At 43.6% G+C, this 72,089-nt stretch overlaps 1 protein-coding gene across 1 annotated transcript; it reads left to right on the top strand.

The window, feature by feature from the left end:
- The first annotated feature begins 11,420 nt into the window (after positions 1-11,420).
- Positions 11,421-69,240, top strand: DIPK1B (divergent protein kinase domain 1B). The gene is made up of 5 exons (XM_029613353.1): positions 11,421-11,782; positions 25,380-25,514; positions 61,606-61,713; positions 64,055-64,231; positions 67,940-69,240. Exons 1-5 carry the CDS (start codon positions 11,720-11,722, stop codon positions 68,750-68,752), a joined length of 1,296 nt encoding a protein of 431 aa, XP_029469213.1. The 5' UTR covers positions 11,421-11,719; the 3' UTR covers positions 68,753-69,240.
- Positions 69,241-72,089: the final 2,849 nt, after the last annotated feature.

Genomic DNA, 72,089 nt, shown 5'->3' with positions numbered 1-72,089 from the left:
ATGAGACTGCTCCCACTTGTTCGGCAACTCGAAAGGGCCCACAGAATTTCAGAGCTAGTCTTCGAGACAGAATACGTAGCTGTAGCTTTCTGGTGCTAAGCCAGACACGGTCTCCTGGGAGGAAGATAGGTGCTGGCTGACAATGCCTATCCGCCCACTCCTTGGCGGACAGGGCGGCTTTCCGGATCTTTTCCTGGGTGGAGATCCACAAGGACCGAAGCTGCCGAGCTGAGAGTTGCACTGCCTGGTGTGCACTAGGTTCAGGCGAAGGTAGGGGCGGTCAAAGTTGCTTCCCATAGACAACGAGGAACGGCGAGCTTCCAGTAGCAGCATGCGTGTGATTATTATATGAGAACTCCGCCCACGGGAGTAGATTGGACCAATTATCTTGTCGTTCGTTCACAAAGGCACGGAGAAAAGTTTTCAGGGTTCGATTGGTTCATTCTGTTTGCCCATTATTCTGGGGATGGAACGCAGACGAAAGACTAAGTTGCACATTAAAGCGTTTGCATAAGGCTTTCCAATAGCGAGCTGTAAACTGCGGTCCTCGATCGGAGACTATATCCTGCGGGAGATCGTGAAGTCTAAAGATAAGCTGAGTGAACAGGCTAGCCAGGTGAGGGGCAGAAGTTAGTTTTGGCAAGGGAACAAAGTGCGTCATCTTGGAAAATCGGTCCATGGTTACCCAGATGACCAAATTACCCTCTGAGGCAGGAAGATCCACAACGAAATCAGTGGAGATGTGTGTTCAAGGCTCCACTGGGATGGGCAATGGTTGCAACAAGCCCCTGGGCATCCCAATGAGCGGCTTTTGAACAGCACAAGTAGGGCATGAGCCCACAAAGGCTTGGACGTCCTGTCTCACCATTGGCCACCAGTAGAAATGGTTTAACAAGTCTAAAGTCCCTTTCCAACCAGCATGACCCCCTGTGAGGGAGTCATGGGCCCAAGCGAGAACTGCTCTCCGAGAGCGACGCAGAACGACGGTCTTCCCTTGGGAGAACATCAAGGTTGCAGCAAGGTTACTTTCACTGGATCCAAGATATACTGAGGTGTGTCAGGAGTCTCTTTGACCTTGAAGAGCACGAAAGCGCGTCATCTTGAACTTTCTTAGAGCCGGGTCGGTAGCGTAAGGTAAAGTCAAACTGATCAAAAAACAGCGACCACCGGGCCTGTCTTGGATTCAGGCGTTGGGCTTGCTTCAAGAAGCTAGGTTTTTGTGATCGGTGTAAATCGTAACCGGATGGTTGGCTCCCTCCAATCACTGTCTCCATTCCTCCAGGGCAAGTTTCACGGCTAGCAACTCTTTGTCACCAACGCAGTAGTTGCTCTCTGCCGGGGAGAATTTCCTTGAGAAATATGAACAGGGCAACAGCTGTCCAGAATCAGAGTACTGGCTCAGTACGGCCCCTACGGCCACATTGGAGGCATCAACCTCCACCACGAAGGGCCGGCTGGGATCCGAATGATGAAGGCAGGTTTCTAATAAGAAGGTTTCTTTGAGGGCCTCAAAAGCTTGGCAGGCAGAAGTTGGCCAATCCACTACGTTAGCCCCCTTTCGGGTGAGGGCAGTTAATGGAGCCAAAATACGAGAGTAATTGGGAATAAAGTGACGGTAGAAACTGGAGAAGCCGAGGAAGCATGATATATAATTTGGGTGTGACGCTTTCACCGGTCCGTACATCGTCAATTGTGTCAGTTCCAGGGTCCAATCCCTGAACGAGCTTTCCTGACCATTCGAAAACTTCCTGGAAGTCACACCAGTCATCCATCTAAGCAGGAGCACCAAAGTTCCAGTCTTGCAGAGCAGCAGGCAGCATGGTCCTTCTCCCTCAGTCCCCAGCAGGAGACTGAAAACTGCTGGGTTAGGGAGTCCCTTTTATACTCTGCAAACTCCTCCTCCTCTGCCAGCTGATTGGCTCTGGGGAAGTCCCACCCTTAACCTCCCACACCTGTGTGTTTGTCTCTATGGTTACCAGGGAAGCCACCAGTGTATATCCTTGACTCTGTGTCACCTGGGTTTTCTTCCCCCTCCTTCTAGAACTTTGGTTCCAGGGAGTTTTTGTTCCTGGCTTTCTTCTACCTACCCGGACTGGCATAGTGACCCCGTCACATTGGGCTTCTATTTTTAGGTATTTATAAATTGTAAATGTAGCTGTTTATTTTTCAGCTAATTAGGGGTTCTTTGAGGGTACAAAAATTGTTTTGTCAGTGTCTTTGCAATGCAGGTACCATTGTTGTGTACCTTTTCCATGTGAATCAAATACATCCATTTGTGCAGCTGAGGAGTCATCAGCATGGAAAAGCCACAAAAACAAAAAGGTAGATCCAAGACAGGCAAGAGGAGGGGTGATTGAGTAATAGGGGAAGGGATGTTTTCCCCGTGTTTATCTGATGAACACCTATGTTTTGTTTTTTTGCATTGGGGTATTTTATCAGTTAAAATGTTAAATCAGAAATCCTATATATAAAATATGATGCTAGCCATTCTATTAAAATCATATATTATTTATCCCTTAATTTAAAACTAAGTCTCCCTCTTGTCATTAAATCCTCTGGCCTTGAAACAGCCAATATTTGAAGTGGTTATGCAATATACCTCAGTACTAGCAAATGCTAATGTTTTCTGGCTGTGGCCAGATGAAGGGGCCACAATGACTAAACACCTTCAAGTGAAGGAATGAAAGGAAATGATTTCTGAATCAGACAAGGGATCTTGGTGGTATTTATTTTTCTTTTGCGGTTCAGAATTACATGGTCCGGTAACTCAGTCTCCTCCTTTGGGTTGATGACTGATTAGTCCTTTTCCTATATATATATTTTTTTTTTCTTACAAACTAGCAGGAAGAGCATGCTTTGCCCATCCACATTATGCAGTATTGACATAAACTCAGACCAGTCTAAGTAAATACAGATCTTTAAAAAAAACAAAACAAATTGAAGCAAACTTCATAGTGAATTGAAGATCACACAGGTAAATCTGAATATCCAAATTTGACTTCAAAAGATTCAACTGTCCCTGCTGCAAGAAATGAGCAGCCCAGGTGTATCCTCCAGCATTTCAGATGCATAAAAAGGAGGAAAGGAACCTCACCTGAGCAGTTATGTTCTACAATATTGATTTTCATAATGAAAAATTGGAGTTTATTAGATGGATGGATAAGGGTATTCTACTGTGTATGTATAAAGGAAAAAAACACTCTCAATGAAGGGAGCCAGATACAAAATGACAGTGACTTGGGAAAATGCAGGAAATGTGCCAGAATATGACATTACAAAATCTGAAGTTTGTGGAACATATCTCACTCACATTTCTCAAAAATTATCAGTGGACAAGGCAGTTACTTTCCATTACCTTCTGTGGATTTTGTGCCAAAGCTGCTCTCTTTCTTTAGGATATTTGGTGTATCAAGTTACATTATTTATTTATCAAATGTATAGATTGTTCCTCTTTGCATATCCACAGCAATAGACAACATATATAAAAGCATATACAATTAAATAACAAATAATAAATCAATACGAGGCATACATATCAAACATAGTAAACCAATAAATATCAGTAAACAAATACAATAAACTTATACTATCAATGGTTAAAAACCTAAGGCAATTGTCCACATTAAGTAAGATAACAAAACAATAAAACTCCCCCATTAGCTCTCCTTCATATAGAGCCAAACAGGATATAAATGACTTGGCTGCATGGACAGAGACTCCATCCCTATTGTTGTCAAATGGGAGCTGGTCTTTTCCGATCACTGCAGCTCAATGCAATGATCCCGAGCCCCACACACATAGCCTTTGAATTTGCTTTTCCTTCTGGAAAGATGCCTCAGATCTTACTCGTGAGGAGAGGTATCATAATGGTAAATGATGGCAATCAGATGTTTGTGTCACATTTTTTTTCCCCCAGACAACAAATTTCAAATAATTTTTGTTCAGTTAATCATATACAGAAGAGCATTCAAGGAAAAGAGAGCTGCTGTTTATTCTGCAGGCACCCTGGCTGGAGCTGTGCGTGTAGCTGATAAGGCAGGCCATCCTTCAGTCCTCTCCAAGGCCAGTTTCTTCTGCCACTTGCCCACACTCTTTATGCCTCATGGAAACAAAGGGATAGAAAGGAATCACGCCAAGTGCAAATGATGCAGGCCTTGTAACATCTCTGTTTCTACAATGGTCCTCCTCCTAGTGCTTACTGCAAGATCCAGGCATGCGCTGTGACTGGCATGGAATTTGTGGATGCTGTAAAAATCCAGACCTCACACCAGCACATGCCAGTGCTGTTAGGGGTAATTTGAAAAGGCATTAATGACAAATCAGAAGATATTATTATGCTTTTGCTTAGAGCTCTGGTGTAACCACATCTGGAGTAGTGTATGCAGTTCTGGTTGCCCCATCTCAAAAAGGATGTGATGGCATTCAAGAAGGTATGGGGAAGGGCAACCAGAACAGTTAAGGGACAGGGGCATCTCTCATATGAAGAAAGGCTAAAAAATTAAGGCTTTTTAGCTTGGAAAAGAGAAGACTGAGGGGGAACGTAATAGAGATCTAGAAGATCATAAGTGGAAACGAAAAACCATGAATAAGTGTCCAAAAATACTAGGACCTGCAGGCTTCTACTAGAATTGTATGTAAGCAGTTTCAAGGTGGATGTAAGAAAATATTTCTTTAGTCAGCAGGTAGTTAAATTGTGGAATCTGGGATGTAGTCACAGCAAGCATCATAGCAGGTTTCAAGAAGGATCAGGATGTGCTCCTAGAATAGAACATAAGCAGATATTAGAGACTGGGATGGGGCCAGGTCGCTACGTACTTGGAAGTCTAAAGGTGGTGTTTAGATAAGTTCTGATTTAGATATACTGGAAGTTACTCAAAACTCTGGAGCCACTGTTTGAGACAGGATGCTCGGCTAGCTGGACCATTGGTCCAGCCAACCTTGGCTGTTCTCGTGTTCTTATATTCATTAAGAACATAATATTTGCTATACTGGGTCAGACCAAAGGTCCATCAAGCCCAGTAACCTGTTTCCAACAGTGCCAATCAAGGTCACAAGTACCTGGCAGGATCCCAAATGTTGATAGATCCCATGTTACTTATCCCAGCAAGCAGTAGATTTCCCCAAGACTATCTTAATAATGGTTTATGGATTTTTCTTCCAAAAACTTGTCCAAACTTTTTTTTAAACACCACTACACTAACAGCTTTTACCACATCTTCCAGCAACAAATTCCAGAGTTTAATTTTGTGTTGAGTAAAAAAAATATTTTCCACTATTTATCTAAATGTATTACCTACCTAGTAACTTCATTGCAGATTCCCTATTTTTTGTACTTTTTGAAAAAGTAAACACCAATTTGTGTTTACCCATTCCACTTAACTCATTTTATAGACCTCTATCATATCTCCAGTCAACCTTCTCTTTTCTAAGCTGAAGAGCCCTAGCCTCTTTAGCCTTTCCTCATAGGGGAATCATTCCACCTTCTTTATCATTTTGGTTGTCCTGCTCTGTACTTTTTCTAAATCTGCTAAATCTTTTTTGAGAAGCATTGACCAGAACTGCACACAATACTCAAGAAGAGATCGCACCATGGAGCGATACAGAGGCATAATGATATTCTCTGTTGTATTCTCCATTCCTTTCCTAATAATCCGTAGCATTCTATTTGTTTTCTTGCCTGCTGCTGCTACACACTGAGCAGAAGATTTCAACATGTTATTCACAATGACACCTAGATCCTTTTCCTTGGTGGTGACTCCCAATGTGAAACCTTGCATTTAGTTCCTCTTCCCTATGTGCATCACTTTGCTCTGGTCTGCATGAAATGTCATCTGCCACTTGGATGCTCAATCTCCCAGTCTGGGCCACATCCAATTTATCATAGCCTTCTAAAAATTCTGACATTTGCTTAGTTATTAACTTTCAGGCCGATACAGTACAGTACGCTGTACTGTATCGGCCTGATACAGTACGGAGCGCACTGTTAGGAGGCATTTGGACGCGCTAGCTTTACGTCCAAAACATGCGTCCAACCCCCCCGAACCTAATAATCAACCTAATATTGATGGCCCTATTAGGTATTCCCGCGCAATCCAGAAAGCAAAATGTGCAGCCAAGCCGCACATTTTACTTTCAGAAATTAGCGCCTACCTTTCTCCGGGCACCAGTAAAGTGCACAGAAAAGCAGTAAAAACTGCTTTTCTGTGCACCCTCCAACTTAAAATCATGGCGATTTAAGTCTGAGGCCCCGAAAGTTTAAAAAAATTAAAAATAATTAAAAAAAAATTTTTTAATGGGCCCGCGGCTGGCGGGTCGAAAACCGGACGCTCAATTTTGCCGGCGTCCGGTTTCCGAACCCGTGGCTGTCAGCGGGCTCGAGAACCGACGCCGGCAAAATTGAGCGTCGGCTGTCAAACCCGCTGACAGCCGCCTCTTTTTACCGCCGGGCCTAATTTAAATACATTAAAATACTGTATCGCGCGCACAGGAGAGTGGCCTGTGTGCGCACCGGGACAGCGGGCGCTTGCCCGCTCTCCTGCGATTTTACTGTATCGGCCCGTTTGTAAACCAACACTTTTGGACTAAAAAGGTGCGGTATAAAGATAAAGATAAAATAACTGGTATTGCTTTTGTATTGCTGTAAATAATGTTTTCATATGGAAAAATAGGTTAATTAAAACTATTTATAATGCAAACAGGTATCTTGGAAGATGTGTTTTATTTAGATTATTCTATTTTTACAACTTTGGCATTGTGTATAAGCAGATAGAAACATTTTATGTTTATATAATCGATGTTTATATAATCTGAGTCAGACCAAACGTCCACGAAGCCCAGCATCCTGTCTCCAGTAATGGCCAAGCTGCGTTCATAGGAAGTACCTGGCAGATCCTGAAGAGCAGATCCATTTTTTGATTTCCACTCCCAGGGATAAGTGGTGAGTTTCCCTGAGGTTACCTGGCTAATAATTGTTTATGGACTTTTCCAAACCCTTTTTAAACCCAGCTATTCTAGATGCCCTGACCACATCTTCTGGCAGCAAATTTGATAGCTTGATAGTATGTTGAGTGAAAATAAAAAATTATTATTATTTTTTTTAAATTATACCTACCTAGCTTGGGGCCTCAGAATGTTATAATTTGACTCGGAGAAGACTAGACAATATGCACAGCCCCGACCTGGAAACACTGATCGAATAGCCTGGCAGCAGAGAGCCCAGAAATCAGATTAGACAATATTAACATATCCAAAATCTGACACTCAATCCCTCCCAGAGAAACTTTGCATTTCTGTCTTAACTGCTTCAGCTCATGGTGGATGGTCAATCACTGCAGCCAACAGCAAGAGGGCTCTACGTGCCTCCAGTTTCATTGTCCCTCCACCTGCGCAAGTGCCTGAATTGATATTTGAGAGGAGATCAAACAGGGCTAAGTCTGAACTTTATTATGCTGTAACAAGTAAATGCTGCTCTCCACTGCACAAGAAAAATAAAGTTTGGAAAATAATTGCTCCCAGAGAACAAAAAACAAAAGTGAATTTCTCCTTTTAAGATTAACATCACGAAGTATACAAGAAGTCAAGACAGGAGGGGCAAAGCAAAAGACAGTCTGAATGATAATGAGACAAGAAAAAGACCAAACAGCACATACAGCCCAATAAATCTGAATTCATGCAGGATCACTCATACTAAGAATTCTTTACATTCACTATGGGAAATGGGAAATACTACAAAATGATACCCGAAATGTCAAGGAGAGGATGAGAAGAATGAAAAGAGGTGCAGTGGGGTTGATCCAGAGCTTGAATGCCAGACTGGGAGAAGATTTCAACTAGGGGGATGTGTGCCAATGATAACCGGTTTACTGATGAAAAGAAGAGAGGATCAGAGAATTGGACACACAAGAAAAGAGAAAGAACTGGGGGCTGAGAGCAAAATAAAAAGGAAATGAGAAAAGAGTGTGATGAGGGAGAAGGCAGAACTGAGAGCACTTATACACATGACACAATCACATACAGTGAACTGTAAGGTTTGTTACGGAAATAATTCAGCACTATTAACTGTTCCTCGAACATCTGAACAATCAATAATACTGATCACGGAACCAATTACCCAGGGAAAGGATCTTGGAGTCCTTGTGGACACTACTTTGAAATCCTCAGCTCAGTCTGCGCTGCTGGTCAAAAAAAGCAAATAAAATGTTAGGAATGAACTGAAAAAAAAAGGAGAATAAACCACAAAATATCATATTGCTTCTGTATCGATCCATGGTGCGACCTGTCTCAAAAAAGATATAGCTGAAAAATGATAACAGGAATGGAACGGCTCCCTATGATGGGAGGCTATGCAGGTTAGGTCTCTTCAGCTTGGAAAAGAGAAGGGACATGGTAGAAATCTATAAAATCATGAGTGGGATGGAATGAGTAAAGAGGGGTTGGTTATTTACCCTTTCAAATATAGTAAAACATGAAAGTAAGAACCAGCAGATTTATTTATTTATTTAATTTTTTATACCGCTATTGGTGGGGACATCATATCGGTTTACATTAAACAAAATAACATAAAGGATGGAAAATACATAAAACAGGGAGATGGGGAGGGAGAGATAGGAACTATTAGAACATAGCTTGACATACATAGGAATCAGGCTAATCTGAAACATGAGATAGCCAAGACATTAACGTTGAGCATGATATTTGTAAGAAACAAAAACTATGTACAGGGTTTAGGTGTGTTAGAATGTACAGGGTTTAGATGTGTTAGAATGATTTGGATGTTTCGGGGGGTTTGTATGGAGGGTTCGGGTTTGTTTGCATGGTTCAGGTGCTTGCATGGAGGAGAGTACTTTTTCACTCAACTAAACTGTAGAATTTGTTGCCAGAGAATATGGTCATGAGCTTATAAAAGGTTTGGGCAACTTTCTAGAGGACAGGTCCATAAATAATTATTAACCAGACTTGGGATTCTCCATCTTTTGATTTGGGGAGTGAGCAATAGACGTTCCTATTAGAATTTTCCGGGTACTTCCAGGCAACCTGGATTGGCCACCGTCAAAGACAGAATGCTGAGCTTGATGGACCATTGCTCGGACTCAGCATGGCACTTCTTTTGTACTTGCCATATTAGCACCATAGATATTTTGTTCCTCACTAAACTCTTTGGAGGATCTCTGTGGGGCCTGCCTGTTTTTCAGTGTGTAAAGTTTCAAGGTGCACTGCACTACGACTTTAGATCCATCATTCTTTACATTTGATCAGGCCTGCAAACGGGGGGAACAATTAGTTTTGTCTCTGGTGTGTTATATTACAGCACACCCGCGGTTTGAAATGCATAAAGAATCCAGAAATACCTTCCAACCAGGATTTCTGGTAATTAATAGCAAACAAGGGAAGAGAAGTAATGGTCCGGAACCAGGAAGAAAGATTGGTTTTAGTCTGCCAGGATAGACTGGCATGAGAAGATGCAAAGAGAAAGGAGGCAAGGGAAGGGAGAGAGGGAGAGAGAGAGAGAGCTTTCCAATAGTTTTTCTTTAATCATCTGTGTTGTTAGGTCATAGTGTTTAATTTGCAGAGTCAACTTTTTAATAACAAGAAATTTCAGCAGAAAAGGTCACCTGTCAGTAACTCCAACTGGGAAATAGTGACTGTCACTGCAGCAACTGGGGATATTGTTTTGTTTTCACAATCCTAATTATAGCAACACAGGCAGTGAAAGATTAAGGAACATGTGCCCAGCACCAGGCTGCCTCCTGTTAACAAGAACTTGGAAAGGTGTGAAAATAGTGATCACAGCTTTAAAGTTAATAATGAAATGCTGCTTAGCAACAGAACCCAATGGACAACAAGGAGAGCAATCAGGAAAGAGGAGGAACACAGACTGAGAGGTGTCCAGCACCTTTATTTCCAAGAAGCAAGAAAACGTAGGGATGTTTGTTACCCCATTGGTGGGCCTTTTTCACAGATCCTTAAGGCACACACATTTCAATACGGTAACAGGTTTGCTTTGCTGCACCCTGCTGGACTCTGCAACTGGTTTTTGGGGGGTCACTATCTTCAGCCCCCTGCATGCTGCCATCGTCAACACCTGAATTCCGCTAAGGACTGTAGCATGATTTTTAGGTCCTATATTCTGAATTTTGCTGGAGATTCTGGTATTTTCAGTCTCCAAATTTTGCTGCAGTCTCCTACATTTTGACTCTATAGTGGCCGACATTTTGCTGGCATCTTTAGTATTAGCATAATCCCTCCATTCTGCACAAACATTTCAGTGTGGACAGCTGGGTATAGGAAAGTCAGCCTTGTCCTGGTTAGAAAGCTGATTTGGAGTCTATTAATTTTTCTGATCTGACTGATTTTTTAATTTAATTTAATGTATAAGCTTAATGACACACCTTTCTAAATGCTCAAGGCAGGTACATAAGTAAAAAATATACAATACAATTATTCCTTTCAATATCTGCCAACAGAATAGGATAGATAACCCTATCATGAGACCTTCGTCATCATCATCCTCGTCGTTTATTTATTTTACGCTCTTCCAACGGGTGAGATCAAAGCGGGTTATAAAAAAAGTGGGAAAGGGAGTCTGCTTTAAAAGCAATCAACAAGAAAAGCAGAGAACGGGGTTAGGGGACGAGAGAAGGAACAAGAGTAAAAGAAAATAAGCAAAAACAGCAGTGCAACAATACCACACGAACTCAATATCTGATTATATGTGAAAGGGGGGAGGGGGCAAGCCACCTGAAAAAACACCGCCGGGAAGATCAGTCAACTGGGCAGTTGAATGAGGAACAATGTAGGCTAGAGTCAAGGGGCCTCTGCTACAGGCCAAAGACCTTGACGAATAGCCAAGTGCACAGCCTTGAAAACTCCTGAAGGCTGGGATGGTGCAGCTTTACATACGCTAATACCAAATAGAAACAGAGAATACATGGGCCACAAGAACAAAAATGCCATATCCTAAAGACTACAATAGGAGAGGGGGGAGGGACTGAAACCATTTTAATTTAATTTAAAATGTAGATCATCTTTTCTGATGGCAAGTCACAACAAGGCAGAGTACGGTTATAAACATAAAATAATAGGACATACATGACAAAGTACAAAAAAAAAACAATATAAGTGAGTCAAATAACCATAATCCCAAAATTAAAATAAATACATGGAAATAACCTGTAGAGATTTTTATAGTGTGGGCGCAGAAACCCCTCTTTTGCCACCGGTGTACAAATAATAGATGCTAGCAGTTCTGCACTTGCTCCAACACTCGTGCGAGGGAAGAGAACTGGACCGGCCCAGCTCTGAGCTCAGGGCACGTAAAAAGGCTCGCCTCGCTTTTCTGTCGGCAGTCAGAAAGGCGAGCTGCGTTCTGTGTCCTCGCCTTTAAGTGCAGCGGCAGGTTTGCTGCTGTTGCTGCGTGGGACGGGATGTGAGCGCCAGAGCCTCGGGGAGCGGCGGCCGTGCAAAGCCCCGGGACAGCGCCCTTAGCGAACCTCCGCCCCTCCCCCCAGGCGATCGTCCGATGTGCGACCCCGGAGCGGGGCTGCTCGCTCGAGGGCCGGGCTGCTCCGAGCTCCTCTGCAGGACCCTCGATCCAGCTTAATCCGAGGCAGCCGCTGGGCACTTGCTCCCTGTTATCATGGACCGCATTTGCAGGTTGCGATTCTGAGCCCTTTTTTTTTTGTTGTTGTTTTATTCTTGGACTTCTCCCTCAGTCTCGAGGATGAGAAGACTCAGGAGATTCGTGCACCTTGTGCTCTTCTGCCCTCTCTCTAAGGGCTTGCAGGTAAGCTGGCTCGTGCTACTAATACTACTACTTATGAGTTCTGTAGCACTAATAGATATTCACAGTATTACAGATACTCATAGGAAACAGTCCCTTCTCCCTAGAGCTTACAGTCTAGTCAAGACCCGCATGTATGCACGTTCACAATCTTTCTGAGCAGATTTCTGCCCATTTTTATTTGAGCAGGTAAGGTAGTCAGTCATTCCTCATATTCTTCACTCTTCCCTTCATCACCACTCCCCCCCCAAAAAAAAAAACCAAACAAAACAACAACAACACTAAAACAAAATCCAAAGAAAGTTTCTGCTCAAAAAAGATCTTTCCCTGTCTGAAGAAGTCACTGAGGATTTCCCCAAAGATTTAGGCATGGGCAACCCTTTTGGCAGAGCAGGGTTTTTAAGAACAGAACTTAAGGGAGTTCTGTGGACTTTCAGCAGCTGCTGGAAGGTTTGGCTAAAATACTACAAATGTTTTCTCTGGAGTTTTAAGTACAGGTCTGATCTCTTCCCCTGCTGTGCTGGGCTTTACAGGAGAAACGTCCAGATCTGAGAGGGATTTCACTGAATCCAGTCAAGGCTCAGCCTGTAAAAGAGCAGACTGGGACACTCTACATTGTCTCCTGCAGCTGTAGGTGACATGGGTGGTGATGGAGGGGGTGTTAAATGTGCAAATTTCAGGAAAGCCCCCCCAAAATACTCCCCTCTTCAAACGCAGAGCATGTGTTTCTGCCAACCTGGCCCCCACAGAGCAAGACGTGGTGTTTCAGTTCTATGGCATTTCATCCTGAATGATTGAGCATCCTTCTGGTAAGTCAAATATTGAGTTTGAATTTCTGTACATTGCTGATTATAATATTCCTGGAACAGCAGGGGTGGGGGGAGAGGAGACCTTTCAGTGCCAGATGCATTTGCAACCTTTCAGGAATAAAGTGTCATAGGCATCTCTTTCCCATCAGAGATAAGAGGACAGCTAGATATTAACAAGTTTAAGGATAAGCTTTTCACCAAGCATGGAACCTACTGACGCAGAGAAGTGTAATGAGTTCCCCAGTCCTCCATTGTTTCTGTCTTTTAAAACTGACCAACATCTTTGCAAGCAAGTTGCATGACACAAAGTTTAATGGCGCAGTGGTGCAGATGAAAAGGTGAGGTCTGCTTACAACAGCATATAAAAAGCTATCAATCAAGGCAGGAATACATAAATAAAGAGAATGGAAGGGCACAGCCCCTCTGAAACGATTGCCTTTCTCTTGGTGTGCTGACAGAATTGGTTTGAAGGGCACATCCAAGGTTGTAGAGGATGATGGGAATCATATAGTGTGAATCTGCCTCAGGAAAGAGAATGTGAACAAGATGTAATCCTGGGATCTGTTAGGGGCATAAATGCTGATGGTTGTCTGCATCTCCAGCCGTATTCTCTATGGAGTCACAGAAAGAGTCCAACAGACTCTCAGATCCAACTTGGAATAAGTGACTGCATAGTAACTGAGAAGCTAAAAAAAAACAAAAACTGGAGCCAGTTAGTTCTGGAAGCCACAGAGAAACAATATGGAAGCCAAGCATCTCGTTACCACTAATTTTTTGCTATACAGAAGTTCTTAGAGACCTGTTACAGTTCATGCGTGTGGCCTCAGCCAGGTTCTCTTCTGATAATTATAGCATGATCTGATCTGCTTCGGGCTGCTGTTGACCTTAGTAAGTCCTTACAATGAAGAATTACCCTTCCTTGGGTTAAGAGGATGCTCAGTCTGTGTGCTAGGATGAGTCCTTTCCTCCAAGGCTGTGCTGTTGTGAGTGGTGGCAGGTCATGTGCTTGTCTGGTCTCCTGCCCATTTGAGAGCTAAGCAAAGACCTTTATCCTTCTTGCTTAGTAAGCTAACCACTTTCCATTTTCCTTCTGAAGCCAAATGCTGATGCCAGTGATGCGCCCAGCGTACATTAAGAGATGGAACTGTGACCCTTGCATTTTAACACTGATGCCTGAGTCTGGAGGGGCTGCAGGGCAATGCAGCTGGGACCAGGTGCATCCATTCTAGTGTTTCATCCATCCATTATCAGTGTGACTGGGAACCGGGCTCAGATTCCATCAGAGAGTTCTAATGAGACTGTATGTGATGAGTACTAGATAGCTGCTGATGTGCCAGGACCACCAGAATCTCATGCTGGGAAAACATAAAATCAGTTGCTTGTATTAGGGATGGGTGAGGTGGTCTGCTCAGTCGTTATACAGCTGCATTTTCTGGAAATGGATGAATTGACCAATTGGGCTGGAGAGTGGAGATGCATTCCCTCATAGGCAGGTGGGCAAAATCACTCCCACTGCACCTTTTACAGTTATTGTCTGATATAATACAGCCCACAGAGGCAGGGAAACAGACTCGACTGCCTTTATGGACAAGTGAGTAGGTTTTTGAATTAGTTCAGCTCCACGACTCCAGTTGCCTGGGTCATCTGCAGCTTAAACTTCTCAGCGACTGGTTGATGGCAGTGTTTTGACATAAGAACAGTAATCCCCTGACACCGTAAGAGAGCTGGGAGCCCACCAGCTAACTTGTTGTAAAGGGGGCTTGTTATCCCACAGGGTGGGCTGCTCTAACAGAAAGTGCCCAAGAATTACTCTGGGCCACCGGTTTGTTGTAGGTTTTGCAGTAGAGATGGCACCCTGGGCTTTGATCACCTCCCACCCAACAGGTTCTGGACAAAATGACACTGAAGATGTCCATTCAAGAGAAAGGGGGCTGTCCTGTGCCAGGCTGAAGTCTGCAGGACTGAACTGAACTCATGTTCACTCCCAAAGGAAATGACACCAGGGCGAACGATAAAGAGTGATAGTGGAATAGAAGTCTAACATTTTTTGCCCTTGTCTGTGCCTTTGCCTTCAAGCTTCACTATTTTAGGGGAAAATAATGCAGCGAGACGCGTGAAGCAGGAGCAGTGTGTGAGCAGAGCTGTCAGAGTGATTGCGCTGGAGGAGGCGATACGGGACCCAGACGTCTCTCTCTCTCTCCCTCTCTGCCATGTGTCGCTCTGCTGCTTAATGCAGCCCTGCTGAACGTTTTGCCTATAAAGTGTTCAGGAGGCTTCTCCCTCTGGGAACTGAGGTTCAGATTTGCAGTTCATTTTAATCTGCTTTTCTGTGTTTGATTTTTGTTTTAGGGATGTATCAATTTGATTCCACTGTCTTTGGGGCTTGCCAGTTTAGGTTTGAACAGTGATGTCAAATATTCACAGGACCGTGGGCATCAGCTGTGCAAGGAGTGCAGGGGGACCTGAGGTTTGTGCAGGATCTGATTCCTTTCATTGAACTATGAATGACCTACTCCTGATGTATTTCTAGTGCTGGTGACCCATCCAGCCCCCCCTTCATCAGCACTTCATGCCAGCTAGGACCTGATCCTCCACTTCTGGGCAAAGTGGATGTGCGGTCACAGTATCAGCTGTCCAGATAGCATGAACTGACACCCCCCCCCCCCTCCCCAAAACCCTCCTTAGAAATGAATAAACTTGCATGATTCTTTAGTGCTTTACTTCTGCATTTCTAAAAACTTCAAAGTGATTTGCCCTAACATCACGTTGCACTAGGAAGCCGAAATGGGATGAAGGTGGAGAATGGCAATGGCTTTAGGCCGGAATGGCTTCCCAGCTGCTGTGGTGACAAGTCCCAGGCAGGGGAAGCGCGTGCTGGGTGCATCAGCCTGTATAGCAAGGGGTACAGGGTAGAATGGGAGCTCACCTTAAAGTAAGCGCTTTTTAAATAAACTGGCAAGTAGAATAATTAAACCACAATGCCGTTGAAGATGGCATTGTAGGAACATACAAAGGCCAATGTTGCCTAGCTACAGTCTCCGAAGCAGCCGTCTTCCTTTAGCTGAGGGGCTCAGCGTTATGCACTCTAAACTAAGGAGATATTTTTTTTTAATTGCAAAAAAAAAAAAAAAAGGATAAAACGCAGATTGCTGCTTTTATTTTTATACCTGCCTCCTTCCCTCCTCTTCTGGGCAGTGAAGCAGCCCCCACTGGGGGATCCGCACAGGGCACGTTCCTCCTGTTCCTTTGTGCTTCCAGCTCAGTCGGCAGCAAAGCTGGGATCTGGCGCCACGAGAATTCATTTGCAACTACCCTGTGGATTTTTCCTCCCATTTCATATCCCCGCCTAACTAGGTCTTACTGTGTTTAGTTCTTTAAACAATTCATATTTGCTGGTGCTACTGCAGGGAGCTGGGCAAAGTCTCAGGTTGGTCTATGGCTGACTTCAGGTTTCTTTTTTCCAGCATAATGCATGGTTCACCATGTTAGCATGGGGACATATCGGGAGGGGGAGGGGGTGCAGGATCACATATGGGGAGGGAAGGGCCGGTAGTTGCAGGTGACTCTAGTGTATTTATCGTTTAAATAGCTAACCATTTAAATTTCAGCTGTTTATATTTAACTATTTAAACAATATTTCCATCCTAACTTTCTTTACTCCAGTCATTGCAATAACAGTGTTTGGCTGCGGGCCACACTCCAAGATTCCTTCCGAAACCCTGCAATTATTCATTCCTTCACTTATATACCACCTCCCCATCCATCACAAGATTGTCTAAAGCGGCATACAATAAAACATAAGGTGAAATTTATACCTACCAGTTAATATCCTTTCCTTTAGTCCTAGCAGACCAGTCCAGGTGGGATGCGCCACCGACCAGCAGATGGAGGCAGAGACGAAAAATCAAGCACTGACTTCACACCCTATAAAAGGGTCTGGTGCTGCCACAACTCCTCAGTATGCTATGCCGAAGCCATTGTTAGTTTTGGTTCCCAAATTACCATTATAACCAAACCTACTACCATCATAAATGCCTCCTTCTTGGACACTTAGCCCCAGAACCCGTATTGCCAATGCCAAGTTGGCAATCAGGACCACTGTTTTCAGCATGGACCTCATCAAACTCGCCGTTGGCTTCTCTGAGTGTAAAGTTCCCCCTGGAACTACAGCAGAAATGAAAGATATTACACAGCAAGAATAATTTTAGTAATGAAACCAAAAAAGTTAAGCACGGAGGATGACATCTCCTTTCCTCTCCCTGGGTTGCATTTCTCTGCTGGGAGAAAGGCCCTCTTCTCGCCAGTTTCTATATGTATATCTGCATGTATTTGTACATCTGACCCTCATTCTTTTCAGTATGTATATTGCTGCAATTGCTTCCCTAGTCCATTGTGCAATTGCTGCCTTTAAGATCACTTCTCCTTCGCAATTACAATTGTCAGCCTGAGTTCTTGAACTCATTTATGACTTCCAGAAACCCTAAAGGAGTCCTACATCCGTCTAGTGATCTGAGTTCCCACTTCTGACCTTGAATTTCCACTTTCATCAGCCCTGTAATGAAACTCTTGAGGGATGTCTCTCAGTACTGCTGGAAACAAAGGGGAGCATATGGTGCACAGTGATCTCCTTTTTCTGTAGGATTGTCTAAGAACACCCCAGAGACGGACTTTCCTAACAAGTCTCCGAGATGCTACCCTACAATGCATGAAAGGAAGTGATGGCAGACACCTTCCTAAGTAAGCCCTTTACCAAGTAGATGGAGACCTCCCTCAGTGGAGGACTTGTGATCTTGACTGCTCAGAAGAATTGCATCTACTGCGAGAGAGGGGTGAGGTAGTTTTCCATCTTACATCCCTTGCAGCCAGCCAGCCAAGGCCTGATCCTGCCTCTTGCGAGTCTTGTTTGTGATGCCCTCTCCTCTTCCACCTGTGGTGGAAGGACACAACCGAGCTCCTGGATACTTTGACTGGAAAAAACTGTACCTCTAGTAAAGCTGATCCCTCAGAGCTTGCAATCTCTAAGGTCTGCTACATGGTCTGCTTTCTCATTACCAGTGGCTCTAATCCATGTCATTACCTATCCTCCCTATGTAACCTGGTTCTTTAACAGGCAAGGCTGGAAATAGAAAGTCATGCTCTTCTCAGTAAGAATTATTTGACTAAGATAAAGGAGCACCTGTGCATGTCCTTTCTGGACTACATTCAGGGAATGTATGGGCTTCCAGCTGACCTATCCTCCCAAGACTAGATGTCAGCCATTGGTCCTCCCAGAGAATATGACTTCCCTGGTCCCTGCTAGTAATTATATGTTTAGCAACTTAATGGGGTTGACTTAATAAACCCTTTATGGAATTGCCTCACCTGACCTCTAGTAGGGTCAAGGCCCCTTCTGTGAGACCTTGCACAGGTCTCCAGTGCATCTAATTCTAATCCATAATCATAAAATGTTGTTAGCCATATGAGCTGCTGCTTGGTTCTGCAGGGAAACTCTAACCTAGACCAAATGTGACTAACTGACCAGGGTACCCTAGCGCTGGTGAGGTGAGATGAGGCACTAGTTCCCAACTCCTGGATTGCCTAATTTGCAGCCAGTATTCTGGAATTCTAGACAGCTGGCCTTGGTAGTCTCTCTGAATTCAGCCTCTTTTAGTCCTCAACCATGGTTTCTATCCTGCTTATATGGGTTCTGAGCATACTTTCCTTTCAGTTTATATGGGTCATGCCAACAGATCAACTGAACCCTGAGGGAAAGTCAAGATCTGTTCCCTCCTAGAAGCAAGTATGAGGACCTCCTTAGACAAAAGGCTAATACCTGCTTACAAAAAGAGCCAGTTTCCCTTCCTCTATAGGGAGGCTCCACTAATCCTTGCCCCCCTCTCCCTCCCCTGAGTATTTGGAGTCTCAGCTAACCAATGGGAGGAGCCTTGTTGTTGTCCTCAAGGGATCCAGAAACAGACGTTTGACCAATATCTTGTCCTAGGTCTTGAAGGAAATAAGCAGGAATTCCTTTGATCCTCAGGCTTGCCCCACATCCTGGGGGATAAGGGAATTCTCCGTTTTCACTCAAGGACCTGGAATAAAAAACTGCATCTCCAAGCTCTTTACAAAGAAGCTATGGGCACCAGAATCTGTGAATAACTTCTCTGCTTATTTTCATTATCCCTGAGGCCTATCCCGAAAGATAGGGATGTTCCCTTTTTGATGATCTACCACCCAGAGGGTAGCCTCTGAGTCTTCCTGAAAGAGTACACTGGAATCTGCCAAATTTTTTTTTTAAGCTAGGCAGACGAATGCTTTGAATATCAGCCTTATATATATATATTTTTAAACTGCACTTCAATTGTGCTGAACTCTGTTTACATGGTGTGCAGGAAACTGTCTGCTCTTAGAGGCATCAGGGAGCCTCCTACCCAGGGGATTTTGCAGTGCAGCCACGTGAATTCTGCTGGACCTGCATGGGGAGAGGAGGAGGAGCTTCCGCTAAGCTCCCCTGTACTAGAACTAGTTAGTGCAAAAGTTCTTATGCAGTGGGAGGGGGAAAAAAAAAAAGAGGTGAACGCTAGAATCAAGATCACACTGGTTCTCCTGTGAGAGGTTACCCAAAGGGCCCTGCATATGCTCTGTGGCTCCTCTTGAACTATTTTTCTGACCAGTGTACATGGGGTACTCAACAAAGGGAAACTCCCCATCACGTGCACCCCTTTTCAAGTCTCACCAACTGTGAATCTGTCCTGGATCCCTACGTCCAGACCTTCTCTTCTCTGCAGATCCTTAGCTGTAGGAAAAGGTCAGCATGCTTCCACTGGACCCAGTGCAGGAGGATTTGAAATACAAATCATCATACAATGCAGCCAAGGGAGAGAATAGAAAGGGAAAGGCTATTTAAATAGAGCCTCCTACTTTTTGCCCTGGGAATTTTGCACCTTGTGCTTTACCCACACCAGCTATGGGATTGGTTGGTTATCTATATTTATTTATATTCCACCTTTTTTTTTCAGCACTTCAAAGTGGATTACATGCAGGTACTTTAGGTATGTCCCTATCCCCAGAGGGCTTACAATCTAAGTTTATACCTGAGGCAATGGAGGGTAAAGTGACTTGCCCAAGGTCACAAGGAGCAACAGCAGGACTTGAATCCTGGTCTCCTGGTGTTTAGCCCACTGCGCTAACCACTAGGCTACTCCTCCACTCCATAGAGCTATAGGTCCACAGATTAGTAGAGTTACAAATGACACCTCACATTGCTTAAGGAAGGTGCATCAAAACAGATTATTCCTTTTTTCTGGGCAGTTTTTCTAATGGACAGCCATCATTTTCAGCTTAATCTGATCTTACCAACCTCTCAAGGTAGCCTCCTTCCTGCAGAGGAAAAGAGAACAAGGTAAAGAATATGACTTGATTGCCTTAATATGCATACTCCTTACTAATAATATGAACATCCATATATATATATACTGTATATTTATATAGGTTGATATCTCTATATAAACACCCCCACACCAAAAAAAAATAATTTTTTTTTTTGCACATGAGGCAGAAGAGAGGCTATTGAGCTGCCTCAAGACTGGGTACCATTGCCTTTCAAAGGTTAGTTTTCATCTTACTTACTTAGACCCTTCTAAGAGCTTATTTATTTATTTTGGAACAAGTCATTGAACTTTCTTGAACTGGAACCTGGCAAAGAGCTGGAACTTGGAGCTCACAACCAGGTTCCAGGATAATAGCTTGCAGCTCTGGATCTGAGTTAAGAAGGGGTTGCTAGAGTTCAAGGAAGGTAATCAACAAAATGTAGCCAGCTGTACAGCCTGATCATTAGAGCTTTTGCATCTCCTAATCAGCCTCGCCTGCCTGTTGCAAAAACACCCTTCAGTAAAGGAATTTCTCACAGCGGTGAACTTGTTCCTCTAATTCAGGGGTCAGGAACCTATGGCTCGGGAGCCAGATATGGCTCTTTTGATGGCTGCATCTGGCTCGCAGACAAATCTTTAATAAAAAAAGTAAAAATCTAACAAACTCCCCCACCCTCCTGACGCCCCTCAAGACCTCCAAAATTAATTTACTACAACCCCCACCCTCCTGACCCCGCCAAGACCTGCCAAAAGTCCCTGGTGGTCCAGCGGGGGTCCAGGAGCGGTCCGAGAGCAATCTCCTGGACTTGGGCTGTCGGTTGCCAGTAATCAAAATGGCGTCGACGGCCCTTTGCCCTTACTATGTCACAGAGGCTACCGCCGCCATTGGTTGACCCCAGTGACATAGTGAGGGCAAAGGGCCGTCGGCACCATTTTGACTACTGGCAGCCGACAGCCCAAGTCCAGGAAATCGCTCCCGGACCCCCGCTGGACCACCAGGGACTTTTGGCAGGTCTTGGGGGGGGGGGGGTCAGGAGGGTGGGGGTTGTAGTAAATTAATTTTGGAGGTCTTGGGGGGCATCAGGAGGGTGGGGGGTTGTAGTAAATTAATTTTGGAGGTCGTGGGGGGTTTTGTTAGATTTTTATTTTTTTATTAAAGATTTATCTGCGAGCCCTGGACCCCCACTGGATCACCAGGGACTTTTGGCAGGTCTTGGGGGGGGGTTAGGAGGATGGGGGGTTGTAGTAAATTAATTTGGTAGGTCTTGGGGGAGTCAGGAGGGTGGGGGGTTGTAATTAGTATGGCTCTCACGGAATTACATTTTAAAATATGTGGCGTTCGTGGCTCTCTCAGCCAAAAAGGTTCCCGACCCCTGCTCTAATTACTGAGACCATCTACCTTTACCTGAAGCTGGCTTACAACCTGTCTTGCTTTTCATTTTTTTCTTGGCAAGTTTATTCTGCTCAAAAATCTGGCTAGCACAATTTTGTATGAATTATGATGCATGCAATATGTACGAAATTTCTCAATCAACTAACTGAACACTTTCTCATACATTAGCTGACATGCTGATTTCCACAGCCTTACTTGCAGTGTCGTCTTCTTCTTTAGCTCCTGCTCATACCAGGGACAAATCAGGCCCTCTGCCTGTTGTCCTAAGAGCCCTCTCCACCAGAGAATGCAGTACACTCTGCCTGCTACCCTGGGAGTCTATATTTATCAGGACATTCAGGGCTTTTTCATTGTTAACATGAGAGTCTTCTTCCACTCGGACCTTCAAGGCTCTTTGCCTGCTACTATAGAAATCTGCAGTTACCAGGGCATTTAATGCACTTTGGCTATTTTCCTGGGAGTCTGCTTCTGCCAGTAAATTCAAGCCTCTTTTCTTGTTTTCCTGGGCTTCTACTCGAATATTCATGGCTCTTTGCCTGTTTTTTTGGACTTCTGCTTCTGCCAAGCAACTCAGTGCTCTTTACCTGTTTTCCTGGAAGCCCCAATGTGCAGCTCTTGCTGCTGAAAACTACCATAGGATCAAGCTACTGAATTTTCCCCCCCAGTACTTGATCTGTTGGTATCGGGATTTAGACTTTATAGCATCCCAAAGGAAACACATTCCATCCATCTGTTGCAGCACCACTCAACACATCTGCTGAGGCAGAGTCATACTGAGTAACTGAGGCAGCATCAGCCCTTTTTATAGGGTGTGAAGTCGGTGCTTGATCTTTTGTCTCTCTCTATCTGTTGGTTGGGGGATAAATCCCACCTTTATGGACTGGTCTGCAGGATGAAGAGGAAAAAGCACATACAACATAAAATAATACAAATAGATAAAACCATTATAAATTTGGCAGCAAAAAAAAAACAACATGCAAGACTGAATTGCCAAAATGTATAAAGTTCCCATTCTCAGAAATACTTGGTTATCATATCCAGGAATCAGTGGCCCTAAATCCAGCCATGAGGTGTTGCCATTGCACAGTGACTGTGACTCCTCCCCCCATCCCTGCTTTTTGGCAACCCCAGTTCTGACCGAGCCAGGGAAGGGAAGACCTGAGTTGGGTATTGAATCTAGATCCTTCCACCTGGCAGTGCACTATGCTCCCATGCTCGCCTCAAGGATTTTAAAAGCTTGTGGGAAGGGGATAGGCAGAGCCCTTCCGGGCTTGACCCAAGAGAGAGGGGAACACAGTTCTGGGGTTAATCCCTAATCTTTTCTCTGTTCCAAATGCAGATTTTCCCTTGGGGAGAAGGATAAACCTCCAAGGCCCTGAGTGATTGGTATATTCTGAAATTCCAAATGCCAGTAAAGAAGCTGGAGACTGTGATGCTGTTTCAATATAAAACTGTACTGAAGTAGTAATTCAACATGAATAATGTGGCTGTTGCTACAAGTTTCTCTGGTTTTCTCCGTAATACAGCTGAAAGTAATTCTGTGAATCTGTGGACCTTACATCTCTCCGTTAGGGTCTCTTCTTTCTCCTTGGGAGAAATATGAAGCTGCCTTGGGCATTATGAACAGGATCCTTCCAACTCCTAAATGATTCCCCTGAAATACTTGCTTGATCTTGAGCTCTTTAATTCTCTCCACTCCTCTCTCTGGTGTACCTTTTGAATACATCCATAGCACATTGGTTCTAGGGAAGCACCAGTGTGGTGCCCTTCTCCTCTGTCCTCCTGGTTATGGCACCAGCTGGATCTCCATTCCTTCAATTGTCAAATTGGCAACATAATTCCTTGGACTGAGGGACACCCAGATGACAAAAAATAAATAAATAAATAAAATTCAACTTTTCATTCCTGTCTCTAGCATGAATAAAACTTCCTTACAACAAAAATCATACAATAAGTAAACTACTCAGGAACAAAAAGAGAAATAAATTACCAACCACTGGATGTGAATTGGAAATAAATTGTGTAACTAAGACTCCTCAGCCAATGTTTTGGGCCTGTACTATGCAAACTTAAGGGAACTGCAAGGAAAAGATCCTACCCTCTCAATTCCAAATTGACACTAGGGGTCCACTTGTAAATATGAAATCTGGAATAAAACATTGTAGCAACCTCGAATGGTCATGTTATTGCAGAATTGGTACATACTGCATGACCTTGCTACTAAGCTACACTCCCTAGTAGGTATCCCGATGGGGCCCTTCATGAGCAAAGCAGGTCTTTATATTTTTCACTATTGTTTCTGATTTTTGGTCTATTTGGTTTGGAGTTGGCACAGCAAATCAGATGTTGCCAGGACAAAAGTCCATCTTACATGAAAATATATTCTGCAATTACTGCAGCCCTGCAATACTATTTGCATTCCTATCATTTTGGAGACCTTCTAGCAAAACTGCTTTACACACAGACTGCATGATTTTTCATCTTAATAAAAACTGTAATGAATTTAGATTTAATACATTTATCTAGCAGGGATTGGAAACTGAAGGGCCATTGGCCCCATGGCTGTGCCTGGAGTGGTCCTGGGAGCTCGCTCACTGTCTAGCCCTGTGCCCTCAGCCTTGGAGATGATGGATGCTTATTGCTTCCCTCATATCTCTGTCTTTTCTGGTGCTTATTAGCCCAACCCTTCAAGGGCAGGTGGTGCAGGGTCTATTCAGGCCTTCTGAGACATTGAATCTGGCTTCTTGTTTGGTGCGAGCGCGCTGGTAAGTGAACGATGAGTCTCTATGGAACTCCGTGCTGCTTCCTGCAACTCTTTGACTCTTCTTGTTTTCCAGCCTTTGCTAGGAACAGTGTAAAGTGGAAGTAGGATTGCTTTTCCGAAATGAATAAGGAATCAGAAAAAGAGTGGAAAGAGGGAGGTGCAGGATGGAGGCTTCTACACTGGGATTGTGCCTGAGAAGGAAATTCGTCTTTCTTCTTCCATACTCAAAAGCCTTTGGTGCCTGCACCTGGCGGCCTATGGCAGCCCCTGCTGCTGCATGCTGGCTGCAGTCTGTCCAGATGATACTGGCACAGGGCAACCTGTCTCAGACTGTGCGGCTCAATCTTCATTTGTTTCAGAGAAGAGCTGAGAGCACATTATGTTATGGTTCCTGGGAAAATAAAAATGAACACAAGAGCACATATGAAGGACAAAATAATAATCCTTTTGAAAACATGTTCCAAACAATTGAAACTTGGAGACTGGTTGGTTCTAAGAGCAATGGAGATAATTTTTATTAAATGCTGCTTTTGTAACATCCTATTTGCAAAGCATTCTGGGATTTGTAGATCTGTTCCTTCTCTAGGACAATGGGACATTTCTGATAACTAGTGTTCAGTTTACTTAAAAAGGACATTAAAATAGCTGTCATAGGGCTGCTGTTCTAAATGTATGATATCACAGGCACAATCCAGCAGTAAGATTCTTGCTTCCTTGTACATAAATCCTGAACCCCCTTCCCAGTACAAACATACAAATCCTGAATGTCTTCCCATGCTAGACACAAAAATCCCTGACACCTCTTCCCATCTAAATACAGAAACCCCAACATCCCTTCATATTCCAAACAAGAAGCTTGAACCCCTTTTAGTGAAATGTTCTGAAGCATCCATCTACTCTGTTTTTATAGACCACCTTTAGGGTATTTGGAAATAAAAACTAAGATGGTGGTTTAGTGTGCTTTGGTAAGGCATTCTGCTTTGCACACAGAGAAGAGTTGGTCCCCAGGGTCTGTTTCCTGAAAGCAGTTATGGCACTGCATAAAAGACTTCGCACAACATTGACAAGTGCAGTGTAGTAGACTGAAGTATAACATTGGAGCCAGGGACGTTCTACTGACTGTGCAACTGCATAGTAATATAGCTCCTGCACATACAACCCCGTCTGGGGTGGACTGACTCAGCAATTACTTGTGCACCAGCATTGTATATTCCAGAAGGAAAGGGGAACTTGGAGTTTTATTGAATTTTATATTTTTGTAACCTTGGCTTGTTCTCTTTTCTAGAGTCGCCTCCCTGGTATCAAAGTAAAGTATCTCTTCCTTGTCTGGCTTGGCATTTTCGTGGGCAGCTGGATGGTGTACATGCATTACTCATCCTACTCCGAGCTCTGCAGGGGGCACATCTGCCAGATGTTTATTGTGAGTTCTGCCTCTTTCTCTCTTTGCTTTTTTGTATATTTTCAGACCTGTGCGTGTGTGATGTGGGGAGTAGATAAAGTTTGGAGTCTTTATGCAATCTGCTATAGAAGCTTTGCCTTGCTTTCTCCTGGTAAAGTGACTCTTGGTTCTCACGATCACACAAGCACTTGTTAGTAGGCAGTGTCTTGCAGGGGCATCCACTGTCTTCCATCTTGCCATCTGTAAAAACATTTTCTTGGTAGTGTGGTCAGGCTTGGACTAAGGAACCATATTCATGTAGGGTTTCCAGATGGTTCCAGATCATCGGGGACAGGTTGAGACAGTACTTGTTTTGCCTCATTGCACGCATGGAATTGTAGTCCTATTTTTTATTATGGAAATCTGAACTACAGGTCCCTTCTTGCACTGGGGATAAAATCAAGAATGGACCTGGCCTAGCCTGCCTCAACGGAACCTGCTGGTCACCAGTTGCTGACTGTGCATACATTTTACCTGAATAGTTTAAATAAAAAATGTAGAAAAGTTATTTTGTGTGTTCCTTTTTCTGCCATGCCTGCTTTCTGTGCCTCATTTTAGCCTGAAGCCATTTCCTGATTGGACTGTGCTGCAAGATTGAGGAGATTGGGGGGAATAGGAAGGGTCATGAATAAACCCAGGGGAAAAATTCTAGTTATTTGGCCCTTTGTCTTCTGATTTAAGAAGAAGCTCTGGACAATTCTGCTCAACAGAAAACTAACTTGGCTGTAACACAACCCCATTCCCCCAGTCTCCTTCTTCAGAGCTGATTTTGCTACATACAGCACAAGACGTACTCAGTGAAAACTAAAGAATGAAATTAATCTGTGTGCAGATGGGAGAAAAGCTGGAAGACTCTTGACTGACGCTGAATTTATTCACTGTGTGAAAATCAAAAAAGTCAAAGGCTAGTTGACAAGATAGTGTCTGCTGTGACAGCCTATCTGGCATAGGCCTGGTGGACCACTTTGCAAGTTTGGCAAAGTATTTCTAAAGGGAATGAGAAGGTGCTTTCACCTGGTAATGTGTAGATGCAGAAAGATCCTTGCTGCGGGTGCAGGAAAAGGAAAAGCTGCAGCTCCAGCTATTACAAGGTGTGTAGTGGAAACCAGTAACTACAGAACTGGCATTATATATTTCAGCAATTTCCCATTGTGCAACATTTTGATATTGGTTTGCATTTTCTGAGTCTCAGGAGGGCGATTTTGTCCACTGTTACTGTCTACCCTCAGTATAAAGGTGCTGCACAGGCAAGACTGTCCTTCTGTATATTGAAATCTACCTGATCTAGTAAAACAAAGGAAGACAGAATCCAAAGTGTTTGGTGTATTGGAAGAATTATTTCCCATAACATTTGTGCACCATTTGATGGCATTCTGTTGGATTAATTCTGAAGTAGACTGTCCTGGGATATAGCAACATGGCAATGGCTGCCTTTTGCTTTAGAGGTAGTGTGAGGGCAGATGTTTACACTGGGTGTCTAGGACACTCAGAAGAAGAATGTCATAGGAAATGTATTCAGTATCCTATTTAATAAAGTGTTTTTCCTAGTTTGTGTTTATGGATAAAAGCTTAGTAAATGGAGCCCATATGTCTGAGAGTTATGTAACTAAGTAATAACCCAATGTTAAGTTAGGCATGTTCTCAGTCCTTCATTACTTTAAATCCATTATCAAAATGGGATGATTCTTCTCTATAAAAGCACTAATTCTAGAACTCTGATGTTAATGAAGAAATATTAATTTAGCTAATACCAAAGGAGGTTTTACTGGTAATATTCTTTCTTGTTTATCTTGATATTGAGCCAGGGCCTTCTGTATTGACTATCGTTATTCTCAAGCCCAAACACATGTAACTCCTGGAGCAGAATAGGATTTCTTAATGGTAGGACAATGATAATCTACTTTGGCAAGGCCACTGTATATAACCCTGGTACAATGATCACTAACAGTAATCTGATTGCTTATAAGCTCTGAGAACTGTGAGTTCCATATTCAGTGCATTTGTCTGGCTAAGTTGGGCACTTAGCCGGACAAACTCCAGGATTTAAAAATCCGATCATCCTCACCACCTTCGACGTAACCAGATAACTTGCTATCCGGCTAAAAACTTAACCGGCTATGTTAGGGGAAGTCTGGGGTGTTCCAGGGTGGAGTGCTGTTATCTGGCTATGGTAGCTGGTTAACACCAATTTTCAGTGTTACCTGGCAAAGAAAACCAAGTCATTTTAGGACAGTCAAATTACATGGTAAATAAGGTCCTGGAATGGTGGTCTACGGTGCTCATGGTTAATCATGATCTTATGATTTTTAAAAATTCCAGGTAAAGTATATGCTAGTTTGGGAAGGGTTAATTGAGGCAATTTGATTGGAATGGCATGGGTTCAGGAAGTGGATGAGCTGTCTTTTCTTTTGTTATTTGTTTTATTGGATTGTATTTTAGGTTTGTTGTAGATTGCATTGGGCAGGCCTCTGGTCCTGGTTTTGTGGTAGAGAAGCAACAAATGAAATGAAAGAAGTCTTTAAGATAGCTGAGTATATTCAGCGGCATGCCCGTGCCACTAGATATCCCAGCTATTTTAGCTGGATAAGTTTATCTGACTCACTTTCCTAGCCAGCCAGCGGCTGAATATTGACCTCTGTGTTTCTAATTCAGGACACTAGAGCCATCCTCGATGTTTCTATAGAATGACAGACATTCTTTCCTTTAGCTGGTGTCTCTTGTTGGCTCTGCCAGTTTCTGGATTCTTAGTGCTCTGACTATCCTTCTTGAAACGGCACAGGCTCACACCATTCTCCCTATGGCTGTATTTTGTGGGAAATCAAAGATTTTGTGTGTGCCATAGTGAACAGGGGCTGGAAGTTTCAGTTGCTTAATGAGCCATGGACAGAGCAGAATTTGCTGCTTCTCTAGCTGGCTACCCTTACATTTTACATATTTCCAACACTTTTTGGTGATCTGCCTCATCTCTGCTATGCTGGGCTGCATAGAGAGAGGAATAACCAGTAAGAAAAAGGAGGTGATAATGCCCTTGTACAGGACCTTGGGGAGGCCTCATTTGGAGTACTGTGTTCAGTTCTGGAGTCCATATCTGAAGAAGAATAAAGACAGGATAGAGGTGGTCCAGAGAAAAGCGACCAAAATGGTGTGGGATCTCTATCAGAAGACCTATGAGGAGAGGCTGAAGAATCTGAATATGTATATACCCTGGAAAGAGAGGAGGTGCAAGGGAGATATGATACAGACCTTCAGATACCTGAAAGGTTTTAATGATGCACAATCATCAAACCTTTTCTGTTGGAAAAAAATCAGTAGAACTAGGAGTCACAAAATGAAACTTCAGGGAGGAGAATTCTGAACCAAAGTTAGAAAATATTTCTTCACAGAGAGAGTGTGGAAGCCTGAAATGCCCTTCTGAAGGAGGTGGTGAAGATGAAAACAGTGAAAGAATTCAAAAGGGGCATGGAATAAACACTGTGGATCTCTAAAGGCTAGAGGATGGAAATGAAGAAAAGAGTGCATGGGAGTAATTTGCTGGTGCGGCCAATAAGCCTCCATACTGTTAATGCAACTCCATCATTTCTCTCTGCTTCAATAGCAGGGGAAAAGGGGAATGGGATTCAGACAGAAACCAATGAGGGCCCCCGACTTTTATGGTCTGGGGAAACAAATAAGCATGGGGGTAACTTGCTGGTTTGGCAGATACTACCCTTAATCAATAAGCCTGATTCTTTTTGATGCAACTCCAACATTTGATCCCTGCTTCAACGGCAGGGGGGTAACAGGGAGTTGGATTCAGACAGTAATGAACAAGGACCCTGACTTTTACGGTTTGGGAAATTGATAAGCATGGGGGTTACCTGCACGGCATGACAGGTACCACCATAAGCTCACTGAGAAACTGGATGGATCACTCGATCCTTTTCTGCCGTCATTTCTATGTTTTTATGTTTCTATGTTTTATCTCACCTCTGTTGATTCATTAGACACAGCTGCCCCTCTTCCCCCTGTTTCTGCTGGAGTAATATGATGCCGCTGATTAGGATAGTGTTTTCTGCTGTCTAGTGTTTAGGCCCCATGGGTCTCGGAATCGGTACTGACTTCTGATAGCCCATGGCTTTTCTGGGGAAAGCTTAAAGGGGATCTCCAGTGCTCTCCCAGACCCAGCTCACTCTGTCATAGCAGTGGGATATGCAATTAGTTATTATTTTGTATAATTACAAAAGGATTCATGTTATTTTAGTATGGAAATGAAGGGTATGGTGATAATAGGGATGTACAGTACAGGGATGAGATTTTACTGTCGGTGAGATTGGCATTATAATATCTGCAGTGGGGATAGTTGTTTTTTATTTTAATTATTTTAAATGTTTACTTCTCATTCTTTTTTTATTTTTATTATTTTTAATTCTATCGTATTTGATAGTAATTATGATTTGATGTATATTTTATCTATATGTACACCACTTTGATTAGGCTTTGGACTTTAGAGTGGTATATAAAATTATTTTAAATACATAAGAAAATAATGTGATTCTCAGCAAACTCCAAAACCGATTTCCTAGCAGAGAAAGAGAATTTTGTTTAGACAATTGCAATTCTGGCCACATGGATTTACACCACGGCTCAAGAAAATTCTGACCAGAGAAGGTGAATGAGAAGGTGATTGCGAAAAGAGAAGACAAATCTGCCATGGTGACCAAAACTAGGCAGCCGTTAAAGAGCGGGAGGAGTAGCATAGAATGATGTTACCTTGTCCAGCACTATAGCAAATATATCTTCCTGTTATTTAAAAATACCCACTCACAAGTTATGGCTGTTGATACTAATTCTGTTGTCAACACTTATTTTTTATTGTTAGTTAATAAGATATGGAGATGGATCTATGGTCTGTGTACAAGTTACAACATACTCCACAGTCTAACCACACTGTAATTGTATCTTCCATGCCTTAGGATCTGCCACTCTTCTTTTAAAGTAACTACATTTGGAAATTATTGACACGGCCTTTTCTAGCACTTTAACCTATTGAATTTAGAAAACGACTTTAATAGATTGAGAAGGCTGAGGTGTGGGGGGAGGGGGAACCTCCAGAGCTGCTCTGCTTTTTCTGAATTGTTTTTGGATGGATGGCCTGCACATTACAGCTTTTTAATTCAGTGATACATTCTCTGCTGGAGTCACGTTCCCTAGTAGTGCGACACAGGCTGGAATGATCTATTAAGCCATTTGTTGCTGATTCCTGTTAACGCCATAATAATGATAATTTGCACAGTATAGGGGGCGATGCTCTTCTATGTATGTAGTGAGACCCCCGTTTGGGCAGTGTGCCACATCCAGGGAGCTACGATGCTGGGGTTCGTTTGGCAGGGGAAACCCTTAATTGCCTGGGCCCCTGGCATGGCCATGTCCATGGAGGCTTCAATCCAGTCTCTCACCACTGCGTTTTGTTGCTGTGCAAGAAGTATGCAGGAGAAGACAGGGAGACACAAGGAAAATTATTAGAAAAATTTACCAGCACATTTTCAACTCACTGTCCAATAATCCAAAGGAAAGAAAAGAGCCTCTTGAGTCCAAATTGGTGTTCAGCAAAAATTTATTTTAGTTTAAAAATCAAAATCCAGGCAAGAATTGTAAAGATCAAAAACAGCATAAGAAAAATCATTATAGTCTCTTTATCCATGCCTCTCCTCCTTGCAGTCCTTAAGAACATAAGAACCTAAGATATGCCATACTGGGTCAGACCAAGGATCCATCAAGCCCAGCATCCTCTGTCCAGCTGTGGCCAGTCCACGTCACAAGTACCTGGCAAGTACCCAAACATTAAATAGATCCCAAGCCACTATTCCTTATTGATTAATAGCAGTTTATGGACTTCTCCTCTAGGAACTTATCCAAACCTTTTTCTATCCCCTGCACCAGCATCCATGTCCAACAATCCTTTGCTTGAAGGGTAGGATATCCCTGTTGCAATTCTAGCATCCAAACTGCCGGGAAAAGGTAACAAAACCCTTTTGTCCTCAAAAACTCTGAACAAGCTCTGTAACAAAACGTTCTTCATAAAGGGTTCTTCAAAGCCATTCTAAAATAGTACAGAAGTCACAAATCACGGTCTCTGGTTGTGGAAAGGCAACTTCCTGTAACCAGCACAACTACTAAAAAGCTTCCACGCTTTACCTTCGTTATTGACTCTCAGCAAAGACAAAAGGAATGAGAGCCAGCTATTCCAGGTGCCAGAGGGGGGGAATCCCTTCTGTCAGGAATTCGTTTTACTCAAAATCCAAAAGTAGAAAGAATCTTTTAAACTCCAAAAATCCACTTGTTAGGTCTACTCTTCAAAACAGTGAGCAGCCCCCTTCTCCTCCTGCTCAGTCCACCTGGGGAATGGCGGCAGCCTCCTTCACTACTTGCCTTCCCTTTGATTGCTGAGCATTTTCTAGGGGCATTTGTAGACCATTGTATCCTCCCACAAAAAGGATGGGGATAACTCAAGGGGAGGATTCCAAACAACCTCAAACCCTCTCCCACATCCCGTGGTGGAAATTTAAGAGACAATTTAAATTTAAGCGGCAAGCAAAGCCCGGTCACCTGTACAAAACAAGGATGGCATCTGGGGATGATCATGTCTGATAACCTTAAGGTGGCTAAACAGGCAAGGCAATGGCAGAAGCTAGAAAGTTGCTTGGGTACATAGAGAGAGAGAGAGAGAGCCAGCAGGAAAAAGGAGGTCTATTACCTCTGTATAAATCTCTAGTGAGACCTGATTAGGAATACTGAGGTTGATATTCAGAAGCCATTTAGACATATCAGGCTAACTTTAACTGAGTTAATTGGTGATTTGTGGCATTTGAGAACATTTGGGAGTTGAGCTAACCAGTGCTTTGTGGTATCTGAGAATATCCAGCAAGTGACATTTGGAATTTGAATCCATATATCTGTATTGTTAAAGATTATCTCAGTGAGAGAGTTTCTCTATAACTTGTTTTAGCGGAGAATGTTCTCCTTAATTTGGTGTGGTTTTAATAGGGGGTGGTGGGGTATGTATGAGTGTATGGGTATGTATGCATTAAGGTATGAATGGTTGGGTATATGGATGCGTCATTAATATGATGTGTGGAATGTTATGGGTTTTATAAGTCGGTATTATATGTTGAACTTATTTGATGTAAAATATTACATACATATTATGTAAGTGCTCTTCAAGAAGTATCATTAATGAACGCTGTGAATTAATAAAAAATGTATACAAGTGATATTGTGGAAATAGGAGTTATTATATTATGTATATTGTATCATTCCTTTGATTATTTTGGTATTACTAATTTGATATATTCAAAGGGACTGCACATTTTTTGTATTTACCTGCCTAAAGTTAGCCATATAAACATATCAAGCTAACTTTAAGATAGTTGGGTATGATCAGCAGTCTGACCGTGCCGCTGAATATATTCTGCTAGTTAGCCAGATATGCTTATCTGGCTACCCAGCCAAGCCGCTCAGTGGCTGAATATTGTCCCCATAGTGCACAGCTCTGAAGACTGCTCCTTCAAAAGGACATAAACTGAATCAAGTTGGTCCAGACTCCAGAGGGCAAATACTAAAATTATCAGTGGTCTTCATTGTAAAGAATAAGGGTACAGACTTAAAGATCTAAACATGTCTACCCTGGAAAAAAGGAGAGAAAGGGGAGGGATGATTGAGACATTTCCCAGCAAGCTTCCCATGGTAGTATCTGCTGCGCCGTGCAGGTTACCCCCATGTATCAGTCACTGCTGCTTGATGTGCTTTGCTTATGGACTTGGCCGTAGAAGCAGCTCTGTGTTTTCTCCTTAATGTCTGCGCATCAGTACCCCAGACTGTAAAAAAGTCAGGGCTCGTGTTGGTTGTCCCTGAATCCAAATTTCTCTTTTCCTCCACACCCCCACCTCTCTCCTTTGAAGCAGGGAGTGATGTTGCAGGTGCATCTCAAGCATCAAGGCTTATTGGTTAAGGGTAGTAATCCCATTCCTTCTGTTAAGGGCAGTAACCGCAGCACCGTGCTGGTTACCCCCATGCTCAGCAGTTCCACAGACCATAAAAGTCAGGGCCCTCATTGGTCACTGTCTGAATCCAATTCCCCTTTTCCCTGCCACTGAACCAGAGAGCAATGTTGGAGTTGCATCAAAATATCAAGGTTTATTGATTAAGGGGTAGATCTTAAAAGAAGCGTGCATGGGGTACATTTGTGTGCGGTACATGGCGCACACAAATGTACACCCGATTTTATAACATGCACGCGCTGCCACGTGCATGTTATAAAATCTGGGGTCGGCGCGCGCAAGGGGGTGCACACTTATGCACCTTGCACGCGCTGAGCCCAAGGGGAGCCCCGATGGCTTTCCCCGTTCCCTCCAAGGCCGCTCCGAAATTGGAGCAGCCTCGAAGGGATCATTTCTTCCGCTCCACCCCCCAGCCCTAACTAAATCCCTCCCCACCTTGTTTTGCTTATTTACGCCTGCCTCTGGCAGGCATATCTTGCGCGCACCAGCCGGCTGCCGGCGCGCCAACCCCTAGCACAGTCGCTGTGCTGGAGGCCTCGGTCCTGCCCCCGGAAAATCCCCGGATCGGCCCCACACCCATGACACCGCCCCCTTCCTGCCCTTTTTCAAAGTCCCCAGGACATACGCGCGTCCTGGGGCTTATGTGCGCTGCCAAGACTATGCAAAATAGGTTCGGCGCGCACAGGAGCAGGCTTTCGGGGTTACGTGCGTAACCCTTTGAAAATCTACCCTAAGGGTAGTAACCATGGCACCAGCTAGTTACCCCCATCCACACTTTCTTCGGTTCCTTTAGGACTTGGCCATAGAAGCAGTCCTATGCTTTTTCCCTTATGTCTGCGTATCAGTATCCCAGACCATGGAAGTCGGGGCCCACGGTTGTCATCTGAATCAAATTCCTCTTATCCCCCTTACGTTTAAGTAGGGAACAATGTTACAGTTACATTTAATTCCACCCACATTTTGTTGCAGTTGCATTTAAAGCATCAAAGCATTTTGGTTAAGGATAGTAATCTCCATGCCTTCTGCTAAGGGTAGTAACCACCGTACCAGCAAGTTACCCCCTGCATGCTTATCTCATTTTCGTCCTCTAGCCTATAGAGATCCACAATATTTATCCCATGCTCCTTTGAATTCTTTCACTGTTTTCGTCTTCATCACCTCCTCCGGAAAGGCATTCCAGGCTTCTACCACCCTCTCTGTGAAGAAATATTTCCTGATGTTGGTTCTGAGTCGTCCTCCCTGGAATTTCATTTCATGACCTCTAGTTCTGTTGTTTTCTTTTCAACGGAAAAGGTTCAAAGTCCATACATTATTGAAACCTTTTAGGTATCTGAAGGTCTGTATCATTTCTCTCCTGCATCTCCTCTCTTCCAAGGTATACATATTCAGATCCTTCAGCCTCTCCTCATAGGTCTTCCGATACAGACCCCACATCATTTTCATCACCCTTCTCTGGACTGCCTCCATTCTGTCTCTATCCTTTTTGAGATTCGGGCTTCAGAACTGAACACAGTACTCCAGGTGAGGCCTCACAAAGGACCTGTACAAGGGCATTATCACTTCCTTTTTCTTATTGGTTATTCCTCTTTCTATGCAGCCCAGCATTCTTCTGGCTTTAGCTATCACCTTGTCACATTGCTTTGCTATCTTCAGATCCCCAGACACTATTACCGCAAGATCCCTCTCTTGATCTGTGCACATCAGTCTTTCATCCCTCATCACATACAGCTTTTTTGGATTACTGCACCCCAGATGCATGATTCTGCACTTCTTGGCATTGAGCCCCAGCTGCCAAATCTTCAACCACTCTTCCAGCTTTCTTAAATCTCTTTTCATTTATATCTCCAATGAATAAATGCACAGGAGGCGAGCCTCTTTCAATGGAAAGAAGGTTCTGGAACAAGGGGCCATGGAAAGAAGGTGAAAGAGAGTAGACTTGGGAGTAATCTAAGGAAATATTTATTTATAGAAAGAGTGGTGGACGCATGGAATAGCATCTCTGTGGAGGTGATGGAGACAAGGATGGTATCAGAATTCAAGACAGCATGGGGAAAGCACATAGGATCTCTGGGGGTGGGGGGGACTATAAAACTGAGCAGACTGGATGGGCCATATGCTCTTTATCTGCCATCATGTTCTATGTTTATATGTATAATATTTTTGATCCAAATAGCCTCCTGAGAGTAGTGATTCCTAAGTGGAGAGGGCTGCTGCGATGGGGAGAGCTCTGGTTCTGGGTCACATATGCATCAGTCTGTATCCTCAGTCATAAAATGGTCTTTTCACTTGCTGGATCAATATTCTGGAACTCCCTCCCACAGTAACTATGGCTTCTGTTGAACAAAAAAATTTCAAAGTGGCATTAAAACTCCACCTTTTTAGAACTGCATTATCCATAACAACCATAGATAGCCAGGCAACCCCACTCCCCTCCCCAGCCAGGAATGCTGCAGGCAAGCCCATTGGCCATTCCATCTCACCCTGAGTTTCTCATTAGACCAAGCGTAAATCTAAACAACTAAAGTAGCACAGGTTTGAATATCAATATGATAGAGAACAGTGCTCGCGTAAGAAGTTTTACGTTGCTGTTAGTTTTTCAGTGTTTTTAATGTATTGGTATTGTTTTTCTTTTATGCTTGTTACACTGTTATCCACCCCAACTGTGGAGGGCGCAGGTTAAAAATACTTTTAAATAAATAAACAGATAGAATGAAATGGGCAGCCGCAGCAGAATTCCGTTTCCCAGCACAGCTACTGCCAACATGAGGTCTCTGGAGCCTTTCAGAATTACACAAAAAATGTCCAAACACGATGCAAACAAAGCAATTATAACAAAGAAAGACGTTGCAAATAAAGTCTTTGAATTTTAAGTAAATGTTGTAACACAGAGAATGCTTTTGAAATTTAAATTTGGACCATCATACCACTCCGCGGACGTAGAATCTTGTTTCATTCAGTATTTTCAACGCAAAAGGTCACATATAATCATCTGTCCTAGGATGAATTTTTTTTAGGTTTTTTAGTTTATTTATTTGAGTGTTTTATATACCGTCATTCCATGTGAGAATCACTAGATCATAACGGTATACAGGATTAACACTCACAGACAAAGGCTGAGGTACAAAGGCAGGCATACATACTGGTAAACATTGTTTAAGAAAATACATCCCCTTCAACAAGTTCAACAAGCCCGACATGATATCACGTTTCGTAGACTGCCTTAGGGGCTCCCAATTAATCTTTTGCTGGCTAGGAAGGTATATATATATATATATATATGCTGGTAGCTCACTTTAAGTTAGCTCACTTTAAGTTGTATATATACCAATTCTCTGCAAAACCATATGACAAAAAGGGGAACAATACCCAAATTTGCAGTAGGAGACACTTACTAGATGCCAGAGATTCTCAGAAATGTCAGCCATTTTAAGGGAAGAAAGCTCATACTATGCTTGTTTTATGTGCACACACATGATGTTGTGTCGGAAGTGGACCCTTGGGACAAGGTGGGGTTGACACAACCCATAGGTAAGGTGGAGTGGGCTGATAGGCAGAGCCCACTGGAGCTTCACCTATACCAGCCCTCATTCCCCACGGGTTGAGCCTTTGGGTACCGGGGCCAGCAGGACTTAGGTGGGCCTCGAGATAGAATAGGAAGAGAAGTTGGTTCAGCCCAGAGACAGCAGGCGAGGGATGGTGTAGTCCTACTCTGGACTGGGTAAGGTTCTGGACACTCAGGCGCCAATGAAACAAAGGCAGACTGAGGGCGTTCGAGCAAAGGTAGGCCAAAGCCTAATATGTCCACGTCCAAGGAGTAGGCAGAAGAGGCTTCCAATGGTAGGCTTGAGTCAGGGTCGGCAGCAATCCAGGGGCTGTGGCAAGCGATGCTGAGGTCTGATCATGGAGACAATCAATATCGTAGTCAATCAAAGCTGTGGTCTGATCACAGAGAAGTCAATAGCGTAGTCGGACAAAGCGAAGGTCAGGGTCTGGAGATAGGCAATACGTGGTCAGGCGAAGCGGAGGTCTGGATCCGGAAATAGGCTGTGGCGTAGTCCGGCGAAGCAGGGGTCCGGGTCTGGAGATAGGCTGTAGCAAAGTCAGGCAAAGCGAAGTCAAAGGCCATGTAATCAATCCGAAGCATAGGCAGGGTAGGAACGAGGAAACAGTAACCAGGAACAATGAGGATTAGGAACGTAGAGTAGAGACGAATCTCTAGTAGCAACGAGTACTCGACCAGTGAGGAGACCTGTTGCAAAGGCAATGCTATGGAGCGGGGCCTGAGCTTAAATACTATGAAGAGGTTGACGTCATCATCCGGGGCCGTGGCCAGGTTCTTGCTGTGGTTTCTACATAAGGATCAGTGATGCGCACGCGCCTAGGGAGGGGCGCGGCATGAGTAGTGGCATCTCTCTGCGGGCCACGCAGAGAGGCCCGACGAGCAGTAGCATCATGACCTGGAATGCTGGAGACTGTGGCAGAGCCGGAGGCATTGGAGGAGACCCGAGGTCGGAGCTGGCGGCCCACCGCCACAAGCAAGGAGGAACCAGAGGCTGGAGTCCTTGTGGAAAGGTGAGAGGGCCGTGCTGCAGGTCTGCCGTGGACGGCATGCGTAACACATGAATTATGTCATTCATGCACGTAGAGGTCATATTGAATAATGTGGAAAAGTGTAAACTCAATTACATGAAAACTGACCACTGGATTTCTTTGTTTAAGCCGAGTGGTGAGACAGTTGCAAGGTGGTAAATCCATCTCTGCTCCTGCTGCATGAGTTTTTTTAACTCAGTCACCTCCCCTCCAGTGTGCTGGTACAGTTTCCAGGATTGTCCATTTAATATCCTTAAATTCATGGTGGAACTCTAAAAAATGAGACACAAGCGGAGCTTCTATTTTTCCAGTCTTAAGGCAACTTCTGTGTTCTATAAGCCGAGTTCTAAGCATGTGCTTGGACACACCAAGATATCTCAAAGCATATGGGCAAATGATCATGTGCACCACAAAAGTAGATTTGCATGAGACTTCCAGTGGCAGAGGAATCTCTCAACCTGTAGATGACAAAATAATATCTATACAGAGTCTCAGCGCGCAAAAAACACAATTATAACAGCTTTGAATTTCTATAGCAGATAGACAAAGAGTATGGTAGCACAATTTGGTCTTTAATATTCCGACCCCTAGAAAAAGCAAACCTTGGAGTTAATTCAAATATGGGGTGCACTATCTGCACACTATGCCAATACTTTCTGATGGCTTGACAGATAGAAGCTGGTGCTATTAAGTGAGTTAGAACAAAAGTTTGCTGGTTTGAATCCTTGGTTGAATGTTTTTTTTTTAAAAAGGTAGTCACAATTGCAGTACAAGGCTCTGTGATATGTAGATTTAACACATGATAAGGGATAAACTCTGTTAAGGAATCCGCCATTCTTATGTAGAACTTAAAGTGAGCTACCAGCATATATTTATACCTTCCTCACCAGCAAAGAATTAATTGGGAGCCCCTGAGGCAGTCTACGAAACGTGATATCATGTCGGGCTTGTTGAACTTGTTGAAGGGGAAGTATTTTCCTTTATAAGCAACTAAAAAATCTAAAAGAATTCATCCTAGGACCAACGATTATATGTGACCTTGAGCGGTGAAAATACTGAATGAAACAAGATTCTGCATCCGCGGGCTGGTATGATGGTCCAAATTTAAATTTCAAAAGCATTCTCTGTATTACAACATTTACTTAAAATTCTAAGACTTTATTTGCAGTGTTTTTCTTTGTTGCCTTTCAGAATTAACCATGAAAGGGGCCAACAGGTGAATTATTATTAAAACTACTGTAAATGACGAATGTTCAGGCTTATGCAGACTTTATTGTGAGGAAGGGCCATTGCCAAACCTCATTCCTGAGCAGTAGATCATTTGCCTTGTGTTCAGTCGGTGCAAAGATTTTTTTAAAACGTAGCTGCTAACAGTGATGGCTGTTGCAGTAAACGGTTGTAGCCTGGGAGATTGCTTTGGGCCTAGTTAGAACATCATTTGAAGTTTAACATTAGACCATGAGGACCACTCTGTACTTTTCTTTAAAATATGTTAAAATGTATGCTGAGCGCCATGTGAAAGTTGTGCGCTGAGAGGAGTGAACATATATTTGGCAGTGGGTGGGATATGGAAAGAGCATCTGCATGAGAAGAAGGTGTGTGAGAGAGAAGTGTGGGTGAAGGGACTGGTGGGGGAACCATAGGAGTGGGGCAAAGTGGAACACGCCAAAAAGGAGGGAAGTAATAGGCTTGGCTAAGAGGAAGATACGGTGAAGGGCCAGCGTCTTGAAGGGGGCATTATGAAAGGACGTTGAAGAGGAGCAGCCCAGAGGGGAAAGCAAAGGGTGAGGTGGGATAAAGTAGGTGCAAAGGGGAGATGAAGAAAGATGGTAAGTTTGGACCGTGCTCTGGAAAATGGCAATGCGGAAGGGAGTAAAGAAAAAGGATGAGATGAAAGAAAAAGACAGCACAGGATGAGGAAGGGGGTGGGAAATGAGGTGATGAGGAGGGAGGATTGGAGGAGGGAGACGTGAGAGCTGCGGGTGGGATTGGAGGGGCTGCAGATAGCAGTGGAGGGGATGATAGTCCTCTGGAAGGCTTCTGCTCACTGGGTTTGTATAGAATTGTATTTTCAGCCGTGACAGAGGACCGGAGTTGTGCGTGTGTGTGTGCTCAGTATCTATTAATGGCCCTTCTCCAGCAGGACTAAATCTCCGTGGGATGTGGTTGTCTCTCCCTCAAGCCAATCTGAGTATCTCTTTTTCAGACTTTCAAAAATTGTTGCAGGCTAAATCCCTCTCAATAGTTAGCTGCTTGTGCAGCCCAGGAATTTTACCGAGTAGAGGTCCATCTAAGTTACTAACCAATTATCACTCACGATGTATGTAACATGTATCTTTCTAACTAATAACCAGTCACCCACAATATATGCTAATGTTGACTGGTTTATCTGAATTTAGATTAATCTTGATAAATGACTTTATCAGCTGGTATTAGATTAACCAGGTCTGACTATATTGAACTCAGAATAAAAAGTTAAATGAAGCATTTCTTTGTTCTCCTGCTGTGTGGTTGATATTGATGGTCTTTAATGGGTTTGCAGAATGGAAATATTAGTCTATTTTTCCTCACAGCTGTGCTTTGTCTTTACGGTACATTTACCTAACTGAAATGGGTAGGGGGAGCGGGTGTGGATAGTTTCTGAAGAGATGTATGTGACAGTCATATTAATGCAAAGCAAAAAGACACCCACAGAGCATTAGTCAATAAATATCAGAGCAAGGGCTGAAACCATCAAATGTTAAATATTAAAGTGGACCTTCATAAACAAATGCACTTTACTCATCTGTGCCCGTAGGGCATATCCAGGCAAAGAGTGCAAGCTTCTAATCATTGGTCCACCATTTTGTCTTCTTTTTTTCTATTTTCAGTATTGCAGTTTAAAAATACTGTTGTTATAAATCATTGTTTATCCATGCAAATCTCCAAAATATTAAAGTTTCCAAAAACAATTATCAATCAAATGGCATTAGCTCATATTAATGTTGAGTCTCAAACTTGAAAAATGAAAATGGACTTCAACCCACTGAATGAATCCAAAATAATACACGCAAATATACATCCACCACAGAACTGTGTTTCGCGATCAAAAACTTACCTCTGCATCAGAGAGTTCAAAATGAAGTCTGGAAGTCCTTTCATTGTGTTAAAACCAAACGTTCATGGAGACTTCCATCTTATATATAGCCACTTCTCATAATGCTTTCCTTTATACACCTTGAAGGTGTTTAATGCTACTAATGCTCTATAGGTACCTTTTTGCTTTGCCTTTGTATTGCATCATAAGGACATACGATATGCCATACTGGGTCAGACCAAGGGTCCATCAAGCCCAGCATCCTGTTTCTAACTGTGGCCGATCAAAGTCACAAGTACCTGGCAAGTACCCAAACATTAGATAAATCACAAGCTATTATTGCTTATTAATTACCGTCCTAGCAGTTTTTTCCTCTAGGAACTTTTCCAAACCTTTTTTAAACCCATTTACACTAACTGCTGTAATCACATCCTCTGGCAATGAATTCCAGAGCTTAACTATGCACCAAGTGAAAAATAATTTTCTTTGATTTGTTTTAAATGAGCTACTTGCTAACTTCATGGAGTGCCCCCTAGTCCTTCTATTATCTGAGAGAGTAAATAACCGATTTATATTATGTTGTTCAAGTCCTTTCATGATTTTGTAGACCTCTATCATATCCCCCCTCAGTAGTCTCTTCTCCAAATTGAAGAGCCCTAACCTCTTTAGCCTTTCGTCATAGGGCAGCCGTTCCATGCCCCTTACCATTTTGGTCGCCCTTCTCTGCACTTTCTCCAGTGCAGCTATATCCTTTTTTAGATGTGGTGACCAGAATCGCACACTGGATTCAAGGTGCGGTCTCGCCATGGAGCGATTCAGAGGCATTATGACATCCTCTGTTTTATTTGCCATCCCTTCCTAATAATTCCTTTGAGTAGACTCTATTTGCTGGTGATATACAGTCATATTAATACTAGAAGCCTCCCATTATGATCTTTCTTACAGCTAATATATAATGAATTTTTATTGTTGGGAGGCAAAATAAAATCATACCCTGTAGCTTGTGTACATTTTGTTCAGTTGCTGCTTGGAAGGTCAGAGAAACATCCAGCTTGCAAAGGAAAGAGTTTTGTTTCCCAGTGAGTTCCTACCAGTATTTGAATTAAGGCAGTGCAAAATAAGATCTTCATCTTAAGATGTAGATGGGATCATGAAGTTAAATGGTGCTGTTCCAGGTTGAGTCCTAGTTGAGCAACAGATGGTTGAAAGGCAAAGGGTCTGGTCCTCTACGCAGCCTATAAGCTAGTGATTGGCCAGATTGTTGTACTGGTGGAAGGTTGTTGTGATAGTCTTAACTAGCTCCAGATTTTCAGGACAGGTTGATCCAGTCCTGGTTTTACCCCATTGCATGCTGGGATTTATTCTGATTTTCTTATTGCATTCCCTAAAAAAATCAAGACTATAAGTACCTGCATGTAGGGGAGTAAAACCAGGACTGGATCAACTTGTCCTGAAAATCTAGAGCCAGTTGGCAACTGTAGTCTTAACTCACCTAATGTACATCTCCACCATAGCTGGAACATTTACCACTACTCATCCCTTTTTCATATACATGACTTACCTGAGTCGAGAAGGCAGACATCATTCGCCTGTGGAAATAGTTAGTAGTCTTGGTTAGGGTAGCTCAGTGGTCGGATGATTAGGATTTTGAAAATGCACTATCCCGCTCACCTGGCACAAGCACATTTCCTGGACCAGCAAGCAGGAGGCAGCAGGAATGGTTTTGGCCCCAAATGGGGTCTGGGAGCCAGGGGAGGAGGCATCACAGCATGGGAGGACCATAAGAAAGCTGAGGGGAAAGGAGAAGGAGAGAGAGAGCTAGAGGGCTGCAAGGGGAGGAGAAAGGAGAGTGCATGAGGGGTAATACAGGAAGAAAAAGGAAGAAGGAGAAAAAGAGAGTGAGGGATAGGGAGGGAATGAGAATGCGGGGGAGGCTGGAGATATAATGAGAGGGCGTGGCTGAAGGAGAAGAAAGGGGTGCATTGGAATGGAGTAGGGTGTGTGCATTCTTCAAGGAAGAAATGCAGTCATCAGTGTCTCTAGAGTCCGGTTTTTGTGCAGGCAGGGAGAAACTACATAATTACCTGCCCCCGCAATAATTTAGAACCTGCCACACAATCAACACATTTGAATTTGAATCCCCCTCTCCCCCCACCCCCAACCTCCCGCTACTTCAGTCATCCGAGGGAAGCCCTCTGTGTCTCAGCCCCCTGCAACTAATCTTTTTGCTTCATGCATCTCCCCCTCCTCACCTCCCAGGCAATTTGCAGTGACCGGGAGGAGAAGGGTAAGGCTGAGGCTACAGCAGAGGAGAGCCAAGCCGCTCTGCTCCCCTCCTGTCCTAAAGAGAATAGAAGGAGAGGAGATGATGTGCATTTGGACAGAGCAAGCAGTGTCTTTTTTTTTTTAATCAAACCAATAGCAATTTTGATATAAGAACATACTGGAAAGTGCCAAGCTGGGTCAGACTAAAAAGGTCTATCCAGGCCAGCATTCTGTCTCTGACAGAGGCCAACCCCTAAAAGTAAATTCAATTTCTTGCTGCTCGCTCTGTGTGACAAGTGATGGGTCTGCCCTGAGTCATCTGCTTAATAACTATGTTATGGACTTTTTCCCCATGAATTTGTCCAAACCATTTTTAAAATCCAGCTATGCTAGTTGCCTTCACTACATCCTTTGAAAATGAATTCCACAGCTTGATTGTGCGTTGGGTGAAAATAAAAACCACTTTTCTATAATTTGTTTTAAATCTGGTATCTGCTGGCTTAAAGGAATGCCCCCTAGTCCTAGTTTATTTGAAAGGGTAAATAGCTGTTCCTTGTTCACTTATTCTGTTCCACTCATGATTTTGTACGACCTCAATCCTAGCCCCCCTGAATCATCTCTTCTCCAACCTTTCTTCATCAGGGAGCTGTTCCAGCCCCTTAACCATTTTTGTTGTCCTTCTCTGTACCTTTTCTAATATATCCATTTTGAGATGGGGTGACCAGCATTACGCATAATACTCAGAGTGTGGCCGCACCATTGACCTGTAGAAAGGCATTATGATGTTCTCTGTTTTATTCTCCATTCCTTTCCAAATAATTCCTAACATTCTGTTTGCTTTTTTGGCTGCCGCTGCACACTGAGCTGAAGATTTCAATGTATTGTTGACAGTGACTCCTAGATCCTTTCTTGGGTGGTTACTCCTAATGCGGAACCCATCATTATGTATCTAAAATTAGGGTTATTCATGTGACCATGTTTATTCATATAATTCCTGAACTGAGTGATAAACTCTTTAGAAGATTTTCATCTTTATACAAAAGTTATCGCACTGGCATACGTGCAACCCGTACACTAGCTACAGAGACTTGGATGTGTTTTGGAAGTCTGCAGCTGCTCCTATCCTACAGCTGGCAGAAATGGCATTAATTTCAATTAACAGCCTGATGAACTCTGCTGATGCTGAGCACAGCTTCATCATACATAATCTCATGTACTCAGAAAGATGACAAGGACTTTCTCAAGAAAATATAAAAAGGATGGTTGCACTGTATTTCAATCCAAAACAAAAGTGACTTTTCATAATTAAAAGTTTGTAACTTCTCTGTTTTTACTTTATAGTTGAGTTTTATATTTGATAAATTTTGTATTTGTATATAGTTTAAAAGTTGTTTAACACCAATGTAAAATGTTTTCTATAAAAAAAAAATTGACTTTTGGCATAAGGACAGATATGAAACTTTATGCAAAATTATGCAAATTTGCTATAGAATTGCTGCAGGATCTTGAAAAATCTGCCGCAGGAAACCTGGGGCTGTGGCACTCACCATATATGTCTGCCATCCCTCCCTGCAAAATAAATTATTGGCTTGGGGGAGAGGGTTGAGGAAGGTAGAAATACACTGCAAATTCATTTTGACCCTGGCGAGCAAGGCATGGAAGTATGTTGGAATCCCCGGTATTGTCCTTGGCATGCAGTAAATTCTCTATGCACAGGAAAAGATTGTTAATAAACTGAGTCATCATGGATGAGGGGCAAGGGTGGGCCTTGGTGTCTGTGTGCAGAGCTAGCTCCAGTGAGCAGAAGGTCACTTGTTGAGCAAGGTCCCTGGATATGTGCACGTTTTCAGCCCGGGTATGAAGAAAGCACTGCCATAGCAACGCAGGCTATACAGCCCACATGCATGCATTAAATACTAAACAGCCGCCCCACTGCCTCCTTCAAAGGAGAGTGCAATTAATTACCTGCTTTCATTGCTTGTAAAGAAGGCCCTGTTTAAATCAAGAAAATGTATTAAAAAGGCGCCTCGCATTTTGGGATGCATTATTTTTACTGATGGAGCTGAGGGAGATTAAAAAAAATCAGCAGCAAATCCTTTAGCACGTTTGAGCCATTAGTGGTAGCAGAATGCCGAAGCCAGATGGTCAGAAATTAATAGCAGAACGCAAGAGCGGGTGGGGTGGGGGTGGGATTTATTAACTCCCTGTGTGCCAGGCTCTGATTTAAAGATCACTAAGAGCTACCTGCTCAGGCTCCGTCTGAGGAATCAGTTGCTTTGTGGTTTGTTTTTTTTTTCTAAGATGCAGGACAGGCCCGGAAACACTGACACAGAAGTGATCCCAGAGATTTTAGGCGAAACAGACGTAGCCTGCTGACAGGAGAGCTGGGACTTGCAGGGAGGGACTGATGGAGAAAAATCAGGCCGCTTCTTAGTTCTGGGGTTGCCAGGGAAGATCACTGAGCCCAGGCCGGCAAAGATGTTTTTTTGGGAGGGAGACTTACAGCCAGTCCAGCCTCCTGATAGATCTTTGTGAAGTATTTTGGCACTTACCTAGTGCTGACCTCAAACGGGTTCAGCATTGCTACGGGTAACAGAATGCAATGGGATGCAGCATGTTCCTAGCACCTGCAACAGGGTCTCATCACATCTCAGGACCAGATCATAAGCTCTGGTGTTCTCTGACACTTGAGAAGCACAGAAAAAGAGACCTCTTATCAAGGTTTAAGGAGGTTTGGGGGCAGTATGATATTCCGCAGTGGGTCCCCTCGCACAGAGTGTGCACATGACATATGCTATATTAACTTTCATATGTTATGACGACGATGAGATAAATGATCTGGGCAGACTGAAGGCTAGGAGGTTTGTTCAAGGCAGTTCAGTGGCGCTGTGGAGGAGGAAGATATAAGATGTAGAAATGGATGTTCCAGCTTCACGGAAAGATGTCCAGCAATGAGATCTCTTTGGAAGTTCAGTGACAGGATTTAAGCCACTTAAGCCCAAATGTAATGGCGTGAAAGGGTTTGGGCTAGAGAGGGAATGATTTGCTTTTGATAGTATCTTAATGATTTGTTTGCATGCCTGTATGTTTCTTACTGCTTACAGACATTTTGCCTGCCTCTCCACACTGCTTTATCTGTTCATCTCTGTTTCTTCCATACCAACAGGAGATGTATATGTGCTGTTACTTATATCAAGATCTCATTATCTATATATAAAAGGCTTGTGTCGGTCAGTCTGTTAGTCATGTCTGTCTGAAATGCTGAAAAAGCATAGAAACAATCATGAAAAATGAATGTGAGAGACAAAAAAAGGTTCAGTCATTGGCCTACTACTGATTGTCAGAGCAACATTTAACAATCAACAATCACTATTGATCACCTCCATTTTTTTCCCATAATTTTCCAAGCACTTTTATACTACACTAAGTGAAGTGGCTGTTTCTCTCGTGGCACGTAGCACTCTCCAGAGCTGGCCAGCAGGAGATGTCAAATATACTGTTGCTGCCAGACAATAAGACTGTCAATTCAGTTTATAGAGTGATTCTCCAAGTTTCAATGTGCTTTCTGTTAATTAAGTCAATGAAATGAAATAATATTTATCTTTTTCATTCTTGTTTGATTTTAACATTTAAATGAGTTGGGCACCAGACAACCCGAGCGACGCTGGGGTGGTTTTGGCTAGCATTGTCACGGTTTTTGAAACTTAAAAAAAAAAAATAAAAAAAATAAAAATAAAATACATGTTTAACACTAACAATCATAATGGCAACCATGCAGCTGCCTCAGGCTGCCAGGAAGGTTGGAGTTACCTATGTAAAGCGGCCATAGTTGTAACCCTAGCATCAACAAGCATGGGACGGCCAGATCTTGCAAACAGCTTCACTAGTTTTGTTGGCTCTGTGTGTTATTACAGCTTGGTAGTAAGGCATGAGAGGGGTTGGATTAAGTATGAGGCATGTAAGGCCCAAAGAGGAAGATAATAGGGCCTGGAATAGTCTACCAGTAGAGGTAGTGAATTTTAACATGCTTGGAAGAGAGATAGAGGGTAGTGGTAGGGTCAGGTTAGAGCGCTCAGTTGAAAGGCACGGGGAACTGATGCTGGTTTAAATATGAGAATTTATGTGGTTATTATCTACAGGGGCAGTGATTTTCTGCCAGATCCCACCAGGCTGCTTCCTTTCCCCATTGCAGCTGGAGTGGAAGGTAGAGGCTGCTGCTAGCCCCGACCTAGTTTCTTTTTACATTTTTCTTTTTAGAAGATTTACCACTGCTCATCTACTCAGGTGGGAAAGAACCAGAAATGAAGGCAACTGGGCAGACTGGATGGGCTAATTTGTCTTTTCCTGTCATCATCTATTATGTTATAAACATGTTCTCTGGAGGTTTGAACGGGCTGAGGAGCACCATTTACTGCATCTGGAGAGGGGGAGAGTTCAGTTCTATTTTTTTTTTTTGGAATCCACATTTGAAATAATAACAGGAGCTATCAGACTAGAAGTAATTTGTTAAACGTTTTTTCAGCATGTAATTTGCACTTTAAGTGACTGTCAGGCAGAGTAATTTGGCCAAGGTCACACAGAGTGAAAATAGTAGAGCCTGGATTAAATCCAAGAATTTTTCCTTACCCTACTTCCCTTATTCTAACCATTATTCCACTAAAACATTAAACTGTGTGGCTTTAGCAGTCAAGAGAGAAGAAATTCAATTTGGATTTTTTTCGAATATAGATGACTCTCTGTGCCGCTGCATACCCCACTGGAAATGGGTAGTGGTGAATGGTGATAACAAGTCATATTTACATTATGCTTTCTACCTTCTCCATGTTGTAGGGGCTTTAATATAGGGCACGCCCCTCCTCTCAGAGGTGGCTGCATGAGTTTCTGATGGGTAATGATTTCAAAACACATAAGGGTTTTGCTTAAGAGAAGGGTTAATCCTCCTGCTTTGGCTATAGCCATAATGCAGTGATGCTCCCAAGAGGGTTGGAGGCAGGGCGTTTCACCCTACCCATATTATATAGGTTTTTGATCTCAGTCAGAAGGCCAAGATGGGATTGTCTTCAACTCATGACTGAGATCTGATCTTCGCCAAAAAGAGGCTGAGAAGCAATGCATTTGGAGAGGTCACTTGGATGGCAGTCATGAGATAAATCCAAAATCTTGTTGTTGTTGGTAAATCTCTCTTCCTGGCTTGCCTGGCATGGTGTGAGACTGGCACACGCTCTATTCTCCTTCCCCTCCTCTTACCTATCCAACTCTGATTCTGTTGAAGCACACAGAGCACTGCTTTGGGTTGTGCACTGGAAGCCTCCAGTGAAAAGACTGTAAGCATGTTCCAAGTTGCTCAGTGAGTATCATCACTGCCTCAAAGTCACAAATGCAAATAGAAAAGTCAATGAGTCGAGACCTTGCGTTGATCAAGCCTTCAGTAACTATGATATAGCTTCTGTTATTTGCATCTATTATTATTATTATTATCAATAGTAATAATGATTGCACTGATAAGTCTTTTGTGTGCCTTGATATTACTCCATGGCATTAGTCATTGTAAAAACATGAGCAAGTTTGCTGGGCTACATGCCGGATTCTGGGACTATGTAAAATTAGCTCTTTTCCCCCAGGAAGATGAAGGAAGACCAGAGCCAAAGTCACAGACCAAGAAGGTGGTAGGAAATGTATTGACCTTATTGTGCAAAAAGCGTGTGTTTCTGTAGTATGCCAACTAGATAGATTTGTCTAACCTATATCACTCATGGTGCCTCAGAGCTGATAAGTAACCCAGATTCTGAAGGGAACCCAGTCCAGGCTTTTTGATTCACCCTTCTGTACATTCTGCACTTACAGTGGAAAAAACCCCACAACTATAAACTGCAAAATGCATCGAGAAGTATGTTCAAAATTCAGGAATGATGCAAAGTTTCTGCTCCAGAAAGTAGGTTGCATGCCCGCTGTTGAGCTCCAATACAGTGCTGGCACCTTGGGGAAAGTCGCACCAGTAGCTGTGGCATCATTTAACTCAGCTTTGAGAAACTGGACCTGTTGTCCAACCTCTCCTGTTGTCTCAACCTTTCCTGTTGTCTCAACCTCTCCTGTTTCCTGAGTCAGTTGTGCATATATATCTACAACACAAGGAGAAAAAGCTAGAGATCAGCTGGGGATCTATGGCATTGTAACAGGACATTGTTTGGACAGACAAGATGGGCCTGATGATCCTCATTCGGTATCATATTCCATGGTTCTGCAAGTAGCATAAAACTCCCTTGTTATTTGCTGAGATACTTCTATCTCTGCTCTCAGTTAAATAAATATAGAATTTATTTGCTTGAATTCTATTTTCCATATGATTTTCTTATGCTGCATGTAAAAACCCTGCTAGTCATTTTCTGTTTCTTAGCTTCTCCCTTTTTTCTTCGCCCATATGTTGGTAGGTATTAATCTTTTTTCCTCCAACTCCTAGGTTACTCTGTACTGTACGCCTTTCTGGGGAATTTTCACAGCACATATGGGACTGAGCGTGAGCAGGAATTCTCGATCTCACTTTCCATCTGCCCTGCTTGCTGAACTTTAAAAATAACCTTATTTTTTAACCTAACAGGTGGGCATCTCCTTCCGACACTATGGTTCTATTCCCCAAACTCGAAACATTTCAACAAAAAGAGCACTGTGAAAACTCCAGATGTACAGTAACTGGAGAATCCGTACACCAGTGAGGGACAAAAGCCTGGCTTTGTGGATTATATAAGACACAGGGGTCCTGGAAATCACAGGGATATATTTCATGACTAGCGATGGTGCTCCTCCTCTTGCTTCTTGGCAATACTGAGTTTAATTCAGTTTCCATTCAGCGTACATCAGTACAACTTCCATATCTTTAAATAATTCAGTCGGAACAAAAGCTAAAACCATCAGCTTGCCCCCTTTTCTGTCTCTTTCTTTCTCATTATTTTGCAGATATGTGGTCTTGACTTACTGAAACTTTCTCTGCTTGGCTCTTCCTACTGTATGGGACCTTAGGAGATGAGGATGCTACTGACTGGAGTATCCCCAGAAACCTGTCTCATTTTTTAGGAGAGTGCATGGAAAAAAATTGTTTCATGTCATCCTTGATACATAAGAACATAAGAAATTGCCACGCTGGGTCAGACCATGTCGTGTATTTTGTTTTACTTTCCCATTACTATCACTGGCTTTGTTCGTTTTGTTTTAGTGCATGCTGGTTTTTTTTTCACAGTGCATGATATTTTTTTACGATATGCATACTTTATTTGATTTTGCATATAGCGCGCATTGAAACGAGTTTAGTGTGCTCTAAATTGTTTTAGCATAAGCTGAAATGACATAAATATCTCTTTAGACTTTTTGTCATTTTGGTTAGGAAATGACACAGCATGATATAACAGATGTTGCTGATGTTTTCATACAAAATATGGTCCACCTCAATATTTCACTTATTTAAAAAATGATTATCCATGTCATGCAGGATACATTGGAGGAAGAGACCTCAGAACGTAACTGCCAGGGTATTAAAAACCTATCAATGGATCTTTCTGATGTCTTCATATTATTTACATCCCTATCTCTTTGTAAGGTCATGGTGGGGTGGGTCATTTCCTTGGACTGTTATTATTTGTCTTGTATTGTGGATAAAGCAGAGGGGCCAGTCCTCATTGGCAAGTGAATTGATGTGAGCTCGCAGGAGAGCCTCTGGTTAGCATCCCTGTTAACGAGAGCCGGTGATAAGTAAATTGTTTGAATGTTGCCTAGGGTATGCAGGGCTGCCCCTGAAAGTGCAATTAAAGGAGCAAGGAATACGTCCCCAGAGCTGAAATGCCCAGCCGCAGGTCTCTGCCATCCGTCTGGCAACTGGCTGGCTTGTGATGTTACCCCAGCATCAGCTCTGACTGGAGGAGGGCTCACCAAGCAGTAATAAGTGCTGAACAAGTGCACTGGGTCTCTTTTATGCCTGATAGTTTAGAGATATTGGGGAATTATTACAATGTGAAAGGGGACTGGGGACTTGGAATTTGAAAGAGAAACGTATCAGATGGGGTAAGAGTGCATGCTGAGGGTGAAAGCAGAGCTAAATAGCTCTCCATAGGAATGCGGAGCTCGAGAGGGTCACTGTCTGGTGTTATTAGCAGCGAGCCAGCCTGAGTTTTGTGTTTCTCATTCATACTGTGCAGGATCAGAGAATACAGAAAAATAAGTCATTTTTAACCCATAAATTGTGCAGATATGATATCAAAATCATCTTGCAGCCAAACACAGACAACCTGAAGGTTTCCTTGTCACCTGCAGGCTTTCCTTAATGCATCTTAGGCATCTCCTTCCTATCCAGGGGCGGAAGTTAATAGGTTAGAGGCTTTCAAAAATAAGGTGGACATTGGTGGATTTGTGCCTCCGCTTCTATCGTGAACAGCCAAAATTCATATGAACGAGGAAGGTAGTGAAAGAAATAATACTGATCAACCACTGCACAGGTCCAAAAAGTGTTTAAACAACTCACTGTCTTTATTGGAGGTAAACTGAGCCACACATCACACAAAGTGATCGCAAAATGTGCTGATATCAACTAATAAATGAGGGGGATGCACGAAAAAATCCATGGGACTGTATTTTAAGTGTCGCTTGCGCTAAAGAGCCCCTATATGCGAGTATGTGGGCCTCACGCAAGCGACGCGTATTTTAAAAACCAGAAGTTATGCGCTTATATACGCATGGGCAAGTAACAAAAAAAGGGCTGAATGGGGCGGAGAACGGGCATAGGCGGGACAGGGCCCGACTGTTACGTGCGCGGCTCTGTATTTCAAGCCAGAGGCCGCAGCGAGCGTCGGCTTGTTATCCGCTTAACTTTACCACTGCTCCCGATGAGAAGCAAGTCTGCAGATCTCAGGTTTTTGGCCTTACAAGACAAGGTGAGGGGTCCGGGTGAACTGGGTGGGGGTTTGTGCAGGATGAAGAACCAGAGGGGTATGGAAGACCTTGAGATTGACTGGGCAAACTGGTGGACTAACACTGGCAGAGTCCCTCGCGTGAGCATGTTTTAAAATCCGCTTGCATAGGCGTGTTAAAGCCGGCCAAGTCCTAAAGAAGTTACACGAAGTAGGTTTGTTCGAGTACCCTCTTAAAATTAGGAGCACATTTACGCGCGGTAGGCATATTTTAAATCCATATGCCCGCAAGTGCCACATTTGATTTAAAATTCACGTGTATCTCCATGTATGGGCACACGCGTGCTCATTTTAAAATTAGCCCGGTAGTCTCAATGCCTTTGAATAAACAGAACCCAGAAAGGCCGCGCTTAAAGCAGCTAAAGTTAAAGAAATCCCCCATGTCGTTGGTCAGATACTCTCTGCTACTTGCTAGCTGTGTTGGTTTGTTACAGTCTGATGGCTGTCGTGCTTTGAAAACCAGTGGGCTACCTTCATTTTATTTATTTAAAAACTCTTCTCTACCGTCGTTAAGTTAATTCACCATCACAACAGTTCACAGAAAGGCACAGTAAGAAAAAACTATAATTGGTATAGATTACAAATTAAACATGTGCCAATATAGAACGGTAACATATTTTAATAATAGAAACTATGTGTTAGATAAAGCTTATATGTGGGTTAGAAAACCGTAAAGCGGTTCAAATCTACGTTAATGTATTTGGAGATATAAAAGAAAAAACTAATTGCTTGGTGCGTCCGTTATGGAAGAAGGAAGGCAAGAGCTGGTGACTTTTCTTTAAATGAAAGAAACAAAGCCTCACAGTACTGCAGTCTGACTGTCCTAGGCTGTGCTTCCCCAGAGGGACACAGTGAAGCACAGGAAGTGGCAGAAAGCTGGATCCCACTACCTTCATAGCACTGCTCGACGTATACTGTGATCTGTATTTACATAGCGCTGCACAGGTAGAGTAGCACTATAGAAGTGATGCGGTAGTAAGATCCGGCTTGTGGCCTTCTTGCAGTTTTCTGTGGCCCATTGTCCCCAGTGGTCTGTACCATGTCCATGAGATCATTACAATGACCTTCCATTACTAGAGGGATTTTGTGACATATTGACTTATCAGAATTCATTTTTTTGGGGGGGAGGGGAGGGATGGGTGGTCAAGTTATTTTGAAACTCAGTTGAACCCATGCTTATAATCCGTAATGAGAACATAGCTTTTCTAGCAGTAGTTTAAAGGATCGACCAATGGATAATACGAGTTTATTTTTCTGAAGCAACTTATCACATTCAGAGAAACCCGATACCTTCATGCACAGCTCTGTCTCACATGCCACGCTGGACCAAAGGAAACCAGTATTTTTCACCTTGTTTTTCACTTTGTTCTGCTCCATTTCCCATTGGCAGTTGAAATTCAAAGCGTCCTTTGTTTCTGCCGGGTCTGATGCAGAGTCCACATCGGGGCTTTCTAGTGGAACTAGCTCTGTTGTTTATGTAGAGTAGTCAGCCAGAGCCTTAAATTGGGAAAGAAGAACTAGCTTTTCGGAGCTGAGGTGGAACTGACCTAGCAAGAGCAAGATTGTTTGGAAGGGATTGGCTCGGAATACATGCTGCTAAATGTGCCTCTCTCGGGTCATGAAACCAACTGGGTGGGAGGCACAGGTCATGAGCTTTTTTTTTCGCTCCTCTGATTTTTAGGGTTTTCTTCAACATTGACCTGCAGGTTTTCTGGGGCCCAGCAGCTTTGGAGACACTATGCCATATATTTTTTTAAGAATCTAAATAATAGCTCAGCTTTATTGCTTAAGGCTAAAGGCAGGTGTCTGACAAGCTCCCCATCTTTGCCACAGGTCGGCTGTGCACCTCTGTGCTGCTGCAGTACCAGCACACTCACACAGCTCTGCTAATGCACCTTGGGCTCCTGTTTTGGGCCCAGTGGTTCCTCCTCCTTTTTCTTCCAGCTCAGTTGGATCCAGTGCTGGGATTCCGGCACCAAGATTCTTCATTCATGCTGGGATTGTGGCATTATGAGGCTACATTTGCAACTACCCAGGGAATTGTTTTCCCTTGCTTTAATAGATCCTCCCACTGTTCCCAGTCTGTTCATTGCAGCAATGGTCCTGAGGCTGGGAGCCATACATCAGGGCTCCTTCCGGAACCCTTGTCGCAGGCTCTAAATCCAGCCACCGGATGTCACCTTTAAAGATGATCTTGACTCCCCCCTTCCACCCTCAGGGACTGTGAACACTGAATCTGCAGCATTCCCGGCCCTAGCCAACCTGCTGTGCAGAAGACCTGATCCAGGAATCAAACTGGGAATCCGCCATGCGCATTGAACCAGTGGGCCAGCCAAAAGCACCTTAATCTTGTTCCAGTTTATTAATAAATAATTTTTTTAAATGTTTCCCCTGAGGTATTGTGCTCTTTTTAAGCCCAGTTCCTAGCAAACCTAAAACCCTCTTCCTACACCATTGTCTCATCCACGCATTGAGACTCTGGAGCTCTGCTGCCTCTGGGGTCGTGCTACCCCGGAGGTTTTGGATCTCAGTTTTTTTTACCTAAATTTGACTTTCAGAACCTCCCTCTTGGACTTTCCTGTCATTGGTATCTCCATGTTGCAAGACTGCTGGCTCCTCCCTCATGTCCACCAACCATCCAGCTATCAACCTTCCTAATAATTGAATCACCAGCTATAATGGCCATCCTAACCCTTCCCTCATGGGCACGTGCCCCTGGAGACCTAACCTCAGTGCGAGAGGATGCCTCATCCCTTTGAGGGCAGGTCCTAGTTACAGGATTGCTTCCTGCCTCATCAGGCTTTTGCTCTCCTCCAAAGCAGCACAGGGGCTACCAGGTTGGAGGTGGGACTTCTCTACTATGTCCCTGAAGGTCTCCTCTGTTTACCTCTCTGTCTCCCTTAGTTCCTCCAGGTCTGCCACTTTAGCCTCCAGAGATCGGCCTTGTTCTCTGAGTCCTTGGAGCTCTTTGCACTTAGTGCACACATACGACCTCTCGCCAGCTAGGAGATAGTCATACATGTGGCACTCGGTGCAAGAGACTAGAAAGCTTCCCTCTCGCTGCTGGACTACTTCCTGCATCATAATTTTGTTGATTTGTTATCCATGTAAAATTTCTAAGGGAGCAGGGATGTAAAGCTACCTAAAGTACTTTTAGTCTATGGACTTATTTTATATTTGTCTGGCAGTGACCCTCGAAACCCTACAATTAATCTACCTGTATCTTCCTAGTTTCCCACCGTATTGATTCTTGTTTTGAATTAAATCCCTTCTTTATAAAATCTGCAACAAATTACTCCCACCAAACACAATTACCATGTAAAATCAAACCATATAAAACCAGATAAGGTCTAGTAAACAGATAAGGTACAGCAAGATAAATGGATAGAGTATAGTACGGCAATGAACTTGGCATTTGCCTTCATTAACTCTGCTCAGTGTAACATCATGACTCATGATGCACTGGGGATGTTTGAAGCAGCTGGAAAATAAGCCAACTTCTCGCCTCCATCTATTTTATTTCTTTGTAAATATATCTTTTTGTTTGACAAAAGAGCCAATGTAAAATTATTAGGCTTCTTGAGAGATCTGTAACAGAGATCAAGAACCTTGACACTTTGCAGTTTGTGAGACTTCTCCTTTGGGGAGTTTAGCATTACATAACAGCATTTAAAAGCTCTTGAGCTGGGGCTGACTTGATGGCCCAGTGACGGGATTGTATGCTGCTGTGCAACAGCCAGGCTTGATTTCTGGACTCTGCTCCTGCTCCTTGGGCTGGCAGAGTTTGGAGATACCACAACCCCAGGATGGAGTCTCAGTGGGCACAGAAGAGTGACACCTACTGGCCATGTCCAGGGCACAGCAGACCAAGATCCAAAGGGAGCCACCACTTGTGGCCACTAGCCAAAGGACTATCGTTACAATGACTGGGCTGTACAGGGAAGGGGAATATATATGGGGGAGAGGGAAAAGACCTGGGGTAAAAAAATAAAGCCCCTATGAGGTAGATTTCTTAATTTCCCATAAAAGTGTCAGGGGTTCTGAGAACCTGAGTGGAGACAGCACAAAATTGGTAATTATTGGCTAGAGTAGCAGCTGTGAATGAGGTATACGCAGTACATTTATAAAGACTGGGGTAGGTTGCTTATAGTGAATTTGCATATTGAAAATGATTGTCTCTAGATCTCCTCTTAGTTGATGGAGCATTCCAGGGAGGGTTTGTGTTGTCCTTGGGCTACGAAGCATTCATTTATTCCACATTCTTCAATGACTCAGGCCATAGCTTGTCACGCCTGGCTTGCAGTCTTTTCCTGGGATGACATGTATAGATAATCTACTTAGTATTGGGGACGCATAGGATTAGGGCTCACAAATCATGTTCCTGGATTCTGCACAGTGCACTCATGAGATGTAAATTAAATTCTGATATTAATGGACCGCTTTTAGCTCACATCTGAAGAAGTGGATACAAAAAGCCCAAACTACCTTTTGACAAATAAGAGACACCATCTCTATCAGAAGGAGATAACCTGGTGACCCTAATGTATCTGTAATGCACTATTGTAATAAATGCCCCATTGCGTAGAAAACAGCCTCTTCCATTTCCTTTCTGGTCTGTGAAAAAATCTGATAGAAAAACCCTGCAGGCCACTGGGGAAGGAAAGACTCTGTCAGTGAATTTTGCAGCTTGAGAAATTCCAGGCCAGAACAACGATTGAATTAAGGGCTGACCTATGGAAAAGTGCGCTGTGTGCCATAGACACTGGCAGCATATTTTGTGCTGAGCCGAGCAGGCCACCAATCTGTTTTAATTAAGGTACTGCTTCATCTGTCAGATGGAAGTTACTGTTGCCGAATGAATGATAACCAAGTATTGATCACTTGCCTGCTGGGACTAATTTGTTTATTGAAGCCTGTTGGATCATTACTGCAGTCCCGAGGCCGGAGCACGAATATGCAGCTAGGGAGGGCAGAGAGGAGGGTCTTGGGTTAAAGCAGCAGTGCTCCCTCAAAAAAAAAAAAAAAAAGAGAGCATTATTTTTTGGGGGGAGGACCATTTTCAAAGGGACCTAGCTGAGTAACTAAGGAATTATCCAGCTAGATACCCTTGGAGGAAGGTTGTCCCCCCCTCAAGAGCAGATAAATGTACCTGCCTTGATTCTCTAGGTATCCATGGCGAAAAAGGGTTGTCCAGAGGTAGGGATAGGTTGGGGGGGGGAAGGAACCTATGTGCGTAGATTTCATTTTCAAATTCCTGCATTGTGGTTTACTCCCCTGTGAAGGGAAGTACAGGAGAAAACTCCAGAACACCTTAAAGGACCAGCTCCAGAGAATTGGCCCTGTCCACTTTAACCCTAATACAGCAGGGAATCCTGGTCCTATGTGCAGGCCCCTGGGAAAGATCTATCACCAGCTAGGCCCAGGAGGGAACAGGAGGCCTGGGGAGAGAAGGAAGCCTAGAGAAAGAGAATATTGCTGAGCTTTAAGTTATAATACTATGTTTGCGTTGTTGAACTGCGAAAAGTAGCAGAGCTGCTGTTGTTTGTTTCTTGTTACTACCCTAAGAATGCTCATGGTGCCACACCCCAGTTCCGCCACCCGCAATCATAGCAGGTGCAGAATACATGCTATTGCTCTGTTCAGTGCTGCTCCCCGAAGGGGAGGAGCAGCAATTGATAATACTCCGTAGGCGGAGTTATCGATCCGTAGTGGGTAGGTTCCCCACAGAGTGACAGTCTATATGGTACAGTTCTAGTAGTGTGGGGAAGAGCACCCAAAGTAAGTTGGTGAATCCCTGGGCCGATGGCAGATGATAGCGCCCCCAGGAAGATACTCTGAGAGGGACCACCGGCTAGGCTGGAGTATGGAGACAGACACAGATAGTTTCTTTTATTAGACAGGTAGTAGAACCACCAGAGGTGGCAGTAGTGAGCTGATGTACCCGGCAGGGCTGAAGCCTCTCAAATACTGGAACTGCAATCTCTGAGTTTGCTGAGCTGTAGAGAGAGACTATAGGTAGTGAGTAGATAGGGTATGCTGGATACATAACCAGTACAAGATGATACACTCATAATTGTAGATATCTGTAATGGCTTCTATGCAACAGAGAATCTTCAGTATATTCAGGAACAGGAGCCGTAGGCGAGCGCTGGTTCCTATATACAGTCTGAAATGAGAACTCACAATATCTGTGTATGAGATGGCTTCTGGAATAGAAGAGAGTCTTTGGAGGGTTTAGGAACATGGGCCCTCGTGGAGCGAGTACCAATTCCTATCTGTAATAGAACTCACAGTGTTCACGTCTGTGATCGCTTCCAGGCAGTAAGGAGTCTTCTGAGCTTTCAGGGACGTAGGCCCTCGAGGAGCAAGTACCGGATCCCGTCTTAGCAGTCTGAAATCAAGAAGAGAGAGCGGGGCCCCCGAGGAGCGGGAGCCCTTTGGTAGTTCAAGGAGGCAGAGTAGCTTGGGCGAATCATATCCAAGGGAGAGTGATTCGAGTCCTTGCTAACTCAATTCGTAAGCATGAAAGAAGACCTTTTATATTGGAGGAGTATGACATCACTACAGGGGACGCCCCTGAGGTTCGCGCCCTTACTGGTACAAAGTCTGGAGTGCGCGCGCGCCCTTACGTCATCAGGAACATGGCGGATCCGCAGCGTCAGGCCAGCCCGGGGACTCCGAGGAGAAGCGGCAAGGAGACGCCGCGGCAGCAAGCCGTCTATCAGGCCCGGAGGGAGTCGCCACAGCGGTAAAGAAGGACAAGAAACAGGCCCAAACGCAACATGCTCCAAGCGAATATTGCCCCTTATGTGAAATAGTAGCTTAGGATGGTCAGTTTGCACCAGTCATGGAGTTCTGCTTTCTTTTGCAGTGCAAACAGGGATTTGCAGTTGTGTTCCATTATAAAAAAAAAAAAAAAAGCAGGACCACAGATGCCTGAGCATTCAGAGACACAAAATTCAAAAACGTGGGGCAAGTGTAGTACGTGGTTAGTCTCCATAATGAATCCATACCCTTGACGGAAGAAAAGCATTTTAGTGTTCATAGGGGGTTCTTCTGGGGCCTCTTATTATGCTTGATGTATTGTTTTTGGAATATAAGGAAATTGTAGACGTGTGTAATCATAATCCACCAAGAATGGTGCTCCTGTGTTTTTTTTAACAGCAGAACTCTACCCCTTCCATTGGTGGCTGTGTGGAGGAAAAGCCGTGTCAACCAACCAAAGCCCAATACTATGTCTTTCCAGAGAAGAGGCGGCTCCAGGAGAAGGGGAGGGGGAGCAAGCCCCCCCCCCTCCCAGTCTGGCCAGAGCACTTTGATTGGTTGGAGGGAAAGGCGCCTGAAGCTTGTCCACCCAGAAATCCACTGTGCCTCTCCAGCACCCCCCCCCCTCCCCCCCTCGTGCTTTGTTCCAGAGTCAAAATTTATATTCAGGACATATAGATACAGAATGAGAGAAAAGCTTTAGTGAATTGGCCCCATATTGGAATTATGCATCCCAAGTAGGTTAACCTTTTTAAGGTATCGTTAGGAATGAGGAAGTAATATGTGAGGGGAATAAGAAAAAGATTCAGTAGAGTACAATATAGAATAATCATGGATATTAAAGTCTTGTCCAATTAATCACGTATTTGAACACACATATCTGAGCTGGTGCTAAGTAAAGGGTACATTCTGTGCTCGGTGGCTAAAAAGCTGCAGCACTAGCTTTGCTGGCCAAGGTTTCATGAATTTTATTGAAGATTATTTGATAGCCTAAGTAATGCACAGCTTGCTACACAACATATTTTAGGCGAGATGAACAGAGATAAGTTCCAAATGTTATCACCTGCTTCTCAGTTTCACTAATAAATATTCCAGTTCTGCTAATGTAGAGTGAAAAATATGGAATAACTGAAACTAAGGAGAACACTTACTACAGATTTTAGAGGGCAAATCGACAACTCAGAATTCAGTCCAGGTTGGGCCTTTAAACCAGAAATGGCCAGAAATTGTACATCTGGTGACACCCTTTAGCTGGCGCTCTTGATGGGAGGGGTTGTGGTGGTTAACCTCGAATGCCCCCAGACCCGGTAGATCTCAAATAAGGGAAACGGAGAAGGGACTGAAGAATGGGACAAGGGTAAAAACTTTTGTTGTGTCTTTTGTTTACTGTTTTTGTTTTGTGCGTGCTAAAACCCAGAAACAATGGTTTGGGGGTTTTTTTATGTCATTTTGGATGAAAATGACAAGGAATGACAAATATCACTGTGATAACCCTGGCATTTAAAAACAACAATTCATCCATAGAATGGGTCTCACACATTAGTACACGGTGTTAACACTAAGCCATGCAGCTGGCAGCTCTCTTAGTATTGATGGTATTGGAGCCTGGTCCTTTAACTGCTCCCACTTACGGGCCGATACAGTAAAGTCCGCGGGAGAGCGGATGAATGCCCGCTCTCCCAGCGCACGCACCGGCCCTTCCGCCTCCTTTTTGACAGGAGCCCATAGCTGTCAGCGGGCTTGAGAACCGACGCCGGCAAAATTGAGCGTCCGGTTTTAGGCCCAACAGCTGCGGGTTGAATTCAAATTTTTTTTTTTTACTTTTTTTACTCTTCGGGACCTCTGACTTAATATCGCCATGATATTAAGTCAGAGGGTGCACAGAAAAGCAGTTTTTACTGCTTTTCTGTGCACTTTCCCAGTGCCGGAAGAAATTAGTGCCGACCTTTTGGATCAGCGCTAATTTCTGAAAGTAAAATGTGCGGCTTGCCTGCACATTTTATTTTCTGTATCCCGTGCGCATACCTAATAGGGCCATCAACATGCATTTGCATGTTGAGGGCGCTATTAGGTGCCGCGGGTTGGACGCGCGTTTTCCTCCCCTTACTGAATAAGGGGTAAGGGAAAACGCGCGTCCAATAGCAGGCTAACAGTGCGCTCCGTCAGAGTGCACTGTACTGTATTGGCCTGTTAGGGATTGTCAGCAGACTCAGCTGCATACTTGAATTTCTAGTCTGACTTTTTTTTATTTAGGGGTAAAACCAGTACTGGATTAGCCTGTCTTAATAAAATGGACCCAGTTGACAACACCAGTCCCGCCAATATAAATGACAAGTGAAAATGTTGCTCAAAGGAATTGAGTGACCCTGACAGATCTGCTTTCTCCTCAGTGTGATCAGTACAAGAAGGGGATTATTTCTGGTTCAGCCTGCAAGGACCTGTGTGAAGATCATACCTTGGTTTTCCAGCAGTGCCTTTCCTCATCTCCCACACATCAGGTAAGTCCATTTGTCTGCAGCCTCAGTTCCAGCATGTTGGAGAATGAGCTGCAAGTAAGACTCATCATCTGGCACATCTGTTCTTTTCTTGTATGCTAATTGCACCAGTCAACAAAAATAACAAAAGCTAAACTAAAAGAATTGAAACCATTGGTAGTGTTCTGGAAATGATTGCTCTGTTATGTGGAAGGCAACCGATTGTCTACAGCGCAAGGGACATCCACTCCTGGGGACATTTCACTTCCATGGCTGTGGACTTGGTATCTTTTAGTGCCCAAGCAAAGCAGATAAGTGAGCCCAAGACAACCAGACTAAGCTTCTCGTTCAGCTCTATGAGTATCTCAAAGAACAGAGCTTGCTGGTGACTCCCAGATCCTTTCTCAGCCTTGCATATTTCACCAGTTTCCTTCACGCTTATGCAATGAGTGGAGCTATGGTAACAGGCCCTGATATTTTTCTTTCTCATCTCATGTGCCAATCACATAGTTAAAAAGGGAAGATTAAGTTCAAGTGATCTGATGGTTAGGACTAACTTTTAGCTGCAACTGCAGTTACATGAGTGGGATAACATAAGTTTCTTCTCCCAGTAACATTAATTCTATGAAAGAACAAATTCTGAAATTCATGCAGGCATTTTAGGACAGCGGTAATGCACACTGTCATGTAGTTAAGGTCACATAATAGCCTGCCTTGCAATACTCTTCCTGGCATGTGCAATTGAAGGACAATACACACCCCCAGCACCTTCTGGCCCTGCAGTGGAACAGCTACCGAAGCAAAAATATTAGTGCTTTTTTTTTTCATGTGACTTTTTACTGGCAAAGTGATCCAAAATGAAATCCATGATACATATCACAATCACACGACATTATCCCAAAGCACAGCTCACTAAGAAATCAGACTTTTCCCACATTATATTGTAATCCTACCTTCTTGTTAAGTGCGTTCTTAATGGTGTACTAGAAATGGTACTTTTGCAACGAGTTTTCATATACATTGTTCAGTTAAGGTAGGGTGATTATAGAATTTAGCTAGAAGAGTGGTGATCTGTCAGAGTTTCTTCACTGCAGGTCATTTTGGAGCAAGTAAAATCAGTAATACCTTACCCACACCCATACACAAAAATCTTGGCTGGGGGTGACTAGCTTCAGAAACAGACTTCCTGCACCCAGAGGCGCCCATTATGCCTGACAGTGTTACCTTCCATAACTGCATAAAATTCTCCAGCTCGCCCCTCATCTTGAGGTTGACACCTGCAGTTTAGGGAGTCTTAGATTGTTTTTTTCGTAGACTTTTGACAACAGCATCCTTTTCCCTGGCAGAGTGACTTCATAATAACCATGGAGTTTTAGTCTGAAAATAATCCCTTTGGTACAAATTAATTGTAACTTACTTCCGGCTTTAATGATGGAGTAAGCAATCAAATGCAAATAAATAAATAAATGGTATTAGTGCATCAGCACACTGAAGGATCTGGGGATGTCTCAGCATAATAATTCCCGGGCTGAATCTCTCAGCATGTATTGTATTGGAATCGGCAGTAACTGATCCAGGTTATCTTTAGAAGGCGGACTTCTTGGGGAAAGCACCCTCGCTATCTCCATTATCACAGTGAACCTGTGAAATTCATCACCACAGGATACAGTGGAGGCAAAGAGTAAGAATGTTTTCATAAAGGCATTGGATCAGCCATTCCCAAACCTGTCATGGAGGACCCCCATCCAGTCGGGTTTTCAAGATATACACAATGCATATGCATGAGATAAAATCTGCATGCTATGGAGGCACTGCATGCAAATTTATCTCATGAATATTCATTGTGAATATACTGAAAATCCAACTGGATGGGATGGGGGTCCTCCGGGACAAGTTTGGGAACCACTGCATTAGATCAATTTATGGGAGCTCAATGGTTATTTAATAAAGAAACACTAATGGATGTCATCCCCAGTTTCAGCAGATCCCTAAACCCTGGCTGCCAGAAATTGAAAGGGACTGACTGTTACTATCAGTGCCAGGATGCCTGGCTTCGCAAAATGTTGATCTGATCCATTTTGGCAATTTTTATATTCTTATCAACAACCTGCTTTCTCCAAACAGTACTGATCTGAAAGTCCTTCCAGGGAAATAATAACTTTCCTTTCCTTTCCTTTCTCACTATGTTTTAAAAACTGCATAGGGAAAATAGAAATATGACCAGAGAAAAATAAACAGGAGTGGTTATCTTTCATGTTCTTGCCCATGACAATTCTCTCTTTTTTACTTAATTTTATTTTTTAGCAGCAAGGAAAAAACCCCAAACCCCTAATTATTTGTTGCATTCAATGTTATTTCTGTTCAGGTGTACAGTGGGGTATGGAGGGACAGAGATGTGATGATAAAATGTGGAATAGAAGAAACCTTGAAAATGGAGAACAATCCCGACGCCATGCCCAGGAGAGAGCTGGTGCTGTTCGATAAGCCGACACGGGGGACGTCGATGGATGAATTCAAGGAGATGCTGCTGAGTTTCCTAAAAGTCAGTGTACCTTGCTGATGCCAAGCAGAGACATACACTTTTCTGTTTGTCGCTGCTTCTTAGTCAGGGAAGGTGGCGTGAGGTCACAACCTCTCCTCCATGGGGCTGCTTGGATTATATATTTTTTTCAGTACTACTATGCTTCTCCTATATGCTTAGGGCAGAAATGAGAAGCCTTGCCTGTCATCATTTATTAATGCAATTTATTTTTAATGTAACAACCAGATAGCACTCTTGGCAAGTAGAACATAGTAAAAATACAATACAATAAATATTAATAGCAATAACAATCAGTTCAATGAAAACAGCATAACAAAATGTAGTAGTCATAAAACATAACAAACTCTAAGCATGATTCTCCTTGTTTGCTGTGGCATACTGGACTAATAATAAATGTCAAGATAACTGATTTTCACTTGCCATTAATGTGTAAATTACGATAGCAAAGTTCAGCATTCACTGCTATTAAGCTGAGCTCTATTGTAGCCTCATGAGTGCCACACACTACAAAGCAGCTCCACCATCTCCAATATTAAAGCTGGGTGGGTCCCACACTCATCTTCACCAAACTCAGTCCTCTTCAGTACTTGCATCTCATAGGTCCTACACTTCTTGTCATTAGGCTTAGGTTAATTTGACATTCTGCCTTATCCCATCACATCAGAACAGTGAAGATAACATACATCATCAAATAAAAATAAATCCTATGTCAAACTCAATTCATAAAACATATATAATACCAATAACACATAATCTAGTATTTGCAAAACTATAAAAATATAAAAACAGTAATCCCTATTAATCCTACACTAAACTCAGCTCTCCCCTGTTCTACAGCCTCATGCGTTCTATATTTCAATTCTAAGCTGTATTTTGAAATGAAGATATTTTAGCCTCATTACACATTCCTTTCCCTTTCTCATTCACCCCATCAGTTTTTCCTTCATTGTACTATAATTGGAATACTATCTATTGGTTCTAGGACATCTATAGAAATCCTCAGGGTACAGTGGCCAAATCGGAGTACCCTAAAAGGAAGATACTCGCCTCCAAAGAGGACAAGTACCCCAACAGGACACTCACCTTTATAAAGGAAGATAAAATGCAGGGCAAATGTTTGCAAGGAATTTGCATTTATGATTAGCAAAAATTAATTTGAGTATGCAGGTTTGTTTACATAGATGCAGCATTAAAAATTATTACCATAATTTAAACAGCACTACAACTCACCATATTGTAGAAGATTCTAACCAAGTGATGCAGATTACAGCGTATTTAGAATTCAAACAATAATTCCCTGCCCCAAAGAGTTGACCATCTATGTGGGATCCTTGCCCCACCTCTTGCTCTAGCTCCCTACCCCCACAATCTTCTTGCGGGCTATGGAGGGATCTGCTCCTTCCTCCTTCTCCCCCTATTGCAATGTTTCTCACTAGTGTGCCTTCAAACCTGATGAGGTGTGCTGTAGAAAAGTGACTACTGCCTAATGCCAAGTCAGACCAGCATCTGCTCTGGTATCGGAAACTTGCAGCAACAAGAAACACTTTGTAGGAACTCTTTTCTGAGATGGGGAAATACCTCCAGTACCTGAATGTAATCCGTTTTGAAGTGCTGAAAAGCAGAATATACATAAATAAAATAATCATGCATGCAGGGCATGGATAGTTGGTACCAGCTTCATGCAGGGCACACATTGCACATGGCACCTCCATCTTTGAGTTCTTCCAGCCTCTTGTCTCCAAGCTGAGTAAGATGGGGAGAGCATGCACTGAGCACTGGAAGTGAATCATTTTGAGTATTGGGAGCAGAAGCAGTGAAAGAGCTGTGGTAGCCATATGTGGCAACTAAGGTAACGAACTGAACCAGCTGCCCGCACCACACTGACTTCTCCTTTCTCTTACACCTCTAAGTAGAGGGATCTGGGCCATCATGATGGGTTCATGTGGGTCTCTGGCCCTTCTCTTTGTTTTAAAATTTGGAAGAGTCCTCTCCATGTCTTCATTGCCTGGTTTATGGAAGTTTGTGTGCCACACATTTGTGTTAATATAGGTGTGCTGTGGGTGTGCCAAGGTTGGGAAACACTGTACAGGTCCCCTCTCCCCAGCACCAGGTCCTACTCCCCACCTGTCTCTCCCTCCTCTCCTGCCCACCCCCCCTGCCCAGTAACAGATCCCCCTACCCTTTGCCTCACCCTTTACCCTGCACCAGGTCTCTCTCGCTCTCTGACATATACTCAACTTTCTCTCTGACACACAAGCACACCCACTCTTCTGCTGTTGCTTGTGTACTCACTCAGCAAGTGCTTCCACCCCATCTCCTTGCAGACATACAGCAGCGTCAAACGGGCCGATACAGTAAAAGTCGCGGGAGAGCCGGCGAGCACCCACTCTCCCGACACGCACACAGGCCAGTGTCCTGGGCGTGCGATTCAGTATCAGGCCGTATGCAAATTAGGGCCCGAGGTAAAAGGAGGGGCTAGGGACACTAGCGCGTCCCTAGCCCCTCCTTTTTGACAGAAGCAGTGGCTATCAGCGGGTTTGACAGCCGACACTCAATTTTACCGGCATCGGTTCTCGAACCCGCTGACAGCCATGTGTTCGGAAAACGGACGCCGGCAAAATTGAGCGTCCGTCTTCCAACCCGTGGGCCACGGGCAGATTTTTAATTTTTTTTTTTTAATTTTTAATTTTTTTTTTATTTTTGGGGCCTCCGACTTAATATCGCTATGATATTAAGTTGGAGGGTATACAGAAAAGCAGTTTTTTCTGCTTTTCTGTACACTTTCCCAGTGCTGGCCGAAATTAACTGCTGCCTTTGGCAGGCGTTAATTTCTGAAAGTAAAATGTGCGGCTTCACTGCACATTTTCCTTTCTGTATCGAGCGGGAATGCCTAATAGGCTCATCAACATGCATTTGCATGTGGGCGCTATTAGTTTCGGGGGGGTGGGGGGGGGGGTTGGCCGCGCGTTTTCAATATGCGCAGCCAAACGGGGGCTAACAGTGCGCTCAGCCTGAGCGCACTTTACTGCATCGGCCCGAAAGTTCTTGTGCCAGCTGCTAGCCCTTCCCCAAACTGCAGCAGCCACCTTCCCACTTCCCCCACACACTCAGTCTGGGCCACTACTCCTCTCCTCTTAGCTTAGGCTGGCTGCACCTACTGGGCAGTACAGCTTGTAAATTGTCTTACAAAGAGCGACTGTCCCTCTCCCCTCTGTTACATTCCCTAGCTCAGAGATCCCTCCCTTCCAGAGATTACTCTTGCTTTCACCTTCAGGACCACAGCCTTTTCCCATTGGATGCCAGTGTCCCACGCAGCTCTGCTGAATCCTGGTCCTTCCCACACACTGCTGCAGTCTGCCGTGCCTAGGTGAGATTATTATTTTTTGGGCAGGCAGAAGGGCCGGACAGGGGCAGAGAAAGCAGGACACATGAGTACTCTGCCTCAGGGTAACCAATAGTTGTGGTCACTCTATTCAAAGCGATGAAGCCATAATGGTTGATTGCAGCTTCTGAGCAGATGGCAGCCCAAAGAAAGTCTTTTCCAAAAAACTTCATCACAGATACCTATCTGTATACGTTTTAAAAAAAATAAGGTTCCAGCTCCATTTTTATGTGTATTAGTTCATTTCAGATGCTTTGCATTGTGATTTGGAGATTACCACTGGATTAATTTATTCTCTTTTTGTTGTGTTGTTGGCTTGCTTGTAGTCTACTCTTGGAGATCAGAACTCACTTGCTGTCCTGGTGAGTCGAATTATAACCATGGCGGATGTCAATGAGGATGGAAAGGTATCCCTGGCCGAAGCCAAATCTATTTGGGCTTTGCTTCAGCTCAATGAGTTTTTGCTGATGCTCTCCTTACACGAGAGGGAACACACATCCAAACTGCTTGGCCACTGTGGGGACCTTTATGTCACAGAGAAGATTCCCCACACTTCTCTCTATGGTATGCAAGTTCCTCGCTTCCTCCAAGCATTGTTGCCTTCATCTGTGCATAGACTAATTCACCAGTGGTTTGCCCCAGCTTGGCCCAGGAGAGCCAAAATTGCTATAGGTCTCTTAGAATTTGTGGAAGAGATATTCCATGGTACTTATGGGAACTTCTTCATCTGCGAGACCAGTTTCAAGAACATTGGGTACAATGAAAAGTATGACTTCAAAATGGTTGACCTGCGGAAGGTTGCCACTGAAATGACAATCAGAGGCTTTCTAAAGGGCCGTCACTGTGAGCAAAACGTGGACTGCACATATGCGAAAGACTGTATGGCCACCTGTGACAAACTGATGAAACAGTGCAAAGCCGACATGATCCAGCCCAACCTGGCTAAAATCTGTGGCCTTCTACAGGACTACTTACTATACAGAGCTCCATCGGACTTAAGGGAACAGCTTCAGAAACAACTGCGAACTTGTATGACCCTGAGTGGCCTGGCCAGTCAGATGGAAGTGCACCACTCCCTCGTGTTAAACAATCTGAAGACCTTACTTTGGAAGAAAATCTCAAATACCAAATATTCCTAAAAATATGATTAACGCAGCCACAGGCTGTAATTACTCCTTTGTAGTGAAGTTGCATAACTGGCACATAGTACAGTGCAAAATCATCACTGAAAGAGCTATGGGTACAAAGAAAGAGAATCCTAGCAGGTATGGAGGCCAGGATTTCCTTAGGAAATAAAGGCAAGGAGGCCAACTCAAGCAACATGCCTGCTTACCCTCCTACAGGAGCTACAAAGAACAAACACACTGAATCATCATGCTGTGATTGTTACTATTTTTTTTAGTGAACGGTGATGATGTAAATAAATAGCTTTTCTGTGAAGTTTCATTAGTACTGTTCTATTGCAGCACCAGCACTTAAATATGTCATTTTCTGTCACTCCCATGTACAGCCTCCAGTTCCTGAGCTCTTCCTTTCTTTGTTCATTGAGAGGCAGTTGCTCTGCTGCCAATGGAAGGGCTTGACCCAGACAGAAATGTGAAATAAAGTTGTGTCCTGTACATATGAATCAGCCTGGAATGGACCAAGCGGATGGGAGAATTGCTCCATACATGCACAAACCATTTTGCAAGGCCTGAATACGGCAGGCAGCTTAGGGCCTTCTGTTTTTTGTAGCCTTCAGTTCAGATTTATTTCTCCCATTCTGTGCTCATCTGCAAACTCCATTTCCCTTATAACCAGTGTCACTGGCAATTGAGATGTCATAGCCATGAAGTAAGCTAGTTTCTTTGTATATTTTAAATAAAAAAAAAAACATTACTGCACTTCAGTTTGAGATACATGTGAAGAAAGGAATGAGGTGGTCTGGTTTACAGCACCTGTGGCGTAATCTCACACTGGTCCAATAAAATCCATCAGAACCTGTATAGGAGCCAGCTACCATAATTACAAAATGGGAGAAATCCTTTTGAGTGTCTAATTTTGTAACATCAAAAAAAAAATTATTTTACTTACTCTGCACTTTAGCATCTCTCACCTTTTTCACCATGGAGTGAGATGAATAAAAAATTAACGGGCCGATACAGTACAGTGCGCTGCGACGGAGCGCACTGTTAACCCGCAATTGAACGTGCGTTTTTGACACGCTAGCGTTACCCCTTATTCAGTAAGGGGCCGAAAACGCGCATCCAACCCGCCGAACCTAATAGCGCCCGCAACATGCAAATGCATGTTGATGGCCCTATTAGGTATTCCCGCGCGATTCAGAAAACAAAATGTGCAGCCAAGCCACACATTTTGCTTTCAGAAATTAGCGCCTACCCAAAGGTAGGCGCTAATTTCTTCGGGCACCAGGAAAGTGCACAGAAAAGCAGTTTTTACTGCTTTTCTGTGCACCCTTCAACTTAATATCATGGCGATATTAAGTCGGAGGTCCCGAAAGTTTCGAAAAGTAAAAAAAAAAAAAATTTGAAGTCGGCCTGTGGCTGTCTGGTCGAAAAACGGATGCTCAATTTTGCCGGCGTCCGGTTTCTGAGCCCGTGGCTGTCAGCGGGCTTGAGAGCCGACGCCGGCAAAATTGAGCATCGGCTTTCAAACCCGCTGACAGCTGCCGCTCCGGTCCAAAAGGAGGCGCTAGGAATGTGCTAGTGTCTCTAGCGCCTTCTTTTGCCTGTTTTTACCGCCGAGCCTCATTTGAATAGAGAATCGCCCGCTCTCCTGCGGACTTTACTGTATCGGCCCGTTAGTGTTTAAGTTTGGACTCCAATTCCAAATATTGGGGTTCATTCACTAAGCCGCATTGAGGCCATTTTTCACAAGGCAAAGAGCCTGTGCTGGAAAGATTACTGGAAGATTACTGGGTTCTCACGTTATTCAAGCCCTGACATGTGCATACTTAAATGAGCTGATTAATATGCAAATGCATGCTAATCAGCTCATAACTTCCCTAAACTAATCAAATCAGATAACAGGGCTGGAGGAAACTTTCACAAGCTGCATTATCTGAAATTTCCCCAGGAGCATCAGGACAGTACTACACGCCCCAGTGCACCCAGGGCCTAGCTTTAAAAGGGCCAACGGCGTCAAGTAAGCACCCGACACTGAGAGTAGTGCAAAAACCCAAGGTCTCCATATAGACCTTGGCCTATTCTGTGCCATCTTTGGAGGAGGCCCATTGTGTAAATGTTAAAAAATCTACTTTTTAACATCGGCATAAGCCCCAGCCCAACCTTTCTCCTTCAGTATAAAAAAAAAAAAATACAGACTCCACTGGCACGGACCCCCAACCCCCGACTGAAAATACCTATTCCTGGTGTTCCAGTGGGGCCCCTTCCCTACAGCCCCTCCTGGAACCCTCCTTACTCAAACAGCCACGTCTGGTGGTCCAGTGGAGCTCCACCCTCCCCCAGACCCTTTCATTTTCAAGTCTCCCTGGTGGTTCATCCAGGAGATGGATTTTTTTTTTTTTTTTTACTAAAGGGGTTGGGGGCAGGGTTTGCACCAGTCTTCAAAAGTCGTTTGTTTTTTTTTTATTTATACAATGGGCTGCCTCCAAGGGTGGCAGCCTGGGGGGTCAATGCAGACCCTCGGTTGCACTACTCACAGGGAGCTGGGGGGGGGGGGGGGGAGGCCTTACTTGGCTCCTTTAAATAATGCTAACCCCACAGTGCCAAGGTCACCATTGTGTGTTGTTTGGGGAACTTTCACTTCCATGCTATTTTTCCCCACAGGCAAATATAGTGGGGGTCACAAAGCGGCAAGCATTTACTTTGTGACTCCTGTGTTATTTTTCCCTTGGGGAAAAATGCTGCAGTGTAGTGAATGAGCTCTCTTGTTTGTTATATTTTGTGGTATTCCCCACTAATGCCATTTTCATATATTTACAAACAGATGTTAACACAGTGGTCAAGACTCAGGGTTACTAAATTGTCTCACCACATATTTGAATTTATTAAACTTTATTGTCCACATGCTTACATTCAGTTTGAGGTAGAGAACATAGTATAGCAAACTTAAAATCAATAGGTAGACATAAAAATCAGAAGACAAATAACCTATATCCATCTGCTAGCTGAACCAGGCAGCTAATAAATTGGTCAAGCTGTGGCCAGTTCTTAAAACAAGCCTCCCTGGATTGAAAGCTTGCTGAAACAGCTGGGTCTTTAAAGCCTTTTTAAAGGACTTGCCACTTTCAGTTAGCCAAATGTGAACTACTAAAAAGTTCCAGAGAAGCAGTCCAGCCACAGAAAAGGCTTCATCTCTTGTGCTGTCTTAAGTGCACGAGTTTTAGAGAGGGGACTTCAAGGAAGCTCCTCCCTTTGGATCTTAGTGATCAGGAATGTTTATAAACCCTCAAACCTACACCACCCTCTTATTAGATGGGGAAACCAACTGGTCATCTAAATATTGGCTTCAGTA

Source organism: Rhinatrema bivittatum, chromosome 8, assembly GCF_901001135.1.
Source record: "Rhinatrema bivittatum chromosome 8, aRhiBiv1.1, whole genome shotgun sequence".
In the NCBI taxonomy this organism is placed as follows: domain Eukaryota; kingdom Metazoa; phylum Chordata; class Amphibia; order Gymnophiona; family Rhinatrematidae; genus Rhinatrema; species Rhinatrema bivittatum.
Note: the sequence above shows the minus strand (reverse complement) of the source record. Positions and strands in the feature narration are given on the sequence as shown.

Bases quoted from the DNA above. Each gene is read 5' to 3' on its own strand.
- DIPK1B (XM_029613353.1), top strand. From the start codon at position 11,720: ATGAGAAGACTCAGGAGATTCGTGCACCTTGTGCTCTTCTGCCCTCTC. The intron at 25,515-61,605 runs GTGAGTTCTGCC...CTTTCTCCTCAG, and splicing joins ACATCTGCCAGATGTTTATT to TGTGATCAGTACAAGAAGGG. The intron at 61,714-64,054 runs GTAAGTCCATTT...ATTTCTGTTCAG, and splicing joins CCTCATCTCCCACACATCAG to GTGTACAGTGGGGTATGGAG.